This window comes from Nicotiana tomentosiformis, chromosome 4 (assembly GCF_000390325.3).
Source record: "Nicotiana tomentosiformis chromosome 4, ASM39032v3, whole genome shotgun sequence".
Lineage (NCBI taxonomy): Eukaryota > Viridiplantae > Streptophyta > Magnoliopsida > Solanales > Solanaceae > Nicotiana > Nicotiana tomentosiformis.
This window is the reverse complement of record NC_090815.1, coordinates 85716857-85788945: the sequence shown is the minus strand read 5'-3', so window position 1 is coordinate 85788945 and position 72089 is coordinate 85716857. Positions and strand designations below refer to the sequence as shown.

The 72089-nt window shown below is 38.4% G+C and overlaps 1 protein-coding gene across 1 annotated transcript; it reads left to right on the top strand.

The window, feature by feature from the left end:
* Window positions 1-45212: 45212 nt before the first annotated feature.
* On the top strand, window positions 45213-45587 carry LOC138910070 (uncharacterized). The gene has a single exon (XM_070201291.1). The coding sequence runs from the start codon at window positions 45213-45215 to the stop codon at window positions 45585-45587; it is 375 nt and encodes a 124-aa protein (XP_070057392.1).
* Window positions 45588-72089: the final 26502 nt, after the last annotated feature.

The following is a 72089-nucleotide window of genomic DNA, read 5'->3' as shown; positions in this document are numbered from 1 at the left end:
GATTAAACATAGTATCTTTGGAGAATCTGGACCAATATCCACGAAATGCTGAGTTTGGTAAGTAATATTTTGTGTAAACTGTAACAGGTAATACAACAATATCATTATATCATATTATGTTAGGTCTTATATATATTGTATCACAAAATAATATTTACAATACCTCTATAAATATACATCCTCGCTATTGTTGTAAGTTGCGGTGCCATAAAGATCGTTGGCGTCCACGGTAATAAATGTCGACAAATCATTGTTATGGATACAGAGTAAGTTTAAAACATTCTATTTATTCGAAAATTTTCAGTGACTTTAGGCAATGCTAAAGCAATTTAGCTAGTCGTATTGATATTTACTATCATACTTGATTCAATATATTCATGTGTTGAGCTTATGATTTAAGTGGATTGTTTGTGGATCTCAGAACTGAATTTCAAATGCGATGCGACTTAGTTTCTTTTTACAAGATTTAAGATGATCTGAGATCAGTTTTCTGCAAGTTTTTGCCTATTGGATTGCAGATTTCCCCATAGATGATATTGTGTGTTGCTACTTCCTTTTTCTACCTTTTCTGAGCGTCAAAAAATAACATGAGGACAAGTTTGTGATCCTTCTTTAGTTAGTCATTTTCTGGAATATAAATTCACTAAAACAGGAGAACCATCTTAACTGATTTAACTTTGGTTAAGATAAGATGGACATTTCTTTGATACAGAAAGAGAATCCAAAAATGTATCTTATATTTAGACCTGTACTGATTTAGGCTGCGAATTTTCTGATAGAACTCAACAAAGGCCTTTTCCAACTTTTCTCCAACCTCATTTAGTTCCTCTTGACTGAAGCTACACTCTTTCTCTGTGGTACCAAGTAATAGTTTTTGTACCGATGATTTTGGACCATCAGATGTATTTTGAATTTTGACACATTCAAGAACGTCTGAGGGATATCGTCCATGTCCTTTTAATGAAGGATCTTCATTATTCTTCAACCTGGTTTTATGTTGTTCTCACAAGACATGTCCGCTTCTTTAAACATCTAATGAGTGCAAATTAAAACACACTTGTGGATCCCAAAATATCGGCACGTAGCCTAAACATGATCTTTAACATGAGTACCAACTCAATTTCTTCTAACATGTGGAGGATATGTGGATAATGACATGATTATTTGATTATGCAACTCTACGGAATCAATTAAGTCACAATTCCTATGGTGTACGCCCATACGCCCGTCACCTAGCTTGTGCGTCACCTCCATACAATTCACATAATACGTAATTTGGAGATTTATACCCTCAAAACCAAGTTTAGAAGTGTTACTAACCTCAAACAGTGTAATTCTTTATTCCAATATGCCCTTACCTCGCGAATCGGCCTCCGAACGCCTCGAATCTAGTCACAATTAATTTGATTCAGTCAATACAAATTATAGGAATTAATTACATATGAAAATATAAATTTTTCAACAAAATCCGAAATTCCACTCAAAATCACCAGTGAGGTCCACGTCTCGGAACCCGACAAAAGTTATAAAATATGAACGCTCATTCAACCACGAGTCCAACCATACCAAATTTACCAAATTCCGACATCAACCCGACCTTCAAATCCTCAAATCTTATTTTTAAATCCCTAGGCCCAAATTCTCGAATTACATCTTAAAAACACGTATTCTAGTCGGAGTATTCGATGATAATTCAATATTATTGACTAACAATGATCACAAGTGACTTACCTCAAGATTTCCCGTGAAATTTCTCTGAAAAATCGCCCCAAGCCGTGTTCTTTCACCCAAAAATGTTGAAATGAGCAAAAAAAAAAAAAGTGCTCAATAAAAATACATTTCCCGTCAATAAAGGTCCGCACCAGAACCTGCTTCCGTCAGCAAATTATTTTTTCACTAAAAAGGCTCTAACACCATCATACGAACTCGAAATTTGACGATTCTTGTTCCTATGAGTTACAAATAATAATACGAACCTAGTCGTTCAATCAAAACTCAATTCTGAGCTCATTTGCTAAATGTGATACCAATTTCACTCGTTAAACAATTAACTCATATTTCGCGCTAAAAACCCGATCGCGACTTGATGATATTAGACCAAACATTCCAGATAATTCCTATAATTCATTATCAAACTCCCGGAAGTCTCGAAATCAAATTTTGATCTCTAGAACTAAAAATGGACCTTTGGATCATTACATGCTTATGCTCAAAACACCAAACTCTTGCAAAAACTCTTTGCAAAACTCATCTGAGCCCTATGGGACCCCCAACCAAGTATACTAACAAGTCCTATAACATGACACTAACTTAGTCGAGGCGGACCTATTATAATTTTCAGAATTGGATTCCGACCCGGTTATAAAAAAGTCAACTCCCCGGTCAAACTTTCAACCTTAAATTTCCTATTTTTGCTATTTTAAGCCTAATTTAACTACGGACTTTCAAATACTTTTTCGGACACACTCCTAAGTCCAATATTACCATACGGAGCTATTGGAACCATCAAAACTTTATTCCGGAGTCGTTTGCACAAAAGTCATACTTCGATCAACTCTTTTCATTTAAGCTTCTAAACAAGGATTGCACTTTCAATTTAATCCTGAATCATCCAAAAATCAAAACCGACAATCCACACATGTCATAATACACATTACGAAGCTTCTCAAGACTTCAAATTATTGAATGGGATATAAATACTCAAAATGACAATTTGGGTCATTACAGACGAGGCTGTACCTATTGTAAATATTCAGTCACAACCAGTGGTATGCGTGTAACATATACTACTATATATTTTGGTTCAACATTATAACAACAACTCAACTAATCATCTGCTCTCCTTTATGTTAAACAGATGCAGTCTTTTCATGTGGAAGGTAAAATGTCACTGTTGGATGATGAGCAGCGGTTTTACGAGTTAATGTGTTCAAAATGCAAGCAATTTGTTAGAACTTTCATAATAAAAGCTTTCGACTATGTGAATTGCGATCAACATGCGATGTTAACACTCAGGTACCATAATTTTGTTTGCTTTTTAAATTGAAAGTATTTTCTTATAGATTTTATGAATCCATAATAACGTACAATGACATTGTATAACATGTGCCGATTTCAAGTTAAAATTGCCGATAGAAGTGGATCGACAATTGCAACAATATTAGGTGAATCTGGAGAAAATCTTCTTTCAATGACAGCTGAACAGATCTATAAAATAACTAAGATAAAGGTACAAACAAGAATTAAAATTTGGTTAAATTCATTACTTCAAGTGACATGTTAGAGCTTGACTAACTCATTTTTGAATACAGAATGAAGTTGTCACGACCCAAAAATCTCACCACAGGCGTCGTGATGGCACTTGGTCTTTAAGACTAGGTAAGCCGATTACAATTACATTTCGAGCCTTTTTTTTTAAATAGAAACCAACAGCGGAAATAATTACAAACAACCTCTCAAGACTGGTAATACTGAGTCACGAACTCTAACTGAATACATGCAATGATCTCAAGGATCGAATATACAATACTATTCGAATAAGAGTTGATAGTACAATATAATGGAAAGACTCCAAGGGACTGCGACGACCAAGCAGTCTTACCTTGAATCCTTGCGATCACACTCTAATCTCTGCCCGAATCCGATATCTCCAATACCTGGCTCTGCACAAAAATGTGCAGAAGTGTAGTATGAGTACACCACAGTCGGTACCCAGTAAGTATCAAGACTAACCTCGGTGGATTAGTGACGAGTTACAGTCAAGACACTCACTAGTCAAATAACATGTACAATATAGCATACAAAAATAATAGAAAATAAATAGCAGTGATGGCAACAATAATCAACTTGTGACATAAACAGCAAGGCAACAAGAACACCATAAATATTGCTCAAATAAACAACAAACACAAGTACAACCAATAATGAAGTCCTTCAAAATATACATCTTTTAGCTATATGTTTTTCAATAAAATTCTCTAGAATATAATCTTTTCCAATAAATATGTTTCGAATATACTTCCTTCAAATATATATCTTTCGATTATAATTCTTTCAAATAAATATCTTTCAACTATAATTCTTTCAAATAAATATCTTTCAAATATAATTCTTTCAAATAAATATCTTTTAAATATAATTCTTCCAAATAAATATCTTTCGAATATAATTCTTTCAATTAAATAGTCACCGTATAACACCTCATTTAACTTTCCTGGTGTGAGAAATATATTCAAATTATCACATCAAATGGCACAGCAATACCTTCGTGCACTTGTCTCATTCTCAGCTCTCTCTCTCTCTCTCTCTCTCTCTCTCTCTCTCTCTCTCTCTCTATATATATATATATATATATATATATATATATATATATATATATATATATATATATATATATATATATATTCAACATATCACATCAAATGGCACGGTAATACCTTCGTGCACTTGTCTCATTCTCACCCGATATATATATATATATATATATATATATATATATATATATATATATATATATATATATATATGCAGATCAAATTAATTGGCACGGCAACACCCTTCGTGCATTTATCTCTTTCTCACAGAGCACATATATAACAGTACCAACTAGGTGAGAAAAATACCAATAACAATAAAAGAAATAAAGTGAAAGTCACACAGGAAGCCACAACGACTACAAGTCACATAGAAAGCATAGGTGCACAATAACATCTCAAGATAAAGGCATGAATGCATACACAATGAAAAGATATCACAATATAATGTATGTCTCTTATCCTCGCCTGCACGGAAACACCCTTCGTGCCATGAACATATGGTAATATAAAAATAATGGCACGGCATCACCCTTCGTGCTTTTACTCTCATCCTCACCCGATAATATAAATGAAATGACACGGCATCACCCTTCGTGCTTTACACTCTCAAATGGCACGGCATCACTCTTCATGCTTTATACTCTCAAATAGCACGGCATCACCCTTCGTGCTTTACACTCTCAAATGGTACGACATCATCCTTCGTGCTTTACACTCTCAAATGGCACGGCATCACCCTTCATGCTTTAAACTCTCCCTCACATGATAATATATATAAAATGGCATGGCATCACCCTTCATGCTTTAGACTCTTCCTTACCAAGCACATGTATATCATTAACAAGCAAAGTAGGAAGCATAATTTACATCAGGGAGAGTGTTTAAATAACAACACAATACAATAATTCATATCACAATTTGCCCACCGGCCACAACCAACTCCAAAGATACAACAAAAATTAATTAATTTTAAAACAATAGCCCAAAGCTCCACACAACGTATATAAAACCTCAAAACAACAACAGAGATGGAAAAGTAACTCAGCATAGGACAGCACCTTCTTTAATCCAAATTTTTTATAAATATATTAACGCCTCTTTTTAAGCTTATTTAATTAATTATTTACAGAAGAAAAATCCCTAATAAAATTAATTCCAAGAAATATCAAATCAACAAACACACAAAATTCACATAAAAATTCAAGTGGCAATCACCCCAAATTATCATATAAAATACAAACTCGACAAACAAGGAACGAGGCATGACAAATAAAAGATTTAATATGTTCCAATAATTTTCCAATTTAATACATAAGGGTGTCTACGAATTTAAACCGATATAATTTGCACATATAAACCAAGTACGTACTCGTCACCTCGCGTACGTGATTTTCAATCACAAAATTTTCACATAAGACTCAATGCCTAAGGGAAAATTCTCTCACACAAGGTTAGGCAAGATACTTACCTTTTTGAAGTTATGCCGATATTCCAAAATTGCCTTCTTGCTTGAATTGACCTCTGGACAGCTCAAATCTATCAACATTAATTGTATAACTTCATTAAAATTTATCGAAAATAATTATGGATAATAAAACGTCGACTAAAAATTTCACATTAAAAAGTCAACCAAAAGTCAACGTGGGGCTCGCCTCTCGGAACCTGATAGAATTTTCACGAAATCCGAACACCCATTCCGATACGAGTTCAACTATACCAATTTTATAGAATTCCAATAACAAATCGTCCTCCAAATCTTGAATTTTTAGTTTTTTGAAAAGTATTACAAAAATCTCAATTTTCTCCATTAAAACTAAAATTAAACGATGAATATAACCATAGATTCATGAAATATAATCACTTTCGGATGTAGAACACTTACCCCAGTCGAAGTTGTGAAGAAATTCTCAAAATCGCCCAAAAACTGAGCTCCAAAAATCCCAATCGAAAATGAAGAAATGACAGATTTTCAATCCTTAAGTTTCTCCCATGAATAGTGTTTGCAATTGCGAACTGCACTAATATCCAAAAATTATCGCAATTTGCGATAAATAGTTCGCAATTGCGATAAATTGTTCGCAATTGCGAATGAACAGTAACTTTCAATGAACAGTGTTCGCAATTGCGAATGAACAGTACCTCACCAAAAATCAGCAAATTCAAACTTCTCCGAAATGATCTGAAACCACCCTGAAACTCATGCGGAACCTCCCAGACACAAACCATATATGAATTTCAATCATAAAACACGCTACGGACCTGCTCGCGCACTCAAAACACTGAAAAAGAGTTCGTCTTGACCCGATATTGACCATGGTCAAACTCCCAAATTTCTTAACTTTACTAGTCTCTCAACCAATGATCTAAAAATACACCCAAGCCCCTCGGGACCCCGTCAAATCATACCAACAAGTCCCAAAATATGATACGAACTTAGTCGAGGCCTCAAATCACATCAAACAATGCCGAAACTATGAATCGCTCCTTCAATCGAATTATGAGTTATGAAATTTCCAAATTCTATAATTAACGTCGAAACGTATTAAATCAATCCGGAATGACTTCAAATTTTTCACACAAGTCTTAAATAATATAATGGAGTTGTTCCAATTTTCGGAATCAAATTTCGGCCTCGTTATCAAAAATTCAACCTTCGGTCGAACTCTCCAAAAATCTTCTATTTTTTCAACTTTCGCCATAATGTGTCGAATTTTCCTACGGACTTCCAAATCCAAATCCGGACACACGCCCAAGTCCGAAATCACCATACGAAACTATTGACATCATCAAATTTTCATTTCGGAGCTGTTTGCTCAAAAGTCAACTCTCCGGTCAACTCTTTTCATTTTAGGTTCTAAATAAGAATTGGTCTTTCAATTAAATTCTGAATCTTCCGAAAACCAAACTCGACCATACCCGCGGGTCATAATACATATTACGAAACTGTTCGAGATATTTAGTCACTGAATGGGGCGTAAGTTCTTAAAACGACAAGTCGGATCGTTACATAAGTGATGCCTCTTCAGCCGATTCGGCAATGTCTTGTTGACAAAGTGTTCAAAGTACAACTGAAGAAATCATTTTCCAGGACGTCGGATGAAACACCAGTTCTCATCAATTTTCTTTTTCTTTTGGGCTGCACAAGCATCATGTTGTTTCTTTACTGCAGGTGGAGACTTAAACCTTTTGATCTTTGTACATATTAGCTCTTCAGGTGAGGACTGTAATAAGTGAAACTTTGAAGTTTGTCATACTTTGCACAATAAGATTCAGAGGAATTAAATTGTGTCATGTAAAAAATAAATTATCCAAAAATCCAAATATTGAATTGCTTTGTCAGTGTTGTTTACATCCATCTACCATAACAATCCAAAGGATACAATGTTACTCAACAACTTCTTCGACCATCTCCATTGCTCTCTGGTTTCCTGAAAATTTTGTATTATTTCCCTTTTCCTGAATTCTGTTTTCCTTCATAATTCCTTTTAATGCCTCTAAGTTGAGTATTTTTGGACTACTACACTTTTGCAAATATGTTCAAGGTGATAAAAAAAATTACTATAGGATAAAAGTGGCAGAAGCTTAAAAGAAAATTATATTTTATTCTTTCACATTTGATTATGACTGCATGTCTTTTTTTAATATTTACAGTTTACTGACTATATGGCCTGCCTGTACATATGTCTTCTGATGACTTGTACATACACTACTTTTGATGCCTGCGCAGATGGCTATGGATCGAGGGTACAACTCGGAGAATATACAGGACTACACGTGCTTTGGTTTGAACTTTAGTTTTGTCCCTTGTGTACACGTGTTTTAGACAAACAATACAACTTGGGAGTCCTTAAGTCTGTAACTAAAGATCAAACTGCTTGCTGAAAAAATGCAATAGTTGATCTAAACTACCTTTTGGTTTGAATTTACTTGTGCTCTCTGGTGTGCTCTATTTCTTATTTGGCTAAAACAGAAAAAGCAATACATATTACTTGTCACGCTCCGGAATTCCCATCTTCGGAGCCGTGATGACGCCTAACATTTTACTTGTTAGGCAAGCCAACGTTAGAGTAATTCTTTTACCAATTTTAAATACTTTGATCAATTTAACCAATCAGACGGAAATGAAGCTAAAATGAAATACGAAATAGCATAAGAATCCAATATCTAGTACAAACCGGATCTGGAGTAACAAGTACACGAGCTTTTAGAGGATATACATACAGAGTCTGAAATAAATACAATTGTCTCGAATGAGATGAACACTAAGTAAGGAAAGAGGAAGGGAACTTCAAGGTCTGCGGACATCAGCAGATCTACTTCGAGTCTCCAAATGCTAATCTGAGCTGAAGCACTTCACGTACAGCTGGGACTAGTACCAAAATCTTCACAAGAAGTGCAGAGTGTAGTATGAGTACAACCTACCCAATGTACTCTGTAAGTGTCGAGCCTAACCTCGACGAGATAGTGACGAGGCTATGACAGGAAACTCACGTAATTAAACCTATACAGACGAAAATATACGCACAACATACAACAAATATGGATTTAACATGTACCATTGGGAGGGGACATGTGAAAGGGGTACAAAATACGGTAACTACAATAGGGAATGACAACATGAAACAGTCAATAAACCTTCAGTTAATGAAACGGATAAACATAATGAATATAAACTGCACAGCATCACCTTTTGTGCTTTTACTCTCAACCTCACCATGAAACAGTAATAATGGCATGGCATCACACTTCGTACTTTTACTCACAATCTCTCCTTAATGATAAATACGGCACGACATCACCCTTCTTGCTTTTACTCTCAATTTCATCATGAAATGATAAATACGGTACGACATCATCCTTCGTGCTTTAACTCTCTTACTCACTATGTATAAATCAACAAATGGAACAATAATCGGCACGACATCACCCTTCGTGCATTAACACTCTCTCCCTTACCATGAAACAATGAATATATAACATTTGGGAGAAAGAATAATTAAGAATAAACCTTAAGTCAACAACGTTTCCACAATACTAAGCTTCAACTTCCAATAATATTCACTTATCACAAATGATTCGTAAATGCAGAAAGAATGATCAATTAAGTAATAAACTAGTCTATACATGCATATCATAATCAAAGAAGGAAATAAATCACGAGAAACAAGTTTCAACAACATGCTTTAACTCAACAACAACGCATAAATACTCGTCACCTCACATATACATTGTACCCAACATTTAAACACATAGTAAATATGCAAATAAGTCCTAATCTCTCAAGTCAAGGTTAACCACGACACTTGTCTCGCTCCAAAATCGACTCAAAACTCAACCATGGCTTTGCCTTTCGAACAAGCCTCCGACCCAACCAAATCTAGCAAATTATCAACCAACGATTCAAAATAAGCCTTAACAACTACCTACGAATGAAAAAGGTTCAATTTAGGTCATTATTGAAAAAGTCAACTCCCGGGCTCGCTTGGTCCAAACCCAAAATTCGGACCAAACCCCGATTTTCCATTCACCCCCGAGCCCGGTTATGTAATTTATTTCGAAATTCGACCTCAATTTGAGGTCTAAATTCCAATTTTACAAAAATTCTTAATTCTACACAAATCCCCAATTTCTACCATGAAAATCCTAGATTTTAGGTTGAAATCTTATAAAATATAATGGGTAATTGAAAGAAAGTAGGTTAGAATTACTCACCAACGAATTGGGGAAAAAAAGCTCTTGAAAAAATCGCCTCTAAGGTTCCTAGGTTTGAAAATTTGAAAGAATGAACAAAATCCCGTCTAACTTAGATTAAGTCTAGGCGCAGATGTCACAATTACAACCTGGGGTTTCGCAAATGCGAGAAATCCTTCGCAATTGCGAAGGTCCCCCATCTTTGCTACCATCGCAAATACGTCGGTTTTGTTCGCAACTGCGAACTTGGGACTTCCGCAATTGCGACCCCTTGATCGCAATTGCATACCATTCCCTCCCCATTACTATTTCGCAAATGCGAACTCATTGTTCGCAAATGCGAACCCATGGTGCCCAGCTACTCTTAGCAATTGCGAGGGTGTAGCTCGCAATTGCGAACCTGACAGGTTAACTGCCTTATTGCAAATGCGAAGCCAGACCTTGCAATTGCGAACCTGACAGGTTGACTGCCTTATCACAAATGCGAAGCCAGACCTCGCAATTGCGAGGTCTGAGGCCTGCACCAGAAACAGTAGAGCACCAACTATTTTCTAAGTCCAATTTCACTCCGTAGCCTATCCGAAACTCACCCGAGCCTTCGGGGCTCCAATCAAAACATGCACACAAGTCCAAAAATCTCATACGAACTCGTTCGTGTGATCAAATCGCCAAAATAATACCTAGAACTATGAATCAGATACCAAATCAAATGAAATTTTCAATGAAACTTTAGGATTTCTATTTTAACAACCGGACGTACGAATCATTCAAACCAACTCCATTTTTTACCAAATTTTGTAGACGAGTCATAAATATAGTAATGAATATATACCAAGCTCCGAAATAAAAATTCAGACCCGGTAGCAATAAAGTCAAACTTTGGTCAAATCTTTAAATTCATTAAACCTTTTAGACTTCAAATTTTCGACAAAATACGATAAATCAAGCTAGGGACCTCCGAATTCGATTTCGGGCATACGCTCAAGCCCCAAATCATGATACGGTCCCGCTGGGACCGTCAAAATACGGATCCGGGTTCGTTTGCTCAAAATGTTGACCGAAGTCAACTCCAATGGATTTTTAAGGCATAATTTCACTTTTTATCAATTGGTTTAAACATAAAAGCCTCCCAGAAAATGACACGGACTGTGCACGCAAATCAAGAAAGGCTAAAATGAGATATTTAAGATTTCGAAACACAGAATTAAGGTTTAAAACTCTAGATGACCTATCGGGTCATCACTGGTAGAAAAATAGTATCATCGGGCTTGCAGTGGCACTTCAAATATGTGCATTCGAATTTATTGCTTTATGTGATTTCTCTTATTCATATTGTGTCTGTGGAATTAATTGTGCAAAGTATTGTACCTGCATAGAAACAAGGGCGGATCTATACTTATAAATATGGTTCACAGGATCCCATGCTCTCTTCTCCAAAATATGCATTTGTAGTGTTAATATGCTAAAAATCTGATTTCATGTCTACTTGGGAACCCATCAAAATAAAAGTATTTTGGTGCTAAGTGATTGTTACATTCAGATATGGCCATGATGTGATTCACGAACCAATGTTCATTTTGTTTTAACCCTTTCCTTTCGTTCTTGGTTTTTTCAAATTTGATATTCATTCTTGTTCTTTTCTTTCTTCCGTTTTCCTCCTTTTTCCCACCTGTTATTCTGCTTTCTTTCTTTTCTTTTTGTCATTTTCCAGGTTACGTATGTTATTCCCTCTTATTTCTTTATTTTCAGTTTTGCTTTCATTTTTCAAATTTGCTATTCCATGTCATTAACGATTTAAATTATATATATTCTAGCATATCAAGTGTAAAGAACTTTTATCTAATGTAATTTGTCATTTAGATCTTTTAGAGGTTATAGTTCAATCACTTGTTGTGCTACATGTAATTATCCGTAATTGACTTTTAAGCAAATAGACAAAAGATATTTTCACATTTGCTATATAGTTAATCACTAAACTCGTTAAAAAGAATTGCCTACGACTCCAAACCTTAGAAGATATCCTCCAATATCTTTTGTCTAACTCCCTGTCTCATCACCTACGACTCTCAAACCTTAGCTTAATTAGCAATTGATAGAATTATATATATATATATTCAACATCCATGACTTATCTTAAGCCTGTTGTTGGTGGTATACCCATTTTGTTGAAATTCGTGATCCGCCTTTGCATAGAAAGTTCCTTACCTATGCATGTTATTTGTTTGAGCAACATTCAAACACTCTTCATAGTCAATCATTATGTTTGTACTACCTTCAGTTTCTTGTTTTAAAAAAAAAAATCTCTTACAACTATTCAGTTTGCCTGCATAATTTTAACAACCTAAGGTTGTTTGGTTTTTATAATTGTTCCCTCATTCAGAATCGAAGTGTCAAAAGTTAATACTTACACCCTAGGAACCAGCTTTTAGATATACACATACACACACGCTCTAAATTAGAGCTATATTTGGCTTCATATTCAGTGAGAAACAAAGATCAATCCAAAAAGAGTAAATACACCTAAAAGGAAAAATGGGTATATGAAGAACCAGGACGTCAGATTGGTATTCTATATTGTTTCATGGTCATACTTGACATTGTTCTGTAGTTAGTTTATTGCTCAATGAATTAACTTTGACTTCACAAGTCAACATCGTTTATTTGTTTTCAATTATTTTCATGCAAAGTGAAAATGCTTTTAGGAAGAATTATTCGTTGTCTTCAATCATTAGCCAGACCTGCTTTATAATTTCGACTTAGTTCTACCGTATCATCAGCACAACATGTATACGGTCGAAATAGATTTCGGCTTTCGTACGTCTGATCGAGTTCGAAAGATAATCGATCGAAGTGAGACCTCGAGATGGGTTCCGAAGATTGTACAAACAAGCTTCGAATCCGAAGGGTTGATCAATGTCGAGTTCGATATCATTGTCAAGCTCGGATCCAAATCGAACTATGATGCAAAGTAAAGCTATCAAGCTTATGATCCAGAGACCGACCAACATTGAACCAGAATCAATTCGAGAGCTCGAGTCAGAATCGAGCTCAAACCAAGATCGAGAGCTCGAGTCAAGATCGAGCTCGCAAACAAAAGCCGTTTCAATCCCACTAAAGAGAATCTTGGCAGGAATTGTGGAAAAACTAATTTATTGTGGGTCTCCCACAGAATATTTTTAATTATGTTTAGAGCAAGATCCCTCTACTATAAAGGGCATGGTTATCATTTCTGTAAAGGCAAGTTTTCAGGCTTACATTGTCATCAAAATAATATATTCTCCTACAGTAAAGAATTATTCTTTCAAACTTCTTAAATTGATTCCACTTGTTGAGTCCTAAAATTCATCTTCTTTACAACCTTATCTATTTTGCATTCTTTGCAATCCATATTTGTATTTCTATTTATCCTTACAATTTGTATTAAATTGCGCCACATATCCTTAGAACTACATATAAATTCAACTCCATCCGTTTTTTTGGGTAAACACAACAAAAAATAGAATTTAGGAACTTCTAATCTTTACGGTCCTCGGTTTGTGGCCTAAAGGGAAATTGAGACCTGACTCTTTCAACCATAATTCTGTTCTTACCTTTGCCTCATGTTACACGACAATAACGTCAAGTAGGGGTGCTTATCAGGCGGATAATTACGTTTAACGGTTATCTGTTATCAGATTATAAATGTAGTAATCCGCTAGCCATCCATTAAGACAACGATCGAATTGGTATCGGATTAACGATTATCGGGCGGTTTATCTACTAAACCAAATCAAAAAAAATTGGTATAATATTGAAATGGATTCTTTTTATGGATGGTTTTGTTGACTGACTTCCTGTAAGCATCCTAACAAACCTGATGAGCTGGATAGAATTGAAAATTCGGGTGGAAAAGTTATAAATTGGAATGGACATCGAGTCCTAGGAGTTCTTGCTACTTCAAGTTTCATATGAAAGTGTAAAGATAAAAATACTTAACGGGTTAATGGTTTATCCGATAAAAAAATTGAGTAATCTACTCCAAAACCGTTAAGCCGTTAATTATAAAATCTCAATCCGTTCACCGTGCATTACACCAATAATCCGATATCAATAAGCCATCAGTTAGATTCGGTTAACGATTTCGATTTTGAACGGCCCTAACTTGAAGCCCATACCTACTTACTTATTTTAGGTATACAACATATTTCTTTTTCTCCTCCTCAAACTCACCTAAAAGCTAAGCCTCAAGCCAGTAAGCATATTTTTGGTATCACACCAAGCATATACCGACGGCTCAACTTCTGCAATATTACAACCCCTTGGTGAAATAATATCTAATTCACCATAATTTACTTAATGCTATAATAATTTTATCGAACAAATGATGGGCTTGGGCCTGGGCTTAGCACGGACCATCTTTTAACTAGTTCCTACTATTTAGAAGTGGGAGTAAGCAGGACTTCTTCGTCCTGCTGCCGCTCAAAAGGTCGATTTTACCCCTCGGTTTAGTTGACATTATTTCCTTGCTGAACGTAAATTGGGCCACTTTAGAGTCCTTTTAGGTAAAGAAAAAGTGGTGTGCCCTTTTGCAATTCCTCTCTGTCGTCTTTCAGTCTCTCTAGGTTCTCCGACTTTCCTTTTCTTACTTGTTTCTGCTTATGAAATTATTGAGTTCTGTTGTTTCTATCGTGGTCCGAAAACCAGCGGTGATGTAACGAGTACGGACATACATGGGAGCTTCTTAGCTTTCAGATGCCCAGTTTTCATTGTTTGCTCCTTCATCGCTCTTTCTTAGTTTCTCTCAAGCGTTACCCATTGTCTCTGCTACATAGGATTAAGAGTATCGAGTGAAGGAATAGGTCAGCCAGGGGCGGATGAAGAGTATGGTCACCGGGTTCATCTGAACAACTACTTTCATCGCGGAGCATAATGTTATGTGTAAAAATTCATAAAAATTATAACAAATGGTAAGTCTGAACCATAACTTTAAAAATATAACGGGTTCAATGCTAAAAACCTTAAAGTTGAACCCACGGAATCTAAATCCTAAATCCGCCTCTGAGATAGCCACTTTGAAGAAACCTATTTCAAGATCCCAGGAGGGAGATACAAACTTCAGTATGAGAAAACTTGCACTGTTGATCTTATTATTATGCCCACTGCAAGACATTAACTCGGGTAAACCATTATCTCTTTCACTTTCTGGGTTTTGTCTTATGTTCTTAATCTTGTTTACGGGCGGACCCACCTTGTACGAAGTTGAACCCGCTTCATTGGAAAAGTTCATTATTTTTACCTTGGAATTTCATCAGAAAATAATGAAACTGACAAATAATATACTCCCTCCGTTTTAATTTGTATAAATTTATTTGGCTGGACACGGAATTTAAGAAAAGAGAGATGTATACGGTCGAAATAGATTTCGGCCTTCGTACGATTGATCGAGGTCAAAACATAATGGATCGAAGTAAGACTTTGAGATGAGTTCCGAAGATGGTACAAACAAGCTTCGAGCCCAAGGGTTCAATCAATGTCGAGCTCGATATCATTATCAAGCTCGAATCCAAGTCGAACTATGATGCAAAGTAAAGTTATCGAGCTTATGATTCAGAGACCGACCAACACTGACCCCGAATCAATTCAAGGATCCGAGTCAGAATCGAGCTCAAGTCAAGATCGAGATCTCGAGTCAAGACCGAAAACTCGAGTCAATATCGAGCTCATAGATAAGAGCCGTTGCAATCCCACTAGAGGAGAGAATCCTAGCAGGAATTATGTAAAAGCTGATTTATCATGGGTCTCCCACTATGTATTTTTAATTATATCTAATTAAGATCCCTCTACTATAAATGGGATGGTTATTATTTCTGTAAGGACCAAGTTTTCTGGCTTACATTGTAATTCAAGCACCATATTCTCATATACTGAAGAGTTATTCTTTTAAGTTTCATAAATTGATTCAACTTGTTTAGTCCTAAAAATCATCTTCTTTACAACCTTGTTTACTTTGCATTCTTTGCAATCCATATTTGATATTTCTGTTTATCCTTACGATTTGTATTAAGCTATACCACAAATCCTTAGAACTACATACAAATTCAACTCTATCCGTTTTTTGGGTAAACAGTTTGGCACTCACCGTGGGGCTAAGGATAACAGTGGTTATTTGATACGAATCTGCAAAAACACACCATTTTGCGCTTGTTTCCGAAAGTATCTCGGATTTCGGATTAGCAACAATTAACTACCAATCAAATGGCCTTATCTATCGACAACGAAGCTGGTTTTTAAGATGAGAACAATAACTTGACATCCAGTACCGAAAAACTATTTGTCAACGCCGTTGGAGCTCGGATCAGAGTGCCGATAGATATCAATTCGCATGTGCCCATTGAGGCGAACATACATTCTGAACCTGAAAATAGCATTCATGGTGGCACTAGGTCTGCAGCTCGACACACCCATAACATTGAGGAAAATGGCGTCAGCTTGCGTATGATTTTTGAAATGTTACAAGCGCAACATGTAGCGATAGCTCAGTTGCAGAGCCAAACCCAACTACCAAGTAGGCCGGATCCCAGTCCACCCCGAGAAATTGCTCACGGAACGGAGCCAACCATAGTGAGGTCAAATAAGCAAGAATCGGGGACTACTCCCGAAATCGCTAAAATACTCGAGGAGCTCACAAAGCGAGTCGAAGCCAACGATAAAAAAGTAGAAACATATAATTTCAGGGTCTACCAGATCTCGGGGGCTCCATCAATGATAAAAGGGTTTCCAAGAAATTTGTGCAAAAGCCTTTCCCCTTGAGCGTGGCCCCAAAACCAATCCCCAAAAAATTTCGTATGCCCGAAATTTTCAAATATAACAGAACGACCGATCCCAACGAACACGTCACCTCTTACACATTCGCCATCAAGGGTAATGATTTGGAGGACGATGAAATCGAATCTGTGTTGCTGAAAAAGTTTGGAGAGACCCTCTCGAAAGGAGCAATGATTTGGTATCACAACCTACCACCGAATTCGATCGATTCATTTTCCATGTTAGCAGATTCTTTTGTAAAGGCACACGATGGGGCCATAAAGGTCGCAACGAGATGCTAAGGGAGTTCGTATCTCGTTTTCAAATGGAATGAATGGACCTGCCACCAGTCACAGACGATTGGGCTGTTTAAGCTTTCACTCAAGGTTTGAACGAGCGAAGTTCGTCGGCATCACGACGACTGAAGCATAACCTCATCGAGTACCCAGCTATCACTTGGGGCGACGTTCATAATCGGTACCAATTAAAAATTAGAGTCGAAGATGATCAGTTGGGGGCTGAACCCGCTGCTCGAAGGAATATCAATCGAGAACAAGTTCCGATCAGGGATCGATATCGACCGTATAACGGAAACCATAGAATCAATGAATCGAGACGTAACCCCGGACAAATCAACAAAAAAAGTGATGGAGGTCAAGGGTCTCGGGGACCGATGAACAGAAGTGGGTTCGACAGGCCTACCGGATCTAAGGAAGCGCCTCGGTTATCAGAGTATAACTTCAGCATTGATGCATCCGCCATCGTGTCGGCTATCGGAGGCATCAAAGACACTAAATGACCTCGACCTATGCAGATTGATCCTGCCTAGAGATATCCTAATCAAATGTGTGAATATCATGGTACCCATGGCCATAGAACGAAAGATTGCAGGCAACTAAGAGAGGAGGTGGTCCGGTTATTCAATAAAGGGCACCTTCGAGAATCTTTAAGCGACAGGGCGAAGAACCATTTCAAAAACAGTGATTTCGGCAGGCAGAACGAACAAGAAGAACCACAGCATGTTATTCACATGATCATCGGCGGTGTCGATACCCCTCAAGGGCCGGTGCTTAAATGCACTAAGACTTCTATTGTGAGAGAAAAGCGATCTCGAACTCAGGATTACGCACCCATAAGAACTTTGTCTTTCAATGACGAAGATGCAGAAGGAGTCATACAACCTCATAACGATGCACTGGTAATATCCGTACTTATGAATAAAACTAAAGTTAAGCGTGTGTTAATTGATCAAAGGAGCTCGGCCAACATCATTAGGTTGAAGGTCGTACAACAACTCGGTCTATAGGACCAGATCGTACCCGCGACCCTGGTCCTAGACGGATTCAATATGGCATGTGAAACCACCAAAGGTGAGATAATTCTGCCAATAAACGTGGCTGGGATTATCCAAGAAACGAAATTCCACGTAATCGAACGCAACATAAGGTACAATGCCCTTTTCGGAAGGCCATGGATCCACAACATGAGAGTTGTACCCTCGACCCTACACCAGGTACTTAAATTCCCAACATCGAGGGGGGTCATAACAATATACGGGGAGCAACCAGCCGCAAGAGAAATGTTTGCCGTCGAGGAAGTGAATCTGATATCCTCGCCTTCGCCAATAAAGGGATCGAGCTCAAAAAGGGAACAAAGTGCCAAATAGCAATCACAAACACCAGCTTTAACCCAACCAGAAAATTAGAAGATCGATGAAGATGATGATCATAGGATTCCTCGATCCTTCGTGCTTCCCGATGATTACGATGCCACCTAATAAATGATCGAAGAGTTGGAACAAGTCATATTAATCGAGCGTTTGTCCGAACTAAAGGTATACCTGGGAACGGGATTAACCCCTGAACTCAGGAACAGACATATTCAATTTCTTATCGATAACATGAATTGTTTTCCTTGGTCCCATTTAGATATAACAGGAATCCTACCGGATATAATGACACATCGGCTGAGCTTGGATCCTAGGTTCAGACAGGTAAAGCAAAAGAGAAGACCCCAGTCCGAGGTAAAGCACGTATTAATAAAGGACGAGGTAACCAAACTTCTTAAAATAGGGTCCATTCGGGAGGTGAAATATCTTGAATGGTTAGCCAATGTAGTTGTAGTGCCTAAAAAAGAGAACAAACTTAGAGTGTGTGTAGATTATAAGGATTTGAACAAAGCATGCCCTAAAGATTCCTTTCCGCTGCCCAACATCGATCGCATGATCGATGCCACGGCCAGCCACGAGATCCTTACTTTTCTCGATGCCTATTCCGGGTATAATCAAATCCAAATGAACCAGAAAGACCAGGAAAGGACTTCATTTGTCACCAAGTATGGAACATATTGTTATAATGTGATGCCCTCCGGGCTAAATAATGCGGGAGCTACTTACCAACGTCTAGTAAATAAAATGTTCGAGGAATAAATAGGTAAATCAATGAAAGTTTATATTGATGACATGCTAGTTAAGTCCCTACGCGCAGAGGACCATTTGACCCATTTACAGGAAACGTTCGAGATTTTAAGGAAATACAACATGAAGCTCAACCCCGAGAAATGGGCTTTCGGGGTCGGTTCGGGAAAGTTCCTCGGCTTCATCGTGTCAAATCGGGGGGATCGAGATTAACCCCGATAAAATCAAGGCCATCAAAGACATCACCATCGTGGACAGCGTGAAAGCCATACAGAGTCTAACGGGATAGATTACAGCCTTAGGCCGATTCATTTTGAGGTCGTAAGATCGAAGTCACAAATTTTTCTCTCTACTCAAAAAGAAGAACGATTTCGCTTGGACCCCGGAATGCCAACATGCATTAGAGGAATTAAAATGATATCTATCGAGCCCACTATTCTTCATACTCCAAAAACAGACGAAAAACTTTACTTGTACTTAGCAGTATCGGAAATCGCGGTAAGCGGTATCCTAGTTCGAGAAGAGCAAGGTACGTAATTTCCTGTTTATTATATAAGTCGAACCTTAGGAGAAGCAGAAACTAGATATCCGCACCTAGAAATATTGGCACTTGTACTGATAAGCGCCTCTAGAAAATTAAGATCGTACTTTCAATGTCACCCCATATGCGTATTAACCACTTACCCGCTTCGTAATATTTTGCACAAGCCCGAACTATCAGGCTGATTGGCCAAATGGGCTGTCAAACTCAGTGGGTAAGATATCGAATATCAACCTCGTACGGCCATCAAGTCTCAAATATTAGCGGACTTCGTGGCCTATTTCACGCCGACCCTCGTACCCAAAGTCGAAAAAAAAACTCTTATTGAAATCGGGTATGTCATCGGGGGTATGGACCCTTTTTACGGACGGGGCTTCTAATCTGAAGGGGTCCGGACTAGGCATCATTTTAAAACCACCCACGGGTAACACTATTAGGCAATCTATCAAAACCATTAGGTTGAATAACAACGAGGCCGAGTATGAGGCCATGATTGCAGGTCTCGAGCTAGCTAAAAGTTTGGGAACAGAAGTCATCGAAGCCAAGTGTGACTCTTTGCTGGTGGTAAATCAAGTAAACAAAACCTTTGAAGTTCGAGAAGATATAATGCAAAGGTATTTGGACAAACTGCAGGTCACTTTGCACCATTTCAAAGAATGGACTTTACAGCATGTTCCACGGGAGCAAAACAGTGAGGCTGATGCACTTACAAATTTGGGATCATCGGTCGAGGAAGGCGAGATAAGCTCGAGGACTGTCGTTCAACTCTCGAGATCCGTGATCGAAGAAGGTCATGCCGAGATAAATTCTACAAGCTTAACCTGGGATTGAAGGAATAAATATATTGAATACTTAAAGAATGGAAAGCTCCCATCGGACCCTAAAAATTCGAGGGCCCTACGAACCAAAGCTGCTCGATTCACATTAACTGCAGATGAAACGCTATATCGAAGGATATTCGATGGACCATTGGCAGTATACTTGGGTCCAGGAGACACCGATTACATCCTACGTGAGGTGCACGGGGGAACTTGTGGGAATCACTCCGGTGCCGATTCATTAGTCCAAAAAATAATCAGGGCAGGGTATTATTGGATCGATATGGGAAAAGATGCAAAGGAGTTTGTTCGAAAATGTGACAAATGTCAAAGGTTTGCACCAATGATCCATCAGCCCGGAGAGCAACTTCACTCAGTCCTATCCCCATGGCCATTCATGAAATGGGGAATGGATATTGTCGGCCCTCTGCCATCGACCCCAGGTAAAGCTAAATTCATTTTATTTATGATTGACTATTTCTCTAAATGGGTTGAAGCACATACTTTCGTGAAAGTAAGAGAGAAAGAGGCTATAGACTTTATCTGGGATTATATCGTATGTCGATTCGGGATACCCGCCGAAATAGTGTGTGATAATGGGAAACAGTTTGTCGGCAGCAAAGTGACAAAATTCCTCGAAGACCATAAAATAAAGAGGATATTATCAACACCGTATCACCCCAGTGGGAACGGACAGGCCGAATCAACAAACAAAACTATCATTTAAAACCTAAAGAAGAGGCTGAACGATGCTAAGGGAAAATATAGAGTAATCCTACCCGAAGTTTTTTGGGCATATCGAACAATATCAAAATCTAGTATGGGGGAGACCCCGTTCTCCTTAGTATATGGCTCCGAAGCCTTGATTCCAGTCGAAGTCGGGGAACCTAGTGCCAGGTTTCGATATACAACTGAAGTGTTAAATAACGAGGCTATGAACACTAGCCTCGAATTATCGGATGAAAAACGAGAAGCTGCTCGTCCAATTGGCCGCCCAAAAGCAGCGAATCGAAAGATACTATAATCGAAGAACCAAGCTTTGCCATTTTAACCTCGGGGACTTAGTGCTAAGCAAAGTCACCCTCAGTACCCTAAATCCAAACGAAGGAAAACTAGGACCGAACTGGAAAGGACCGTATCAGGTTCTCGAAAACGTCGGAAAAGGATCATACAAGCTCGACATTATAAACAGCAAAAAACTATCAAGCAATTGGAATGTGTCGCATCTAAAATGATACTACTACTAAGGTACGACTCTCCCATATTCGTTTACATTTCGAAACTAACCCCTGCAGGAGTCCGATCAGGAGCCAGGATGGATCTTTCAATGCGAAGCCCTAGGTCTGAAAACACGCGTTGCACTCTTTTTCCCTTAGACCAGTTTTATCCCAAATGGGTTTTTCGGCAAGGTTTTTAATGAGGCAACCAGTGATAGTGCTAAACTTAGAAACAATTTGATAGTATCCGAGGCCTGTTTACAATCGACCTCGAATACTGGGGGGCATTAGCCCTCAAATATATCAAGTTCTGATGCAAGAAAGTTATTTCGTAACAAAAGGGTTCCAATAGGAAACGTTGTAAGAGCCAAATGATCAAAACGAACCATGCTCATGTAATTGGCCTGAGCCCCGACGCAAAACATGAACACATGTAAAATGACTTGCAAAGAAAGTTCTCTTATTTACCAATATCTTATATCCAAGAAATATTCCTCTATTTCGAGATTTATTATGCAAACATGATTGAGTTCGAGCAAGGGCTCACACAACTATTATGCCTATAGGCCACGTTACTTCGAGTTCGAATCATTCACTCGACTACTAAGCCTACGAGCCACTTTCGAGTTCGAGCAAGCACTCACTCAACCATTACGCCTATGAGCTATATTACTTCGAGTTTGAATCATTCACTCGACTACTAAGCCTATGGGCAACTTTAGCCCGTAGGCATAATGGTCAAGTGAGTGCTTGATCGAACTCGACAATTATGCCTACGGGCTACATTACTTCGAGTTCGAATCATTCACTCGACTACTAAGCCTACGAGCTAGTTTTATTTCGAGTTCGAGCACGAACTCACTCGATTATTATGCCTACGGGCTACATTACTTCGAGTTCAAATCATTCATTCAACTACTAAGCGTACACTCACTCGACCATTACGCCTACGGGCTACATTACTTCGAGTTCGAATCATTCACTTGACGACTAAGCGTACGGGCTATTTTTATTTAGAGTTCAAGAAAGCACTCACTCGATCATTATGCCTACGGGCTATATTACTTCGAGTTCAAATCACTCACTCAACTAATAAGCGTAAGGGCTATATCACTTCAAGTTTGAGTGAGCCTATGTTCAAACAATCACTCAACTCGACTACTAAGCCTATGAGCTACCTTTTTTCAAGTTTGAGTAAGCGCTCACTCGGTTATAAAGGCTACGAAATCCAAATTTGATCAAGTTGCCTAAATCCTTGTGAAAATATTTATAAGGCGTGAATAAAATCTTCACAAGACAGGAAACATAACAGAAGCAAGTCAGCAAAAAGGGATATTTTTATATATACAAGATTGTTTACAACATAAAAATTATGGACTAAGCTTCCTGGTTATCCCCAGGAGCGGTCTCTTCTCTATCGGGCTCCCCCCCGTTCTCGGACCCGCTTTTACTCCCATCATCATCATCATCATCATCATCATCATCATCATTATCATCATCATCGTCATCGGAAACCAAGGATTTAACATCGGCTTCGAGTTATTTGGCCCTTTTAATCTCTTCAGCGAGGTCGAAACCTCGAGCATGGATCTCCTCGAGGGTCTCCTTTCGAGATCGGCACTTAGCAAGGTCAGCGACCCAATGTGCTCGAGTATCGGCGGTCTCGACTGCTTCTCTTGCTTGGACCTGGGTAGCTTCAGCATCAGCCCGATAGACGGCCACAAGTTCATCAGCATCGGCCTTTTCCTTTTCGGCATCAGATTCGGTCTTGGCAAGTTCAGAGGCCAACCGAGCCTCGAGCTCCTCTGTTCTTCTTGCTTGGACAGAGCCTTTGTCCTTCATTTTTTGAAGTTGGTTTTCGGTCGATAACAATTGGTCTCGAGCAGTTCCTTTCTTTGCAGCAAAGCGGTCCATTCCTTTTTCCACTTCAAAGACTCTGCTTTTATCACATCGACTTCTTCACAGAGTTTTCCGATCATCTCAATTTTCTGCTACAGGTGTGAGATCGAAAAATTACCCATCGTTCCGGTATCGAGCCCATAGGCTTTTAAAAGTATTATTACCTGCTCGGATAGATCGATCTGATCTTGGTGAGCCTTGGCCAACTCAGCTCGGAGGTATTTTATTTTCTCTCCCCTTTGGCCTAAGAGGAGTATTAGGGAGTTCCTCTCCTCCGTAACCCGTTGAAGCTTAGCCTCGTATCGACGCAGCTCGGTTCGGGACCGAGAACATGATTCTCAATGAACTACCGCGGCCTGCAAAGAAAGAAGAAACGAAGTTAGAAAAGAAAAGCAAACTTAAAGGTAACGCCATATAATTTAAAGCTTACTTGATTCAAAGCCTGCTGCACTCCGTTAAAAAGATTTGATGCGTCACTTGTACTGGTAGTGTCCTCGACACCGATAAACATGTCACGAAAAAGATCCTCTCCATCATGAGGCCTATCTAATTCGAGGGCCCCCAAATCTTGGGCTTTCCGAATCGCCCCTATGGAAAAAGCAGGGAAGGTGGGCGAGTATTCGAATGCTACTGCCCCAAGTGAATCACCTGGGTCATTCTCTTCGGTTCGAAAAGATTCGGGAAGAGCCCCTTCAGACATATCCCCCATCCGTTGGCTTCGATGGGAAGCATCTTCGATCTCCAACAACTCAGGGACTCTGCCCAAATCGTTCTCCAATATATCTTCAGTTCGAGGCGGAGCATTATAAACCACCATCGATCCAGCTGCCTGTGGAAGGGTCGGTGGTCTTCTTCGTTCAGGCCGCCAGCACAAACCCATCGTTCTCTTCTTCTTCTTCATCCCTCAGACGCAGAACTGATTTTACGGTCAAAGGAATGATATTCTTGTTTGGCTTACAAGCCATCCTCTTCTTCGATTTTTGATCTTCGAGGACGGGGGCTCTTTTCCTCTTATTATCTTTCACCGGTTTTGGGACAGAGGCCGAAGCCTCTTCCTCGACGGATGAGGGCCTCAAAATCGCATCTTTGCCCACACCTACATACGAAAAATTTTATTAAAGTGTGTGAAAAATATCTTATTCGAATTACAAAAAGATACGAGAAAGATGCTTACCGTGATTTTTGGCCTCCCATCGGCCCTTTGACAAGTCGCGCCATGAGCGCTCGGCATATGGGGAGGTCGAAACCAGATCACGTACCCAGTTCTTGAGATCGGGCACTGCACCGGGCATCCAGGGAACCGCTGCATCACAAAAGGGGAATATTGGTGAGAAATGAAATGAAAGGACAAAATAGTAGAAGATAACAGCAGAATTACACTTACGCTACATGTTCCACTCCTCGAAAAAAGGTATCTTTTCGGTCGGAATCAGGTCCGAAGTCCTTACTCGAACGAACCTTCCCATCCATCCTCGATCCTTATCCTCGTCTATACTCGAGAATATAGCCTTGGTAGCTCGATGTTGGAGTTTTATTTACCCTACTCGAAAAAGGTGAGGACGGTAAAATCGGACAAGATGATCGAGGGTAAAAGGCATCCCCTCGATTTTACTCACAAAATATCAGATCAAAGTAACGATCCGTCAAAAGGAAGGATGTATCTGGCCTAGGGTTATTAGGTATTTACCACAAAAATTTATGATAACAGGGTCGAGGGGATCTAACGTGAAAGGATAAGTATACACACTTAAAAACCCTCTCACGTGAGTAGTAATATCCTCTTCGGGAGATGGCACTACCACTTCTTTATTCTTCTAGTTACAATCTTTTTTTATCCGCTCGATGTGCTCCCGGGTTATTGAACAAATATATCTCAATACGGGCTCACATTGGCCAGGAACCGGCTAACCTTTATCGAGTTTGAAATCGGAGGTAAGAACATATGCCGCCGGAATACACTCCTCAGGCCGTGGATCCATCGATGTTTTGTTGGAGGCGGATTGGGAAGAAGAAGCTTTTTCTTTTTGGGGACGGTTTTTGATGTCTTCACCATTTTGGATTTAAAAAAGATGACAAAGATTTGGTGGTTTAGAGGAAGAATTTTGCAAAGAGGAATCACAGATTTGCGAATAAACTCAAAGAATACGAAAAAGAACTTGGAAAATTTGGAAGATTGAAGATGTAAAAGTGGTAAATGATAAAAGGAATGGCTATTTATAGATTAAAGCAATGGCGGATCAGTATCAGCGGTGGCCGACCACCGTCTGACATACATTAAATGCCTTGAAAGACTAAATCGACGGGACAACTATCACGTGCGTCATGATCGAGGTCAAAACATAATGGATCGAAATAAGACTTTGAGATGGGTTCCGAAGATGGTACAAACAAGCTTCGAGCCCAAGGGGCCGATCAATATCGAGCTCGATATCATTATCAAGCTCAAATCCAAGTCGAACTATGATGCAAAGTAAAGTTATCGAGCTTATGATTCAGAGACCGACCAACACAGACCCCGAATCAATTCAAGGATCCGAGTCAGAATCGATCTCAAGTTAAGATCAAGAGCTGGAGTCAAAACCGAAAACCCGAGTCAATATCGAGCTCATAGACAAGATCCGTTGCAATCCCACTAGAGGAGAGAATCCTGGCAGGAATTATGGAAAAACTGATTTATCATGGGTCTCCCAATATGTATTTTTAATTATATCTAAAGTAAGATCCTTCTACTATAAAGGGGATGATTATTATTTCTGTAAGGACCAAGTTTTTTGGCTTACATTGTAATTCAAGCACCATATTCTCATATACTGAAGAGTTATTCTTTTAAGTTTCATAAATTGATTCAACTTGTTTAGTTCTAAAAATCATCTTCTTTACAATCTTGTTTATTTTGCATTCTTTGCAATCCATATTTGATATTTCTATTTATCCTTACGATTTGTATTAAGTTATGCCATATATCCTTAGAACTACATACAAATTTAACTCTATTCGTTTTTCAGGTAAACAAGAGAAACTTTTAAACTTATTGTGTAAAATGAGTCACATATATTTTGTGTGGCTATAAATCATTGCATAAAGCTAAATTATTTCCAAATAGGGAAAGATGTTCTTTTTTGCACGGACTAAAAAGGAAATAGATTTACATAAATTGAAACGGATGGAGTAATACATGAAGCAGTGTCAAATGGGTTTAAATTTCAAGTTAAGGCGAGGGTCCCAAGTTCGAATCTACGCTGAAGCGGGTGTTACTAACTATGGCCTTTTACCTAAATGTATATATTATTTGGTTATTGTTAGTCCTTGATGTTTCCTATTTGTCTTTGTTTTCTTACTTCTCTTTATGATTTCTTTTCTTTATTTAAATCCAATAAAAGTTATTCTTATTAAACTCCTCCATTTTACTTCAAAAAAAAAAAATCGTTTCTACAAAGTGAATTTTTGTTTTGGTGCTTTATCAAAATTATTTGTGATATTTTAATTTAGTTTAGTTTAGTTTAGCTTATATTAAAATTGTTAATTTGTGTTATACTCAAAACTTTAATTTAGTGTAAAATATCACTTTCTTTAACAATTTGTCTAAATTAGTTTAGATTATAACTTTTTTTCCATGTCTGTTGTTTGCAACAATTTTGTATGTTAATTTCTTAGAGTTATAGTACGATTTGTAAGTAGGTTAAATACTTTTTGATTAAATTTTTAAATTTTTTGAAATAAAATTTGTTAATTTATATAGATAAATTTTCAAAAACAATTAAAGGGCAAACTTTTCTTTGTTATTTTTTCAAAATTTTCTCTACATTTTAAAAAAAAATGACTTCATTTTGATGTGATCTGATCAATAAAAAAGAGCAGTGCACAAATTCGGTTTACCGCTGCACTTATACAATCGACTACCGTGATTTTTGATTGAACCCGCTTGTATAAAATCCTGGTTTCGCCACTGATCTTGTTCATATATCTTAATTTCAAATTATTGTGGTTAATAGGTTATTTAAATTAGATTTTGAGATTGACTCTTTTTTTGTAAAATCGATCTTTTGAGTTGAATTTGGCATGTGTTCAACCGACATGGTTCATTTTAAGATTTCAGTGTATGATTTTGAGGTTAAGTAGGTTCACATTTTGCCAAAAGTTAATTGCATTTACTACCTTAATTTTGGAGTTAATTCGGAACTTTCGAAGCAAATTATTTTTACAATTTATGCGATTATTCAATCTTTCATTGTGTGCCAGTTTGAAAGAAATTGTAATCATTTGGAGTTCTTTAATTAGTGCTTATTTCTTATCTCTGGCTGTAATTCTGTTTTATGCTTTCGATGTGATCTTCCTGTATGTGGCGCGTACAGATTAATTTGCTTAACTTTGTATGTTTTACGCTATCTATTTTGTTTGAACTTTTATTTTCTTTCTCGTTGTTTTTTAACTAATGAAAAATGTTATACTCATGTTTTACTTTGGAACATTGTTTGGTCTAACAAAGGGATCATAAAGTTTGGGATCTGGAATGCATGTGTCGTAAGTTCCGTTAAAGTGTAGAACTTGATTAGATAGGATGATAAAATATCTAAACATGACCAATGGGGATGTTACACAGTAGAACATATAAAGTGTTAGATGATATGGACAAATGTGAGTAGTAATCAGAGTAGCTCAGCAATGTAATAATTTTTAATAAAATATTTAACTGGATTTTTTCTGTGAAGGGTCTTATGACCATATATCGATGGGATGGTCTGATTCATGCGAGTTCACTTCTTCTTATTCTAGAATCTCCCTCTGATATACATTTGAGTCATAATTCAGCTGCTCCCTAAGATGTTACAAGGAAACAATGTGGAGAACTACTACTATTTCTATCTAATGAATATTTCTTTACCTAAGTTAGACTTCATAGTTTTTGTTTTATGGAGTGACAGTCTGGTTCTTGACATTACTTTTTCATCTAATGTGACATTAAATAAGAGCTTTTTATTAATGCATTTCAAGTTATTTGCTCATGCTTATAATGATACTATCCTTTGCTCATTACAAAAAGGCATTGTAAGTAAATCTTGAAGATAATTATTATATTATATATTTTGTGTAGGTATTAGGTCTTCTGTTCATACTAGCCTAACACTGAATCTAAATATCTATCAAAAGATGTATTATTGCAAATACCAAAGGTTAAGTTTGAAGGGCGCGAAGAAGAAAGGATATTTATGAGATGGAGTATTCCATGAACTTAACATAACATGGTATTCAATGACTTTACTTCAGAGAGTTTTGCAATATTTGCGGAGGATCTTCATTTGTTCAGTTGAGCATGTAAAAGATTGAATGCAGGAAATAAACCTTCACCTTGTGCGGACAGTGAAGCTGAAAATTAGAACTTCCTTCTAACTCAATGCACACTTGCACTCTAAGTTGGCTCCTTTAATCATCTTCTAGACCTACCATTTGTTTAAGAGAAAAAAGAGGGGTAATATAATCCTCTCCTCGGCTTTTAACTCATAATACACCTAGGAATAACAACAGCTCTTTTTGTGAAGGAGAAGAAATTTCAGTTTCTTGAATTGTATCTAGATATAGGGACGAAAAAGTCATGCTTCATCCACTTTGATCGGCCGTAAGATTTTAGAAAGCTAGATTATATGTTTGTTCAAAAGGTTGAAGTGTTGTACACGATGAAAATCACACTACGCTATCAAATAAAATTGCTTGTAAATCAATCTCTGCTCCATTATCTATAAAATTGATGGCAGCCATACTATGTACAGAATATTAAAGGTCCAAGCATGTCTGAAACATGTGACATTATGATGCTTCTGGTGATGGCAGATGTACCTTTGTTATTTCGATGGTAACTTTAATGTAACTCTTCTTCTTTGATTGGACGGAGCAAAGCAAAGATCCTGCATGACAAGGACAAATATCCTAATGTGCCACTTTCTATCTTGTAATAATATTCTTTAGCTTATGTAGTCATCGAGCTTAATTCCTACACCCATACGTCCGCCAAATGCCTTGGTTCGGGACGAAGGCAAGCCAATACATACGATAGGCAAAAGGAAGACCCCTATTTCATAACGCCCGAGGAACGCAAGTTTGATGGAGGATTGGAGAAGAGGGATGGAAGAAAGGGCTCATGATGGATTTAGGAGTCTTTGTATGAGCCGTAGGCAATTAGAGTCGCACGTAAGATAACGAGGGGTTCTGACTATGCGTGTAGTGTGGTGCTTGAATTTTGCTAGGCGATTCTTCGTAAGTGGTGCTTTGGTATTGCATTCTTTACTTTGTATAGTAGAACCATCACTCTAAGAAATAATAAAAGTAGAAAATAATACAAGTTCACTACTTTCTTAAGATCAAACTTAGAGATACAATGATACATGATAATTTTGTAAGCTATAACGCCTCACACACAGTGGGAAGCTGAACCAGTTAATATGTAAAGCTTACATATTCTCGCTTACGTTGTTTCTGTTATGTTTATTATGGCATATCTGGTGTCTAATTTAGTTCTTACAGGCTAAAGCAGAAAGACCACCATTGTTTCTTAACAATTTACATTTTAGGACCGTTACTTAGTTATGCCTCTATGAAGAGTTTAGCGCTCTTAAATACTATTAATGATTGTTGTGAACTTGAGTTGATAATCCTCTATTAGCTAAATTTGGAAATGCTAAAATGGTTTTCAGCTACCTTACCGATAATGGTAAGGAGTTGGAAAGAATTTTTGTGTGCTTAACTATTGAATTCACACAGTCCGGAAGATAATCCTGGATATTTTTTGTATTGCTTGCTTTGGTTCTTTTCTTGTTGTTAGGTGCACCACACTTCTTTTATAGAACAAATATATATAACAAGAATACTGTAGAAGGATAAAACTGATATTTATATTCCAATAATTTGCGTGCAGTTGCTAATATTTTCCAAAGTAAATAACTGTACAAGTCTGAGATACAAGTGCCATTAGTAATATAACCACATGTAATATATGAGTAAATGATTTCCAAGTAGAGAATAAATTTCTAATCAGATAGGTCCAGATGAAAAACGTGTGAGAGATCAAATATTAATGAACCTTGTTTCTAGGCATTACTAACTCTGTTGATCGACGGATACATTCATGGATGGAGCGCAGGTTAATTTTTTTTTTGTAAAATATGAACCCTTAGCTTTTGGCAAACTATGGTATGTGTAGTATTTATAGCCATAGTCAATGATGTTTGAAAACCTATTTAAACTGCACAGGTATATGTACAAGGCTCGCATCCTGAAGAGACCAGAAGTGACATACTAACAAGGAAGATAACATTTGAATCTCAGGAACCAAGTTTAAGCTACTAATATAATTTTGCATTCAGGAAAAATTAAAGGGGTTTACATTTTAAACTCGAGCCCCTGCTTAGCAGGGTAGACTTACAATGTTGCTAGAAACTATTATCTCAAATCACAACTCATCAGATTGGGTACCTAAAATTCTGTCTCAACTCCACAAATTAGGGTAGACTTACAATGTTGCTAGAAACTATTATCTCAAATCACAACTCATCAGATTGGGTACCTAAAATTATGTCTCAACTCCACAAATTAGGGTAGACTTACAATGTTGCTAGAAACTATTATCTCAAATCACAACTCAACAGATTGGGTACCTAAAATTATGTCTCAACTCCACAAATTGATCGTAGCGGAACTTACTTTCTATGAAAAGTTATCCACTTTTTTCATAAAACAATATAATATAAATTATTAACTTAGTAGGTCTGAGCCCGGGCTCAGCACGGGCCATTTCCAACTAATATATATTAGAAGCGGCAGTTTGGAAGGACGAACACGCCGGTACAAGGAGCAACCAGAGTTGTATTCCCGAAATTATAAATTTTATAGGGTTAAAGTGGTAATTCGACCCTCATTCCTACATGGCGTGTTCCAAAAAACACGTGTAGTGCGTCTTTATACACGTGTACTGCTTTTCCTATTCTGTCCCACTTACTAAAATGTCCTTACTTATCTTCTGCTTTTCTCTCTTCCATGAACCAGATTTTTAGAACTTCCATGGCAGTGCTATCTAGCCTTCAACGCCTGACCAAAATTTATTTTTGACTTAATTTATCATGGTTTCTTTACTTTTCTTTGTCTGTGCTTGATTTTTTATGTATCTGTTTTTTTCCACTCTGAAGACGAAAATAAGTGTTTCCATTTAGTGATTCCGGAGGAAGTTACAACAACTAATGATCTTACTCGTCACCTTTGGTTGGAGGACATATAACGTGGCAGCATAGATATAAGAGTTCTAAAGTAAAATTAGATATGCATGAAGGTAAACTTACCAATTTATTTTCATTTGGTAAAGACCAAATTTGGGTCATAGAAGCAGCAGTGAACTAATGACTCAAAAATGAATTGTTGCTTTAGCTTTTTATGCAGTATGTGTAGAGTAGAAGATCTAGTACTATCCTCCCTCCTTCCTCTTAATATAATAAGTTAAAATTTTGTTCACGTGTTGTATACAGTCGAAATCGAGCTCGCCTACGACATGGAAGGACAGGATCGGAATATGGTTGAAGATCGATCCCAAGTCCCATCAAGCTAGAACCCGGGGTCGGAACGCCTGCCTTCGAGAACATTATGTCCATGATCCCAGAATCGACCCCAACCCCGAACGAGCTCGGAGAAATATTAGCATAACCAACAGAAGACCGAAATCTTCGTGCCCAGTCGGATATTGCGGCGGGAATCTCAACACGTATCAATAGAGAACCGGTAATTAGCAAATTAAGGAATTTTTACCTTTTATATAATTGTACTTAAAGTAGTGCTCCTCTACTATATAAAGGGGGTATGATTACTTGTAAAAGGTCATGGTAACATGCATTCCAAAACAATACATTATTATTATCTTTAAGTTCTTATTATTTTGTCTTGATATTGATCGAAATACGTTCGGCTCGAGGGTGGCTAACCTTCCAAGACTGAAACTGTTCAATTCGTGTGGTTTGCATTTACTTTATCATTATTTATTTCAATTGCAATCTGATTTATCATTTTGTGTCAAGTTAATCCATAAATCCTTAAAACCATTTACAAATTTAATTTTTATCCGATTTTGAGGGTAAATAGTTTGGCGCCCACCGTGGGATTACGGATAATGGTGGTTATTTTATACAAATCTCCATAACACACACTACTTTACACTTATTCTTTGAAGTGCCTCTAATTTTAGGTTAAAAATCAAAATGTCGAACTTTAATCAGCACCCCTACATGTTGACAACGAGTCCGGTCATCATAGTGAAAATAACAACATAGCGCCCGGTGACGAGGTACCGCCCGTTGATCCCATCGAAATTACGGTCGCAGACCCAATTGACGCTAACTCACATGTGGCTATCGACACAAACCTGCCTACCGAGCCCGAGAATAGCGTCCGTGGTGGAACCCGATCGGCAGCTGAAAATCCACAAAATATTGGAGGAGACGGGATCAGTTTGCGGGTGATTTTCGAAATGTTGTAGGCTCAACAGGCGGCGATAGCTCAGTTACAGAACCAAATCGTGTACCGAGCAGAATTGAACCCGATCCGTCCCGGGAAGTCATCCGTAGAGATAAACCGGTCGCAGAGAGGTCGGATGAAAATTAATCAGGGACTAACCCCGAGATCATAAAGATGTTCGAGGAACTAATTAAACAGGTAGAATCAGGGGAGAAGAAGATCGAAGCTAATGACAAAAAGGTGAAAACTTACAATTCCAGGGTCGATCAAATCCCAGGAGCACCGCCGATATTGAAAGGCCTAGATTCCAAGAAGTTCATGCAAAAACCTTTTTCTCCAAACGCGACTCCAAAGCCAATCCCAAAAAAGTTCCGCATGCCGAGATTCCTAAGTACAACAGAACGATCGATCCAAATGAGCATCTAACCTCCTACACATGTGCCATCAAAGGGAACGACTTGGAGGGTGATGAGATTGAGTTTGTCTTGTTGAAAAGATTCAGAGAGACTCTGTCAAAGTGAGCCAAGATATGGTACCATAACCTACCTCCTAATTCTATTGACTCGTTCGCTACGCTTGTAGATTCCTTCGTAAAAGCACATGTCGGAGCTATCAAGGTCGAGACTAGAAAGTCAGACCTCTTTAAAGTGAAACAGAGGAATAATGAAATGCTCAGAGAGTTTGTATCCCGATTTCAAATGGAGAGAATGGACTTACCCCCGGTCGCGGACGATTGGGTCGCTCAGGCTTTCACCCCAAGGACTCAACATTCGGAGCTTTGAAACAAAACTTGGTAGAATATCCAGCTGTCACTTGGGCCGATGTCTATAACCGATATCAATCGAACATTAGAGTCGAAGATGTTTAACTTGGGGCCCCTTCCGGGTCCGTGTATCCCGTCCGAACCATCGACGGAGTCAGAAGAGACATCGATCATGAACCGATATCGAACAAGAATCGATATCAACCGTACAATGGAGACCGAAGAAGCAATGGGTCCGGGCGGAACTATGTAAGAAATAAAAGGAGAAGTGATCGAGGTCCGAGTAACCGGAGACTCATGAGCAAACCAACCTTCGATAGGCCTCGACCCCTACAATCCGATCCAACCCAAAAAGATCCGAACCAGATGTGTAAATATCACGGCACTCACGACCACAGAATAGAGGATTGCCGACAGTTGAGAGAGGAAGTGGCTCGACTATTCAACAATAGGCATCTTCGAGAACTCCCGAGCGACCGAGCCAAGAATCATTTTAGGAATAGGGATTCTAACAAACAGACCGAACAAGAGGAACCTCAACACGTCATTAACATGATCATCGGTGGGGTCGATGTACCTCAGGGGATGATGTTGAAACGCACCAAAGTATCCATCACAAGGGGAAAACAGACTCGGGATTACGTATCGTACGAAGACACTGAGGGGATCATGCAGCCCCATAACGACGCACTGGTAATATCGGTACTCGTAAATAAATCTCGAATTAAGCGTGTGTTAATTGATCTAGGTAGCTCAGCCAACATCATCAGATCGAGGGTCATGGAACAACTCGGCCTACAAGATCAGATCGCACCTGCGGTCCGAGTCCTGAACGGGTTCAACATGGCATGCGAGACCACTAAAGGGGAAATACCATTACCGGTGAACGTCGCCGGAACCGTACAGGAAGCTAAGTTCTATGTAATCGTAGGGGACATAAGATACAACGCTTTGTTCTGGAGATCATGGATTCATAACATGAGATCAGTTCCCTCGACACTGCACCAGACACTGAAATTCCCAACACCCAGCGGAGTCAAAATAGTTTATGGGGAACAACTGGCCGCCAAGGAAATGTTCGCGGTCGATGAAGTGATCCCGGCATCCACAATTTCAACATTGAAGACTCCGAACCAGATGGTCAAAGACAGGGCCAAATAGCAATCACCGATACCAGCCTCGGCATAATTAGAGGAATGAGGGGTAGGCGAGGACGATGACTACGGGGTCCCCAGGTCTTTCATGGCCCCCGATGACTCCGACGCTACAAAATCAATGGTTGAGGAACTGGAGCTAGTCGTACTGAGTGAACACTTGTCCGATCGAAAGGTATACCTGGGCACGGGATTAAGCCCCGAGCTCAGGAAAAAACTCATTCAATTTCTTATAGCTAACGGAGATTGTTTCGCTTGGTCCCACCTTGATATGACAAGGATCTTGCCGGAGATAACCATTCACAAGCTCTAACCGGTCAAGAAGAAGAGGAGGCCCCTGTCCGAGGTCAAACATGCTTTCATCAAGGCCGAGCTATCCAAACTCCGTAAAATAGGGTCCATTCGGGAGGTTAAATACCCGAAATGGTTAGAGAACGTAGTGGTAGTCCCTAAAAAAGGAATAAATTAAGAATGTGTGTAGACTATAAGAATCTGAACAAGGCATATCCCAAGGACTCCTTCCCTTTACCCAACATCGATCGCATGATCGATGCCACGGCCGACCACGAGATATTCAGTTTTCTCGATGCCTACTCCGGGTACAACCAAATACGGATGAATCCGGGTGATCAGGAAAAAACCTCTTTCATCACTAAAAATGGCACATAGTGCTATACTGCTATAACATGATGCCATTCGGGTTAAAAAATGCCGGTGCCACTTACCAACGACTAGTAAACCGGATGTTCAAGGAACAAATAGGAAAATCAACGGAGGTTTATATTAACGATATGTTGGTTAAGTCCCTGCGAGCAGAGGACCATTTAAAACATTTGCAGGAAACCTTCAGCATATTGAAGAAATACAATATGAAGCTGAATCCGGAGAAATGTGCGTTTGGAGTTGGATTAGGTAAATTCCTCAGATTCATGGTATCCAACTGAGGAATCGAGATCAACCCCGACAAGATCAAAGCCATCAAAGATATCACGGTCGTAGACAACGTGAAGGCCGTGCAAAGATTAACCAGACGCATAGCCGCCCTGGGGCGATTCATCTCGAAGTCCTCCGATAAGAGCCACTGATTCTTCTCAATATTGAAGAAGAAGAATAACTTCTAATGGACCCCGGAATGCCAACGGGCCTTGGAGGAACTCAAGCGGTATCTATCGAGCCCATCGCTGCTTCACATCCCGAAGACAGATGAACAACTATACATGTACTTGGCAGTATCGGAGATAGCGGTAAGTGGAGTCCTGGTTTGGGAAGAGCAAGGTACGGAATTTCCATTTTACTATGTTAGCAGGACTCTAGGTGAGGCCGAAATTAGGTACCCTCACCTAGAATAATTGGCGCTCGCTTTGCTAAGAGCCTCTAGAAAGCTGAAACCATATTTTCAATGTCATCCTATATGTATTGTAATTACTTACCCATTGCGAAATATAATGCATAAACCCGAGCTCTTGGGGCTATTGGCCAAATGGGCAGTAGAGATCAGCGAGTACGATATTGAATATCGACCCCAGACCGCCATTAAATCTCAAATATTGGCAGACTTCATGGCCGACTTTACTCGGCCCTAATACCCGAGGTCGAAAGAGAGTTGTTAGTGAACTCGGGGACGTCTTCGGGAATCTGGACCCTCTTTACAGATGGCGCCTCAAACGCAAAAGGGTCCTGACTTGGCATCGTTTTGAAGCCACTAACAGGCAATGTACTTAGATAATCTATTAGAACTGTGAAATTAAGTAACAATGAGGCCGAATATGAGGCCATGATTGCAGGGTTCGAATTAGCCAAAACCTTGGGGGCAGAAGTGATCGAGACCAAGTGCGACTCCCTCCTCGTGGTGAACCAAGTTAATGGGACGTTCGAGGTCAGAGAAGAATGACTGCAAAGGTACCTGGACTAGTTGAAGGTAACATTACATCGGTTCAAAGAATGGACTTTGCAACACGTACCTCGGGATTAAAACAGTGAGGCCGATGCCCTTGCTAACTTAGGATCATCGGTCGAAGACGACGAGTTACACTCGGGGGCAGATGTACAACTTATGAGATTAGTAGTGGAAGAAGGTCATGCCGAGATCAACTCAACAAGCCTAACTTGGGACTGGAGAAACAAATATATAGAATATCTGAAGACCGGAAAAATGCCCTCGGACCCGAAAGAATCGAGGGCCCTGCATTTGAAGGCAGCCCGGTTTACTTTTTCTGAAGACGGAACCATGTTCAGAAGAACATTCGATGGCCCGCTCGCGATATGTCTAGGACTGGGTGACATCGAGTACGTTCTGAGGGAAATTCACGAATGCACCTACGGAGATCATTCATGTGCCAAATCATTGGTTCGAAAGGTAATTAGAGTCGGCTATTATTCGATCGATATGAAAAAAGATGTGAAGGAGTTCGTATGAAAATGTGATGAGTGCCAGAGACATGCTCCGATGATCCATCAATCCGGGGAGCTGCTGCATTTGGTTCTGTCACCATGGCCATTCATGAAGTGGGGAATGGACATTGTTGGACCCCTTCCATGGGCACCCGGTAAGGCCCAATTTATATTGTTTATAACTGACTATTTTTCTATGTGGTTGGAAGCCCAGGCATATGAGAAGGTCAGGGAGAAGGAGTTCATCGACTTCATTTGGAACCACATCATATGTCGGTTCAGAATATCGACCGAGATCATGTGCGACAACGGGAAACGATTCATCGACAGCAAAGTAAGCAAGTTTCTCGAAGACCACAAGATCAAAAGGATCCTATCAATGCCCTATCACCCTAGGGGGAACGGACAAGCAGAATCGACCAACAAAACCATACTCAAGAACCTAAAAAAGAGGTTAACTGACGCCAAAGGGAAATGGAAGGAAATCCTGCCCGAAGTCTTATGGGCATACCATACGACCACGAAGTCTAGTACCGGGGCCACCCCGTTTTCACTGGTTTACTGCGCCGAAGCTCTGATACCGGTCGAAGTCGGAGAACTAAGTCTCAGGTTTCGATATGCAACCAAGGAATCAAACGGCGAGGCCATGAATACAAGCCTAGATCTATTAGATGAAAGGTGCGAAGCCGCCCTTGTTCGATTGGCCGCCCAAAAGCAGTGGACCGAGAGGTATTACAATCGAAGAGCTAACCTTTGACACTTCAATGACGGGGACTTAGTGTTAAGGAAGGTTACACTAAACACCCAAAACCCGAATGAAGGAAAATTGGGGCCGAACAGGGAAGGTCCGTATCAAATTATCGAGATCACCGGAAAGGGGTCCTACAAACTCGGTGCAATGAGCGGCGAGCAACTACCGAACAACTGGAATATAACTCACTTGAAACGATATTACTGCTAAGGTACGACCCCATTCACTTATTTTATTTTGAACTAACACTTGCAGGTAACAAACAAGGAAGACACAAGTTTTAGGCCTGAAAGCACGCGTTGCAATCTTTTTCCCTTGAACCGGTTTTGTCCCAAATGGGTTTTCCGGCAAGGTTTTTAATGAGGCAACAGTAAATCATGCTAAGTTAGAATTGAAGACCGGTTATGGACCGGTATCGAAGATCACAACAACAGTATTCGAGGCCTCTCTATGATCGGCCTCGAACACTAGGGGGCATTATCCTCAGATAACGATTTTAGCAAGAAAAGAAACTTTATGATTGAATGGTCTCGGCTCGATTGATAGGATTTACTGTAAGGGCCAAACGGTCAAATGAATTGTGCCCGCATAGACTGCTCGAGCCCTGGCACAAAGCTTATACACATGTGTAACTATTACGCACAAGAATAAAAAGAAGTCTTTACCTTGCAGATAAGTATCTTGTCCCTTAAAACATTTCTCTTCCTTCTTAAAGGAGTTTCCTACATACGATCCCCTAAAGGTATCTAGCCCAAGGGTCGCCTTATCCGGGTTCAAACGATCACTCTTAATCGGGGACTGCCGTCCAAAAATAAACTCGGATGGCTCGGGCTATCGGAGCCCGGGGGCACAAGACCTATTAGGCAGCGCCCGAACCTTAAAGGCTACGGCCATCCCCATTCGGGGATTGTTATCTTAGGCAAGCCCAGATAACTCGGGGTAACAAGCCTACTGGGCAACACCCGAACTAAAAAGGCTATGACCATGTTTAAATGGCTCGGAGACGTCTGAGACCCGTAACAAAAAACAAGGCCTTCAAAATTTCATAACCGGTTCTAAAGGCTACCCTGAGCAAACTATAATCTAAAAAATCACAAATACTTTGGGAAACAATTTCCGATCATGCTGAACCCGTACGATGCCTTAAACAAAATAATGTCGAAGGCAAGGCCTGTTCGAACCTTCGAACATGACCTAACTATTTTATGCTAAGGCATTTCGCTTTTTGCAAACATAAAGAATAAATCAAAGGGAAACAAAACTCATAAACTGTCGAAGGAAAAGACAAGCCTTATATTATATATACTAGGGGTGCGCATAAAATCCGAAAAAATAAATTTCGAACCGAACCAAACCGAATTAATTCGGTATTTTTGTATTTCGGTATAGGATTTTCGGTATTTCGGTACGGTATTCGGTATCGAGTTTTTGATATTTCCGTATACTGAAATATCGAATTACCGAAATATTTTAAGTCCAAGCTCACCTCTATTTTTATTTTCCAGCCCAATAAGCCTAAACCCAACACCCCAAGCCCCCTAATTCCATGTGTAAACTTGAATTCTGCTGCTCGTTAGATACTGGCCTGCTGCTCGTTAGAAATTTAAAATGATTTTCTTATAATGAATTCTGCTACTGGCATGCTGTTGCAAACTTGCAATTGCAATTGTACTGGTTGCTCATGCTTCCTTATCAAACCTTTTGGCTTTCTTGCTTAGATAAAGTGTATTTCCTAAGGATTACTTCATATGTTATCATTATGGACAAAATTTATTAAGTTATGGGTGATGAAAATTGAGAAAGCAACTTTAATTACATAAAAGAAAATACAGCAATGCCTTACATTGGAGAAAGTGCCGCTTAATATGCTTCTTCAATTGCTTGGTTCCACATATTTCACACACAATACTCATCTGTGAAATGCTTTATACAACCTGCTAGCTTAGCACAACGTGTCCACTGTCCACTCTCCATTTACATCATGTATTTACGTTTGTAAAGCATTTCCTTTTAAAAATACAATTCTGTTAATGTATCAAACCGAAACCGTACCGAACCAAAACAAGAAATACCGAACCGTAACGAACTATTTTGGTACGGTATTTGGTATACACAATTGATAAACCGAATACCCAAATACTAAACCAAAGTTCTTAAATACCAAACCGAAGTACCGCATGCCCACCCCTAATATATACAGTCTTTACAAAGGCCAAATGGCCTTAACAAAAAATACAAAAGTACACAAGTACAAAAAAGAAAAAAGCAAAAAACTTCTACAAAGGCGTCTAAATAGCCTCGTCTTCTCCACCCCCGGATCCATCGGAACCCTCAGAGTCTTCTTCTTCTTCGGGATAGGCCAACTTCTTGGCCTCGGCCTCGAGCCCCTTAGCGGTTTCAATCTTGGTCGATAGATCGAAACCCCGAGCATGAATCTCTTCAAGGGCCTCTCTTCACGACTGTTGCTTCTCATATTCAACAATGTCCTTCAAGCGGTCCTGGGCCGCCTCGGCATCAACCTTATATTGGGCCACCATCTCATCGGCATCAGCTTTAACCTCCACGACCACTGAATTGGCCGTTTCAAGCTCCTTGGCCATAATTTCTAGCTCAGAGGTGGCCGAACTTAGCTGGGACCGGAGCTCTTTAACCTTTTTGGCTTGCACCTCGACCTTTTATTTTGCTGCTCGAAGTTGGGCCTCAGCCAAAGACAGTTGTGCCTGAGCAGTCACCTTTTCCGAGGCCAGGCGGTCCATCCTGCCCCTCCATTCGTCGGTCTTGGCCTTGACAACGTCCATCTCAGCTCGCAGTTGATCGACCCGATCAATTTTTTGTTGGACCTGCGGATTCTGACCGTTAGTCACCAAGTCTAGTTCATCATCACTAACCTCAAAGACTTTTACCTCTTCCACCAGGACGTCATGTTCTTTCTGATCTACGTCCAACTCGGCCTGAAGACTCTTAGCCTCTTCCTCGCATTGCTCACTGAGAAGTTTGTACATATCTCTCTTCTCAGTAAGCTCTTTGGCTTCGGCCTTGAGGAGACACAACTCTTCTCGGTATTAGAGGAAGGTCTCGTGGTGAAACACCGAGGCCTGTGAATATAAAAAAAAATATTAAGATCATTAAGTAACCAAATCTGGACAATGAAAAGAGTTAGTAACACCTTACCCGATTCAACGCCTGTTGTACTTCGTTGAACAAGCATGAATATTCCACCTCTTTCATCCTTGCCTGGTCTTCTCCACTCACCAGGCACCGGAGATAACTAGCTACCCCAACAGGTGCGGAAAGGACCCGAGCGTCCTCTAGAATGGAGATAATGATCGATCGTTTCCGACCGGGATTGACACTCAGGGCAGGGAACCGGTAGACTAATCTCTGGCACGAACTAGACCCACCTGTCCCCAAGGGAGGACTTTTTCTTAGTAGAATCCACAGCATAAAAAAAACTTTGGAGGGGATCAATTACTCCTTGCCCCTCATTTGAATGCTCCTTTATCGCCTGAGCTTCACCGAACATTGAGTCCGTGAGCGAAGGCGATCCCGTTATATCGATGACACCAGGTGGAGCGGAACCAGTGTCTTGAGGGTTCTCGACCCTCACTGATGCATCGGCCTCATTAGTTTGGGAGAGATTATCCTCTATCATCCCCCCATTCGGTTGATGCCCGTTCTTTAGGTACCGATGACTCCCGGGCCACCAAAATTTCATCCTCTTCAGACTCACCCCTGAGCCGGTAAAGGGAGTCCGAATCAAGTATTCGGGAGCTGGAGGTTTCTTTTGGCTTGCGGATCAGCCTCCTCCTTGGTTTCTTCTTCTCTTAGCTCGGGGAGCTCGGAGCCCTCCTCCTCTTCTTTTCTCCGGCCTGACCCGGAGCAGGACACTTGATGGGCAAGTCCTCCTCACGAGCCGAAAGCCTCAGTTTGACATCCTTGGATAAACTTGAAAAAACAAATAAAACAAGTAATGGGTTAATGATGCAAAAGGGAAACCAAATATTACTCATGAAAGAGATCTCACCGTGAGAACGGGCCTCCCATCGGCCCTTTGAAAGCTCGCACCACGAACGCTCGGAATAAGGCCTTTGTAATATGATGTCCTCGACCCACTCCTTGAGTCGGGGAACTGCATTCGGGATCTGAGCAACAGCTGCACCACCACAAAACACCAATAAGAAGAAAGGAAAAGAGCGATAAATTAAATCTTGGGAGCAAAATTATACTTACGTGACATGTTCCACTTCTCAGGGACTGGCATGTGCTCGGCCGGGATCAAGTCCGAGGTCCTCACTCGGACGAAATGACCTAGCCAACCCCGATCCCTATCTTAATCGATACTCGAGAATGAGGCTTTACTTGCTCGATGGGCGAGCTTTATCAGTCCCCCCGGTAGAGTCGGGGATTGTATAATCGCATGAGGTGGTCGATATTGAAGGGGCACCCTTCGATCTTACTTACAAAGAAATAGAGGAGGATTACGATCCTCCAGAAAGAAGGGTGAATTTGACCAAGTGTTACCTCGTATATTTTGCAAAAGTCGATGATAACCGGGTCCAAGGGGCCCAGCATGAAGGGATAAGTGTAAACACTTAAAATTCCCTCGATGTGGGTGGTGATGGCTTCATCAGGTTCTGGAAGCACCACATGTTTGTCAACCTAGTTGCAATCCTCTTTGACTTCGGGACCTCGAGACCTCCTCACACCGGATTGGTACGGAGGAGGATTTTTCGACCTTAAAATCAGCATTAACCGGGCACCCCCAGGGATGAACATTTTCAGAGGAGGTTTCGGTACCGGTTCCTCGACAACAATACGCGAAATGACTTCTTCGTTAGCCGGCTGCGAGGTAGAGAGTTTCTTTTTGGGGAACAGATATTGAAGTCTTCACTATTTCTTTGAAAGATGGAGAAAAAATGAGGAAAAAGAAGAAGTTAAAAGAGTACACTTGATGGTTTGAGACGAAGATGAATGAAAGCTTTTTTAAAAGATCTCAAAGTGAACGGAATATAAGTGCTTGGAAATATTGAAATTTCTTAGACACGAGGGTAGAAGATTTGGATGTAAAGTTTGAATGAACAAATGAGGGGGTATTTATAGTTTTTCAGCGAAGGTTGGCATCCATGAGTGGCCGATCGGCAACTGACAAACGTTTAATGCCATTAAGACTCTGTCGCGGGGTATCGAAGTAAGAATCGGAAGCTCATGTCATTTTTTGTCATCTACCCTCCGAAAAACGAGGAGACTATCTGTATACGGTCGAAATCGAGCTCGCCTACAACATCGAAGGACAGGCTCAGAACATGGTTGAAGATCGATCTCAAGTCCCACCGAGCTAGAACTCGGGGTCAGAACGCCTGCCTTCGAGAACGTTGAGTTTGTGATCCCACAATCGTCCCCAGCCCCAAACGAGCTCGGAGAAACATTGTTAGCATAACCAACAGAAGACCGAGATATTCGTGACCAGTCGAATATTGCGGCAGGAATCTCGACACGTATTAATAGAGAATCGATAATCAGCAAATCAAGGGATTTTTACCTTTTATAGAATTGTACCTAAAGTAGGACTCCTATACTATATAAAGGGGGTCTGATTACTTGTAAAAGGGCATGGTAACACGCATTCCAAAGAAATACATTATTATTATCTTTAAGATCTTATTCTTCTGTCTTGATATCGATCGAAATATGTTCGGCTCGAGGGTAGCTAACCTTCCAAGGATGAAACTGTTCAATTCTTGTGGTTTACATTTACTTTATTATTATTTATTTCAATTGCAATTTGATTTATCATTTTGTGTCAAGTTAATCCACATATCATTAAAACCACTTACAAATTCAATTGTTATCTGATTTTGAGGGTAAACACATGTGTATATTGTAATCATAAAAGTATTTTGAGATGAATGTGTACCATTCTGCAGTGATAACGCTAACAAAGTGGTGTGAAAAGGACTACCATATTATTAACGGAGTAAATATGAGTATCATCATGCTAAATGCAATTGAGGCTGCAAGAATGAAAGTATTTTTCATACTCTGGGCACTTTATTCCTACCCTGAGAATTTGGTTTCTTATAGTTATTCTCAAAAATGAATTTGAGTTTTCTCTTTCATATGACCCCAGCTTTGAATTGTATTTCATTTACAGGTACCATGTGGCTTTGTGAAAAATAATTGTAGAGAAATGGATCAGAAAAATGTCGAATATGACAAGAACTCTCGATCTTTATGTTGCCACTGTTTTTTTTGATGCATATGATACCCTCACCATCTATAAAATATAAGGTGCACGTTCTCAGAAGCTCTTTTGTGTTCTTATGGTTATGGGTAAAACATAATCGTATTGGGACCTTTTTTCTTTTAAGAGGAACTATTGAAGACTGAAGCTACAATGTACAAAAGCTTGGGACTAAACTGCACTTTATCAAACTTCTAACTGAAATAGGAAATTAGTTATTAATTACCTTGTGTTAGTTACAGATATGAAAGAATCTGTAGAGCAGATTCTTCATGTATATATACTCATGATCAGCTCATTGTATAGAGAACAATTCAATGAAATGAATACAATACACTTTACTTCCTCCTCTCTCAAGATCATCTAATTCTCTCTTCTTCCTCGACTCCATTTCTGCTTCTATTCTTTCTTCTTTTGTATTTATTTCTTGAGTTCTTAGCTCGCATAATACTCAAATTAGTTCATGGTATCAGAGTATTTAAGCCTCAGAGCTTGAAGATCGAGTAAATTCCGCAAATCATTTGAAGAAAGAAAGATCTTTCAAATCAAAGAAACAAGAATGAGTAATACTGCAGATTAAGAAGCAATTGCAAGTGCTGTTGCGCCTGGAGGAAGAAACAGTCAAGCTTCTCTGGGAATCGACTATAGTCACCCTCTATTTCTTCATCCGTAAGATGTTAGTGGTATACAGATTATCTCCTTTCAACTTACAAGTATATAAAACTATTCTATTTGGTTTCGTTCAATGAGAATTTCTCTGTTAGGAAGGAATAAACTAGGACTTGTGGATGGCTCTTGTAAAAAAGAGGATTTTTCTGAAGCTGTGGGAAATCATTGGGAAAGGGTTAATGCCATAGTTCTTTCTTGGATAATGAGTTCAGTTGCTAAAGGACTTCTAGGAGGTATTATGTATGCTACTAATGCCCAGGCTGTTTGGGAAGAATTGTATGAACGATTTAACAAAATTGATGGTTCAAGAACCTTTAATATTCATAAAGAGATTGTTACTTTAACCCAAGAAACTACTTCTGTGTCTAACTATTTCTCAAAATTAAAAGACTTATGGGAAGAGTTTGAGGCATTAGTTCCTGCTCTTAGCTGCAACTTTGAAAAATCCTAGACTGCATCTGCAGAAACTGAAGTTGTTTCAATTCTTAATGGGGCTTAATGACTCATATGCCCAGGCAAGAAGACAAATCTTGCTCATGAGCCTAATGTCATCTGTAAACCAAGCCTACTCTATGGTTATAAGTGATGAAAGCCAAAAATTAGTCAAAAATGTGGCTGGTATCCTCGGTGTTAATCCTGCAGTAATGCCAGGAAACTATGAAGCTACTATGTTCACCAGAAATGGTGGTGGAAATCAGAACCACAAGTTCAAAAAGAACTATAATTTGCAGTGTGAAGTATGCAAACTTAAGGGGCATACCAAAGAAACCTGCTATAGGGTGGTAGGATACCTTCCTAAATTCAGAAAAAGGAAATTTAGGCAATCTGCAGCTTATAATGTACAGATGGACAATTGTACTTCTCAGGCTAGTCAGAATAGTAGCTACAATGATTTTTCACAAGCCAGCTTTCCATCGACTAAACCAAGAGTGGATTACTCTGACTTGCAGCATAAATCAGACACTCTTAATGGACAGAATACCAATACTGTCCCTACATTATTTACCAAAGAACAGTACAATCAGCTTTTACAAATGATAAACAAAGAAGAAGCAACATCAACTTACTCATCTAATACAACAGGTAAGCATAATGAGTGCATTACTACTAAGACTCTTCAGGAATGGATCATTGACATAGGTGCAACCGATCATATGGTGTCAAGCTTAAGCTGTCTGAATAGTGGTACTATAATTAAGTCTGAAATACCAAAAAAAGTGTTTCTACCTAATGGCGATGTATCTCTAGTCACACATGTAGGAACAAGTAGTCTGTTTAACAAGGATACTATCACAAATATTTTTCATCTACCACTTTTTAAGTACAATCTTCTGTTTTTATCTAAACTAACTAAAGAGCTAAATTGGATGGTTGCTTTCTTCCCTGAATTTTGTGTTTTTTAGGATCTCTTGAGTGGGAAGGTGAAAGGAGTTGGTAGAGAAAAGGATGGGCTATATCTGTTTGTGACTGGTGCAAAGGATGACACAAAAATTGCAGGCTAAAATATTCAAGACTCAAAATGCAGAATCAACAGTAATGAAGTTGATATACAACTATGGCATAGTCGACTAAGACATGTTTCTATTTCTGTAATGAAGAAACTTTTATCTGTTTCTCAAGAGGCTATAGCAGATAGACTAGCTAATTGCAAAGTATGAACATGTGCAAAGCAGACTAGGCTTCCATTTCCTAACAACAGTATTAGAACTAATAAGTACTTTGAACTAGTTCATATGGATGTATGGGGGCCTTACAAAGTCTCTACTTTTGATGGATATAATTTTTTTTTTGACTATAGTAGATGATCACTCAAGAATGACATGGATTTATCTGTTTTCTTTGAAGTCTAATGTGTGTGTACTCATTCAACAATTTGTTCAGCTCATTAAAACATAATTTGATAGAACCATAAAGGTGGTCAGAACAGATAATGGCTCAGAGTTTATCAACTCAGTTTGTAGTGAAGTTTTCAGCAAATGTGGGATCATTCATCAAAAGACCTGTGTTTATGCAGCCCAACAGAATATGGTAGCACAAAGAAAACATAGACATATTTTGGAAGTCACTAGAGCTGTAAGATTTCAAGGTGCTATACCAATCAGGTTCTCGGGACTGTGTGTACTAGAAGTTGTTTACATTATTAATAGAATGCCTAGTTCAATACTACAACACAAGTCTCCATTTGAAAAACTATACAAAAGAAAGTCATCCATTCAACATCTGAGAGTCTTAGGGTGTCTATGCTATGGTAAACATGGCAATAAACTGATAAAATGTTATCTAGAACAAGAGCTGCAGTGCATATGGGTTATGTAGAAAATCAGAAAGGATATCTTAATATGAGTTTTTCATTAATAGAGATGTAGTATTCAAAGAAACTGTCTTTCCATTCTCTCTCGGTACAAACAAACAACAAAATTAGTCCATCTTCAATGATACTACACAAGGCCAACAATATCTATACACTGAACTGTATACTACATATGATAGACAACACTTCAATATTGCTAGTCCTAATGATCATCAAGCCAAAGAACAAGACATCCCTATACAACATAATCAGCAAACTTTAGAGCCAGAAGCTGATATAGCTGCACCTCCATCACCAGTGTCAGTACATCAGGAAGACATAATGCAACTATCCACTCAAGGTAATCCAGTAGAGCCACACATAGATATTCCTGCAGAACCACAAGTAAATCAAAGAAGATCAGAAAGGGAAAAACAACCACCTATATGGATGAAAGATTTTGTGTCAGTCAATATTCGCAAAGACACACCTTATGCCCTATCTAACTACATCACCTATGACAAACTAAATCCACAACATCAAACCAACATTGCAAAAATTTTAACTGTGACAAAGCCAAAGTCTTATTCTGAAGCATTAAAAGATCCAAGATGGGTAGATTCTATGAAAGATGAGATTGAAGCATTACCCAAAAATCATACATGGGAGATCACTTCACTACCAGCTGGAAAAATACCTATAGGTTATAAATGGATCTATAAAGTAAAATACAAGTCCACAGGTGAAATTGAAAGATTCAAGGCAAGGCTAGTTGCCAAGGGATATAGTCAACAAGAAGGGATAGATTATCATAAAACATTTTCTCCAGTTGTAAAGATGAAGACAGTTAGAACAATTCTAACACTTCCTGCATAGAAAAGATGGTCCATACACCAAATGGATGTATATAATGCATTCCTACAAGGTGATCTTGATGATGAGATATATATATGGAATTTCCACAGGAATTTAGGACTCAGGGGGAGAACAATAAATCAGTATGTAGACTCCTTAAATCTTTGTATGGACTAAAACAAGCTCCTAGACAGTGGAATGCAAAACTATCAGAAGCTCTGCTAAGAATGGGGTTCAAACAGAGTCAGTATGATCATAGTCTGTACTTGAAACACACTCAACAAGGGGCTGTTCTAGTATTAGTGTATGTTGATGATATGCTCATCACTGGAGATACACTTACTCTGATTCAAGACATAAAGAACAAGCTTGCACAAGCTTTTAAAATGAAGGATCTAGAAGAATTAAAGTTTTTCCTAGGAATTGAGTTTGCAAGGACAACTCAAGGTATACAAATGCATCAAAGAAAATATACTTTGGAGCTTATTTCTGAGTTAGGATTAAGTACTGCCAAACCAGCCTCTTCACCTATGGATATCAATGTCAAATTGACTACAAAGAATATGATGATCACTTGGCAAAAACAAGAACTAACACAACTGTTGATCCTCCTACTGATCAACATGCCTACCAGAGATTAATTGGAAAGCTACTATATTTAACTATGTCTAGACCTGACATCTCATATGGTGTTCAAACACTAAGCCAGTACTTACGTCAACCAAAGAAATCACACATAGAGGTTGCTTTGAGGATTGTCAAATATGTGAAGAAGGAACCAGGAAGAGGCATTCTACTGTCAAGCAATAAGTCAGAAGGAATAACTGCATACTGTGATGCAGACTGTGCAGCATGTGCACACTCAAGGAAATCAGTAACAAGGTATCTCATCAAACTAGGTGATTCTATTATTTCATGGAAATCAGAAAAACAAACTACCATATCCAGAAGTTCTTCTGAAGCAGAATATAGAAGCATGGCAGCAACTGTTGCATAATTAGTTTGGATATTGGGATTCATGGAAGAAATAAAGGCTGAAGTTAAGCTACCTGTTGTGATTTACAGTAATAGCAAATCTGCAATCAAAATTGCAGCCAATCCAGTTTACCATGAAAGGACAAAACATATGGAAATAGATTGTTACTTCATAAGGGAGAAAATAGCTCAAGGCCTTGTCTCAACTCAATATATTTCTACAAAAGAACAACCGGCAGATATACTAACTAAGGGATTAAACAAGGTGCAACATGAGTGTCTCACTTCCAAGCTAGGAGTACTGAACATATTCACTAAGTCCTAGCTTGAGAGGGAGTGTTGAAGACTGAAGCTACAATGTACAAAAGCTAGGGACTAAACTGCACTTTAGCAAACTTCTAACTGAAATTAGGAAAGTAGTTATTAACTACCTTGTGTTAGTTACAAATATGAAAGAATCTGTAGAGCAGATTCTTCATGTATATATACTCATGATCAGCTCATTGTACAGAGAACAATTCAATGAAATGAATACAATACACTTTACTTCCTCCTCTCTCAAGATCATCTAATTCTCTCTTCTTCCTCGACTCCATTTCTGTTTCTATTCTTTCTTCTTCTTCTGTATTTCTTTCTTGAGTTCTTAGCTCACATACTACTCAAATTAGTTCAGGAACGGGTATCTTTCATTTTGTGATGCTAATAAGATATTTTAAAGATAAATACAAGTTAAGTTTTGAATCGCGGGCAATAGTAGCACTTATGATATGTCTTAAATTTCATGATATGTTAATCGTGAACCGTTGCATAATACCTCACTAGGACTTAAATTTTCCTAATAACGTAACTGAACATTTTCTTTTCAAAGATATTCTGTAAGGTGCTTAGCCAATAGGTCTTTATACCAAAAACAAAGACAATCTGTGGTTAGCCAGTATGATTTAAGGTGTGTGAATTTTTTTTCCAAATTTGCATTGATCATTTGGTTCTATAATTTCATCAATTGCAGGTTACAAACAAGCATTGTTGGAAAGCAAATGTCTAATCATATCATTTATTTCATTAACAAGATCATTTTTTATAGTTCAAATAATACTGGAACTTATAGAAGATGAACGAGAAATGAATGCATATATGTCACAATTACTTACTTAAAATATAAAGATTAAAAGATTCTGTTTCATTAGTAAAAGGGTTGATAAAATTAGGCAACTTTTAATTTTGTTATTGTTATTAGTTCTTTCTCTCCATTCCAATTCTCATTACACGCTACCACAAAAACAGGATCTTTTTTTGTCCAACATGTATAAGAAATTATTTCCCCAGGTGATTTCAATTATCAAAGTATAAGATGAACTCCTTACTAAGAAAAATTGCAGGGTACCCTATTATTCATTTTTTTAAAACTTTTTGGTTCTTGTAGTATCTCTCTTATCTTTGAGATGCTGCAGCGTTTTCCTTCTTTTGCCTTAACACTGTATTTTTCCTTTCTAATTTTCTACAAATACTTACTTGGTGGTAATTTATTGTAGAACAAGTTACACTTCTCTATTTACAGTGAACTCATTTTAATTATTTGAACGAAATATCTTGCTTGGTTATATCATGTAATTGACAGGCTCTAATATATTCGTCAAAGAGTTAAAGAAAGGGAAGCTCAAGAGAGCATAAGTGACTAAGATGATTAATCTTCAGAGTGGATGCATCGATATGCAATAAGTTTCTTTCATGGAAGATAAAGAATGCACCTTTTTGGAATCACTTAATATTTCAAATGTAGATATTTAGTGATCTTTTTATATCTTGTGAATCTTTGTTCCTCAATAAACTTATTGACTTGACAATGTTGCTCATTTTTTCTTTAATCCCGCTAAATGCTTGATATCCTCAGGTAGAAGGGATTAGAGCTTTTTGGCCTTGAACCTTTCCTGTAGTCTTATAGCAGTAAGTATGTAATTTAAAACCAAGTGGGAAAAAAGGAGGATGTCTATTAGTTAAAACTTAGAAAGAGTAGTGGGAAAAAAGGAGGATGTCTATTACTAAAAGCATAATATTTGTTATTTTAGTAAACTGGTTTCTAGGGAGCGAGTGGTGAGGAAAGAGGATTGCGAACAAGAGTTAGGAGATTGATTTGCCAATTATGGGAGTTGGGGAAGAATAAGTTGTCCCAAGTTGAAAAACTTAGTTCATCAGTTGAAGAAATTATTCACCAACCAAACATACGTTTTTCACAGTTACATGTGCGTTTACTTCTTTTTTCAGCCTCAATGATATCTCGATAGTCTTTTTTGTGCTTCTATTTTGTCTCTCGAGTTTTTCAAACAAGCATTTACATCTTTTGGTGTTTGAAGCCTGCTTTGAAATTTTGCAAGTTGCTCCATCAGAGAAAAAATTCAGCTGTTATCTCCATCATATATATTACAGAGTTCAATTAGAAGATAAAAACAAGCTTGCATTACTTTAGGAGATATATTTAGTTTCCAAACTCTCAATTTTGTAATTAATACTGAAGTAAGGGTACATAAAGTACCTTTAATTTGTTAATGCTGCTACGATTCAATCAATGACTGTTATAACATAATAACGTTGTCATATGCTATTCACAACCTTTAACTAAGACACACATATATTAGAATTATGCGTGTTGGAATTCTTGACTTTGCCATCAATATTTCCCTTGAAAGCTTATGATTTCTACAAACTCCTTGTGATCGAGTAAGAGGTTGAGAAATGAGAATTGTTTTTCGTATCTGCAGATCCAGGATTCTTTTACTGCAAGAAGTTTACTTACATAATGTGATTTATTCTCATACCTTACTAATTATGATAAGATACTGGAACAATTTTAATTGTCGGGCCGTTGGGTCCGTGCTTTAGCACGGGATAATCACATCTAGTTTGAACATATATAACTGTACAATTTAAGTACCTACATAGGGAGAAAGACTAATAAAAATAACGAAGACTAGTTTTTGAACTAAAAAATAAAGATTTAAAAATAAGAGGGACTTCTAGTTTGGTTATTCTTATTCCTCAAAATAAAGTAGGTTACTTGCTACAATAAATAAATAAATCCTAATAAAATTAACTAAACAAAGAGTTTATGTCACGACTCAAAATTCACTAGTCGCGATGGCAACTAACTCAACCCGCTAGGTCAGCTAATTAACAGTTAACACAATTCTAATAAAATAAAAGTGATCAACAAATGATATATCTGGATTCCGTACAATATCCCAAGGATTGGTAGTACAAGTCATGAGCTACTAAGAATGGATTTCTTTTTGCAAAAACTGATATGAAATAAATATAACTTATGTTTGAAATATACATAAACAAAATTCAACTCTAAAACTACCGAGGGACAAGTGGTAGTTACATCCGGAAGACACGAACAATCAGAGTCAACTCCCGTCATCCACCGCATCTCAGCTCCAAGATCTGCACGCAAGGTGCAGAAGTATAGTATGAGTATAACCAACCTTATGTACCCAGTATCTTGTCTAATCTCGGTAAAGTAGTAGCGCGACTTTTTAGTTAAAAGATACTCAGTGATATAACCTGTGCAGTAGACTAGCAATAGAAATAATACTAGAACATAACCGAAAAGAGTACAAGAAACAAATATGTGAAGTAGTAAATGATTACTAGAAGAAATCATGGTCAATATTCCTCAATATCAAGACCAATCCTTTCCTTAAAGCGATGACCAACAAACCACAGTAGTAAATTCATAACTTTCAAAGCGTGAGAAATCTACTCAAGATATCAAATCAAATGGCACGACAACACCCTTCGTGCATTTATCTCATTCTCACCAAATATATGTATAACAGTACCAATCGGGTGAAAGAAATGCCTATAACCGTAACTACAAAGTGGGAATTGCACAGGTAGAAACAACGAACAAGACAGTACATATGGACAACAGTAACAGACTAGGTAGAAGGCATAAAAGTTATGACAACAACTAAGATAGAAGAATATAAATTTTACTAACTAACATGGTAGAAAGCTTAGATGTATATATAACAAACAAGAGGAAAAGCATGATCTTTATAAGCTAAACAAATAGAAGGCATAAATAACTAACATGATAAAAGGCTTAGATGTAGATATAATAAACAAGAGAGAAAGCATGATCTTTATAAGCTAAACAAATAGAAGGCATAAATAACTGACAAGGTAGAAGGCTTACACGAAAGTGCAACAAATGAGAAGCGACATATATGTAGATATGACAAACAAGAAGGAAAGCATGATATTTACAAGTCAAACTGATAGAAAGCATGGATAATACAACAACAATTGAGGTAGAGGATAAAGACAAAATAACAATGACAAGTCACATAAAAAAATATAGTGCAACAGTAACAACACAAGGTAAGGGCATGAATATATACACATGGAAAAGATATCACAATATAATGCATGTCACTCGTCCTCGTCTGTACGGAAACATCGTTCATGCTATGAACACATGATAATATCAAAACAATGGCACAACATCACCCTTTGTTCTTTTACTCTCATCCTCACATGGCACGGCATCGCCCTTCATGATTTACATTCCTCCTCACCAAGCACATGTATATCAATAACAAGCAAGTTAGGAAGCATGAATAACAACAAGGAGAGTGATTAAGCGAATATTCCAAATGAACATAAATCACCGCTTTTAATCCAATAACAATTCAACAAACCTCAAAAACCTTATTGTTCAAGTATCTCAACCAATCTAAAAAAAATGATCTTCAACTCAAGTATAGAATCCAATATCTCAAAAATAACAGTCGTAGCGATGTATTTGTGATTAAGTATAGTGATGATCGAATTTAGTACATTAATAGTTTCACAAAAATCCGTCAAATTTTAATTAGGTTTTAATAAGCTAAATCATGGTTCTTAGCGTTTAACTTCGTATTCATATTAATCTAGAAGTCAAGTAATACTTGAAGCAAGAAGGTCACATAAATTCTATAAAGCACAAATACTCGTATAATCTACCCCCAGGCATGATTAACCCTGTCACATGCATATACGCTTGTCACCTCATATATGCATCACCTCCGTATGTAGCAAACAATAACAATTAGTAGGAAAAAATTTTCCAACAAATTTAGGAAAGACACTTACCTCAAGCAAGCCAAATCGATAAACTAGAAGCGCCATCCCGCTCAAATTAACCTCTGAACGACTCAAAACTATCCAAAAGCAACCCAAAATCATTAAATAATGCCATAGGAAGCAAACCTAAATGATAAAGGTCGAATCTTTACACATTTACTCAAAGTCAACCAAAACGTCAAACCCGGACTGTACCTCGGAACCCGACAAAACTCACAAAATCCGACAACCCATTCAATTATGAGTCCAACCACACTAATTTTACTCAAATTTGACTCCAAATCGATATTCAAAACAAAAAATTTACTTTAGGAAAGTTTTAGACAAAAACCCCCAATTTCTCTTTTGAAATCATCAATTAAATGCCAAAAACGTAGATGGAATCACAAAATATAATCGAAATCGAGTAAAAAATACTTATCCCAAATCGAAGCTCCATAGATCAAAATATGATAAAATATCTGAAACCTTCGAAATAGAGTTCTTATAATCACTGAACAAATATATGAATTGCGATCGCGAAAATACCATCGTGATCGCGAAGAAGAAAAATCACACTGCCCTGAAACACTCTACGCGTTCGCGAGACTACTCACGCGAACATGATGCCCACAAATGCCAACGCTTTGCGAACGCGGACAATTCCATGCGAACGCAAAAGAGAAATCACCAGCTCCCAGCTGCCCCGTCTCAACACTATGCGACAACGATTCTTCAGACATGAACGCGATGCTCAAGCCCCCGTAACTTACACGAACATGTTCAATCTCTCGCGAACGTGAAGCAGAAAATTCTCAGCTCCAGACTTTACCTCATGCGATCACATTTGCATCTTCGCGATCCAAAGAACAATTGAGTCATCAGAAACCAACAATGAAATCATGAAGAAAATGGTCTGATTCCACCCCGAAACTCAACCGAGCTTCTCGGGACCCCGTCCGAACATACCAACAAGTCCCAAAATATAACACAGACCTACTCGAGGCCTCAAATCACACATAACAATATCAAAACCATGAATCGCACCTCAAATCAAACTTAATGAACTTTTAACTTCCAAAACTCGTGCCGAACCACATCAAATAAACTCGGAATGACCTCAAATTTTGCACACAAGTCTCAAATGACATAGGGAAGCTATTCCAATTTCTAAAGCCGCAATCCGAACCCGATATTATCAAAGTCAACTCCCGGTCAAACCTATGAACTTTTCAAACCTTCAAATTGCCAACTTTTGCCAATTAACGCCAAAACCTTCAAGAAACATCCAAATGCAAATTCGGGCATACACCCAAGTCCAAAAGCACTATCCGGACCTAACGGAACCATCAAAACTCTGATCCTCTATCAATTACACAAAAGTCAAACTTGATACTCTCTCCCAACTTAAAGCTTCTGAAACCACTATGGGGTCTATGTTGGCTTAATACGATGAAGACAAACGGAAGTGTCTTAATTGAGAATAATTCTTCCAAATCAATCCCGAATCGCCTGAAAACCAAAACCGACGATTCACACCAGTTATAATACATCATACGAATCTACTCATGAGTTCAAATTACCGAACTGAATGCAAATGCTCAAAATGACCGGCCGGGTCGTTGCAGTTTATATTTAAGAGGGTAAATTTGTCATATCATAATTTTTGATCAATAAATAAATATGTTCTAAGAATTGTACACACAAATTAAAATAAGAAATATAAATATAATATCATAAACCAGGAGGGAGCTAAGTGTGATAGAGCAAAACACGAGGGGAGTTAAAAAAAATGCCATTCTAACGGACGACCTAGTGGAGGATTTAATTTAAATAATAAAAAAAATAAAAAGCGGGTTCTAACAGGCAACCTATTGGATCTATTTTCATATTCGAAGCAATTATATTTCAACATGTTAAAAAGGAAGTTTTGCAATAAAAGGAGCACATTATCGTACAAATACTTATAAACTTAGGATCAAAACCCGTAATAGAAGATTAGATCGTTCAACCAACTGCTTTGATTTAACTTAATAAATAAACTTTAAGAAACAACTTTAGTAAGAGAATTTAAAATATAAAGAATTAAATACACACAAAATAAAAGAAATTCAATATCTACTATATAATATATAAAAAAATAATTTTAACCTTGCATATACAATAAAATGAAGTGTTCTCGGATAGTCGGATTGCACGAAGGACAGTGGTCAAGGACTGATTTTATGACCAGTAGATAATGGCTTAGATTATGTAATCTCATTTCTTTTCTTTTGCCATGGATTCTTATTATTCAACTTACTCAATTAAATTTGGAAGGTTTATAAAACATCATTGAATGGCTTGAAACTGTTTATTAGCACTAACCATATAACTTCATTTTTCTTTTTCAAGTTATGACCAGTTTATAATTGCTTAGATTCTGTAATCTCATTTCTTTCCTTTAGCCATGGATTCTAGCTTGCTATTCAACTTATTTAAATTTGCAAGTTTTATAAAACATTAAACTTTTTATTAGCAGTACTAACCATATAACTTCATATTTCTTTTTCAAGTATATCCAACTTCATATATGGCAGGTAATTAATCTTATGTCTATAGAGGACCAGAGGCGGATCCAGAATTTCAAGAGGATGGGTGCACTGTTGTGAAGAGGTGGATCTAGAATTTACGCTTGACGGGGTTACTTTAGTCTCTTACCATGAACCCACTACACTTTTGAAATTATAGGTTCAAAATTATATTCTTTTTAAAAATTTAGTAAGTTTCACATATATATCTATACTCTGTACCGAAAACAAGACCGTTTGGAGTGAGATTTGAACTGCCAATGTCACTTGTACAGGTAAACCCAATAATAATTGCATCATAGGAGTCTTTGAGCATGTGTGCACACATATATATTTAAATAATTTTAAAAAAATATGATATTGTTATACATGGTTTAGGAAGAGGAGTATGAGTTCACGTGAACCTATGCCCCTTAACCTAGATACTTCTCTGTAGAGGACTTGACTATTCTAACAAAAAGAGAGATATTTGACACATTAACATATATATATATATATATATATATATATATATATATATATATATATATATATTTGTGTATAAAGTACCAATATTATTATCCATACTATCAACAATTGAATGAGTGATGGCCAAAGGTCGATATGTGCTTTTATATTCTCTCTTCTAGTAAAAGAATGGATTTTTATATTCAACCTGTCCAAACAAGTTATCTCGTTAAAGATAAAATTGAAATATGAATTTTAAATGGTTTTGTTTACCCGAAAAATTGGATAGAGTTGAATTTGTGTATGGTTCTAAGGACACGTAATATAACTTGATACAAATTGTAGAGTGAAATATAAAAATCTCTATATTTGGCAAATGGAATGAAATATAAGGCAGAGAAAAAGAAAATGTTGATCAACAAGGCAACATAATCTCCTTCAATGTGTTAACATCCCCCTCTTATATTAGAGGGATCCCACTTTATTTATAATAATAAAAATATATAGTGGAGGCCCCACGATGAATTGTCTTTTTCTCGATTTCCGTCAAGATTCTCTCCTATAGTGCAGTTGCAATGGCTCTTGTTTGCGAGCTCTATACTGGCTCGAGCTCAGTATTGGATCGAGCCCTCGGTCTTTGGTTCGAGCTCGATTCTGACCGGGGGGTCTCGATATTCGGGGTGAGTGTTGGTCGGTCTATGCGTCTTCGATAATATCCGCCTTGCCTCGTAGTTCAATTTGGATATGAGCTCGATAATGATACCGAGCTTGTCATTGATCGGTCTTATAGCTCGAAGCTTGACACCCTTACTTTGGACCTCGACCGAGCTTGTCATGCAGATACCCTTTGATCGAAACATCATCGTCTCGACCAGTCCGTACGACTGACTCAATCGGTTTTTTTTAATTGTTGAAGCTGGGGCCTTCCTTTTGGATGTTATAACAATATCTGTCTTTCATTTATTTTTGTTGGTGAAATTGCTTTTACATGAGGTCCTAGGAGAGGATACAACTACATTTTATTGAATCTTATGACTATCTCATCTTCTAGGAACGTATGTAAATACAATTTCAGAAACAATAGAATTTTTCTCGTATAGAAGGCATGCGAATTGAGATAAGCTAGCTTCTCACTCTTTAAATACCTTGTTAGCTAAGGTGAATTTAGGATTTTATATTTATAGCTTCCCAGAGCGATCTCAAATTAATTAATATGCAATAGTAATTGGATTCATAATCTAATATTTTTAAAGATTTAGTAAATTTATTAATATAGGTATAAAATCTGGACAATAACTATAAGGTTCATGTGAACCGCCATGCTACATTGTTGATCCGCCCATGCTTGTGTCACTACCCAAACTCCTGCCTTAAGGATCTTGATGGTACCTAGTTCCTAGAAATAGGTAAGCGTAACACATACTGAGATTAACAGATTAATACTATTTAACTATTAACAAAATCTGATAAATGACATAACATAACTGAAAATGAATAATAGTCATACATTTTCCAAAATCGGTTGTACGGAGTCATAAGCTCTACTGAGAGTAACTAGGAATCTCAATTACAATATTGTTTTGGAATGAAAATAAATAGTAGTAAAGGTAACATCAGAAGGTAACTCCGAGGCCAGGGAGCAGAATGGCAGGTATACCTTGAAGTCTCCTCAGCAACTGAAATCAGCTAGCTAATGTCCGGCACGTTCCGAGGTACCTGGATCTGCACAAAAATATGCAGAATTGTAGTATGAGTATATCACAGTCGATACCTAGTAAGTATCAAGACTAACCTCGATGGAGTAGTGACAAGATTCAACTCAAGACACTCACTAGCCATAAAAACCTATGCAGAGTATCAATATATAGCTAATAACGGAAATCAAAATAAATAAATAGCGACAAAGAGTAAACATGTGATAAAACAACAAAATAATCAAAATACAGCTAAAATAAAAGTGAAATAAATTAAGGAAATAACAATAACAATTCAAATCATCAAGCCGCTCCAACACAGAATTTATAACAAAAATAACCCCGAGGTACCACACCTCAAAATTACAATTCAAATTCATACATCTTATACTCATGGCACCTCGTGCCCGCACTGTCAAATCTCCTTCGCACGCAAAGACCTCGTACCACAACATAAGTCACACTCACATGGAAAAGACATCGTACCACAATGTATATCACCACTACACGACAAAGACCTCGTACCACAATGTGTATTACAACCCGTGTCCATTATCCATGACACGTTCAAGAGAAATTTATCAAGAATCTAAAAATGTAATGCATGATAATAACTTTCTTTTTATTACATTCCGTTATGTTGCCAGCAACTCCACAGAATATGAGATAACAACTCTGCGTAGGTGAATTTACCTTGGCAACCAAATCATCAAGTAAATGATAGAGACACAAATAAGCACATTGGAAAAAACATAACAAAACACGAAAAAATGCATGACACACACAAAAGAAGTCATACCATTACACAAATGTCACGATCCCAATTTCTCTCCGTAGGATGTCGTGATGGCACCTAGTCTCTAAGACTAGGTAAGCCTAACATATATGAAATATTAACTGAGAATTTATAAAGAACCTTCAAATAACTCAACCACTATCATATAAAAAATCCCGTAACTCAACAGAACACAATTTCCCAAAATCTGGCGAATACAAGTCACAAGCTATATAAGATGGTACTGAACATACCTATACATCAGTGTCTATAAAAGGATAAGAAAATGAAATAGACTAGATAGATCACCCCCGAGGCCTGCGAACGCTAGCAATAATACCTTGAAATCTCCGAAACTGGGTTCATTTCACTGGTGCCTGGACTGGTAGGTGGTACCTGGATCTGCATAAAATGATGTGCATAAATGTAGCATGAGTACACCACAAAAGTACCCAGTAAGTGCGAAGCCTAACTTCGGTAGAGTAATGACGAGGTCAGGTCGAGGCCCTATTGGAATAAATAAGAAACTGAATAGGTATATAACAGTGTAATAATGATAACAATAGAAATGAGACAATAAAGAAATATACCAAGAATAGCTACACTGAACTAAGAAAAATAGTTCATCTTGGAAGAATACAAGGAATGCTATGACACGGAACAAGGCAACAAAACACAAGTGAAGTAATAGAAAAGTATCAACAAGAATCACTACGGAGGTATAGCCACGTAGTCTCAAATCACAAAATATTTTACAATCTTTCCTTATATCACCGCGGGAGCCTTGCATTTAGTTTTGAAAATCAATTTTTTCGAAATAGCTTCCCATGTTTTAGCCCACCTTATCACACCGCGTGGCTTCAAGTAGTTCCCCTACTCACAACAGGCGTATCAAGCCCACCTTATCTCACCGCATACGTTTCAACCCCAAATCTTTATACCACCGCATGCGTATCGATATCATAACGTATCACAAATTGCATCTCAAGTGCCCAATATCACAACTTTTCAAGAAACTAACAACAATAGTGTTTTCACAACAAATAGCCCATGGCTCAACCGCAACATGCACAACAGTCTCAACAATAACAACCGAAAGTAAATAACTCAACAAGAATGGTATTTCACAAGTTTACAACTTTGCCTCAATGTGAATCATGACCTTTATCAATCAATACCAATTTCAACAATAAGATATTCCAAGAATAACAACTTCAAGTAAGGAACACAACGGTTAAATAATGAATAAGGAATAGAGGAAATAATAACTTCAACAAAACACGTAGGGACAATTAACAAGTAAGAGATAAGACAAGTAGAGTATGTGAAAGTAGACTAATGATGAATATAACTTGTTAAGGTAACTCAATTAAGGCATGAAAGAAATCTACATAGCTAAAATCTGTCAATTTCTATATTTAGCCCGTGTACACACTCGTCACCTTGAGTACCCGGCTTTCACATATCAAAATTAACACAAACCAACACCAATCCTAAGGGGTAATTCACTCACACAAAGTTAGGCAAGACACTTACCTCAAAACACGCTTACTCAATCCACTAGTAAAGCTTTCCCTCGATTATCCAACTTCGAACGACTCGAATCTAGCCAAAACAACTTCATTCCATAAATATAAACTATAGGAAACTATTCCAAACAATAAAGTTACGATCTTTAAAAAGAAATAAAAAGTCAACTCAAAAAGTCAACACAGGCCCGCATCTCGGAACCCAAATAAAATTATAAAATCCGAACATCCATTCAATAACGAGTCCAACCATTCAAGAATTACTCAAATCCGACCTCAAATCGCCTTTCAAAACCCCAAAATTTTACCTAAGAAGTTTTCACAATTTTTGCTCAAATGTTCAACTCAAATCACTAAATAAATGATGAAAATAACAATGAATTCATGTAATATAGCCAAAACCAAGTTAGAAATCACTTACCACGATAAATTTCTTGAAAAACCCATGAAACATCGCCACAAACCGAGCTCTCTAGTTCCAAAAATGAATAATGAAATCAAACCCTCGAAGATCTCTATTTCTGCCCAGCGAATTCGCATCTTCGAACCCACAGCCGCATCTGCGGTTCCGCACCTGCGAAATTTCCATCGCAGGTGCGGTTCTCACTAAGCCAGCATCCTCCGTTTCTGCAGACTAAACGCGCATCTGCAGACATGGGAGCGCTTCTGAGCACTCGCTCCTGCGGGCAACGCCCGCTTCTGCGATAATTGACCTAGCTGGCCCACTCCACATCTACGACCATCTCCTCCATACCTGTGGACTCGCAGATGCAGAAATCACCTCGCACCTGTGATCCCAAGCCTGGGCAGCCCTTTCCGCTTCTGCACTCCATCACTCGCACCAGCGAGTCCGCATCTGCGGCCAATCCCTCCGTAGGTGCGATGAGAATGACTAAGTCTAATTTGGTTCCAGATTCAATTCGAATCACACTCGGGGCCCACTGGACCCCTTCCGAATATAACAACAAGTTCCAAAACACTTAACAGACCTACTCGAGGCCAAATATCACATCAAACAACATCAATTCAATGAATCACAACCTAATTCAAGCCTATTGAAATTATGAAACGACCTACGGACCTCCAAATCAACATCCGGACACACTCCTAAGTCCAAAATTTTCATACGAAGCTATTGGAACCGTCAAAACTCCATTCCAGAGTCTTCTACCCAAAAGTCAATTACAGTCAACTCTTTCAACTTAAGCCTCCAACTTAGGGACTTTATGTCCTATTTCAATCTGAAACTCACCCAAAATAAAAACCAAACACCCCCGGCAAGTTTCATAACCATAATACAACATAGATGAGGAAATAAATAGGGGATCGGGACTAAAATACTCAAAATGATCTGTCGGATCGTTACAACAAATCTCATCAATAAAATGCCTTAGGCCATCACATATCAACCCTCTATAGCCATCATTGTTTCGTCGCATGCGCAACAATAAAGTAAATGGTCGCCTTGTCTCGTCACACATGCATCAACAATTATCACACCTTTTCTTGCCACATGTGCAAACCCGATGTGTATATATATATATAGCCCACCTTGTCTCACCGCATATGTAATATCAATAATAACAATAGCACGATAGAAATCTCGTGCAAACATGCCAACAATCCATTCAACAAGTCCACGTGTGCCAAAATCACAACAACACAACATACCAACAATTATCATCAAGACATTAACTCACAAATCCGCCAACGCAGTGCACAAGGACAATCAATAAGGGAAAACGGATGGGTGTTCCACATATAACATGACTTCAGCTAACCCAAATAGCAACAATTTCACAAATTCCCAACTTACCCGATAAGGAATTAAAAAACTCAAATATGATCTCTAGCATGGAATATAAATTCAAGTAAACAACCAAAGTAAAATCACGTAAAACAAAGACTTCTCAATCAAGGCAAAGTGATAGAAGCAACCTCGGGTCATAACCGTTCATAACCAATACATAACCCCCGTGTACACCCTCATTACCTCATGTGCACATCGTTCACATAGTACACATAATGCAATTAGACCAAATCCTATGGGGAAGTATTCCCACACAAAGTTAGGCAAGATGCTTACTTCAAAATCCCTCAATCAATACTATAAAAATGCTTTTCCTCTAAAATTCACCTCTGCTCGGCTCAAATCTAACCAAACTTGACTTAATAACATCAAACAATGCATGAGAAACCAATCTCAATTAATAAAATTAAGATTTTTACTCAATTTCCAAAAAACCAATAAAAGTCGACACCAGGCTCGCCCGGTCAAAACCCGAGTTAAAGAGTAGATCTTGACTAAGTATAGTCCCACAAGTCCAAATATGTGTTTGTTTTTCAAATCTGAGTCCAATTCGACTTTCAAATCTCAAATTTTTATTTTTCAAGACATAGTAAAAAATCCCCAAATTCTCTTTAAATCTCATGATTTAGATGTTAAATCTCATAAATAATCATGTTACATAATCAAAGTTGAGTTAAAATCACTTACCCAATAATTGTGTATGAAAATCTCTCCTCAAAATCGCCTCCAATCCAGTCTAGGGCCAAAAAATATGATAAATGAAACTAAGTCTCGAAATACCCAGCTATAAACAAGTTGCAGATATCGGATTTGCGACCTAGGGTTCGCAAATGCGTAAAAGGATTGCAAAAGTGACCCATGCACAACTCTGCAAATGTTGCAAGAGCGACATAATGTTCGCAATTCCGAACCCTTACCCCTTTGCAAATGCGAGATCACAAATGCGGAAAGCCCTAGCCCATTGCCCCATCGCAAATGCGATAAATGAGTTCTCAAATGCGAACTCTCCAGCCTCCATCCCACTTTGCAAAAGCAATCAAACCATTGCAAATGCGGGCTTTGCAAATGCTAGGTCTGCAGCACCAGCAACCTGAAGCAATGATTAAAATACCTCGAAATGCGAACAAACTCACCCGAGCCACCGGGGCTCCTCACCAAATATCCACACAAGTATATAAATATCATACAAACTCGCTCGTGCGATCAAAGCACCAAGATAACATCCGTAACCATGAATCGAACACCAAAACATGTGCAAATTACAATGAAACTCAAGAATTGCTAGAAACACCACTATGCATCCGATTCTTATCAAACCAACTCAGAATGATGCCAAACTTTGCAAACAAGTCACAACTGACAAAACAGATATATTGCAAATCCCAAAACCAAAATCCGAACCCGTTAGCCATAAATTCAAACTATGGTCGAACTTAGAAAAATTCTAAACCTTCAAATTGTTAATTTTTGTCAAAACGTGCCAAATCAAACTAGGAGCATCCGAATCCAATTTCGGGCATATGCCTAAGTCCAAAATCACCATCTGAACCTAACAGAACTATAAAAATGCCGATCTGAGATCAAATACGCAAAAAGACAAACTTGGTCAACTCTTCCAACTTAAAGCTTCTAAAATGAGAATCATTCTTCCAAATCAATCCCGAATTTCTCAAAAATCAAAGCGGACCATACACGCAAGTCATAATGCATAATATGAAACTACTCATGATCTTAAAACACCAAACGAAAATCTAAAGCTCAAAACAACCGGTCGGATCGTTACATTTCTCCCCTTAAACAAATGTTTGTCCTTGTACATGCCAAGAGTCATTCCAAAGTCATCAAATCACTACATAAAATTATCATACACATACACCAGGGTGATCCCACGTCACCCCGATCCACATAAGCCCGACAACACCCTATCTGGTGAAGATTATTCCTTCCACCCATACCGGTAAGCCTTAGAACCAAATTGTAATATCCAAGCATCTCCTAAAGACCCGATTTCCACATAAACACATCGTGTCGACCTCAACCAGATACAACCGCTCATGCATACATCCATAAGGTATGACTACACACGACGTAACATAATACTCATATGCCCATAGCTACAACTTTGACCTTAATAGCTTCCATATAACAAACACAGTACCAGTAAATGACCTTATATTGATTAAAACCTTGTTTTAAACCTTCACAACACCGCTAATGATGTAAGAACCATGTGAAAACTTATAACCACTCACCCGATCAAAATGTTATGCCAAACGCCACCTAGACACATACGTAGGGGATCACACTTCTTGAACCTCTCTAACCTCTTCTGCTCCACCTCTGTCCTGACCTCAAGCTGAACCACAACTACTATTTGCACTGGCTTAACACCCGAAATCTGATCAACATGAGCTCGTTGCTATGGAGTAGGGGCGGTGGGATTCTGAGCTCCTCCTCCATCCTGAGAAGTTGCTGGTGCAACTGGGATCAATCTCGCTTGAGCCAGTGTACCAGACATGCTCAGGAAATGTGCTAAAGTCTCCTAAACTCCAGGGGTAACAAGAGGCACCTCGTCTACCTACTCCCCAATCGGAGTTACTGGTGGATTCTTAGATGCTGCTCTGTTAGGTGCTCTGGCTGTAGCACATGCCCCTCCTCGGCCTCGGCCTCTACCGCGGCCCCTAGCAACACCAGCCTTGGGGGCAGCATCATCAGTAACTAGAGCTCGTGTCCTCACCATCTATAAGAGAATAAAAAGACAAAGGTTTAAACTATGAAATCAATAAATCCACACGATATGAATGGGAGAAGTGAAGTTTCCTAATAATTCTATAGCCTCTCGAAGATAAGTACAAATGTCTCTGTACCGCTCCGTAAGACTCTACTAAAGTTTATTATGACTCATAGCACCTATCAACCTACATCTCTGATACCAACTTTTCATGGTTCAAAATTTCACCTTAAGGATCATGATAGCACCTAGTTCTAGGAACTAGGTAAGTGTCACGACCCAAAATCCAACTAGTCGTGATGGCACCTAACCCAACCCGCTAGGTAAGCCAACTTTCAATTATCCAATTCCAATAACAATTATTAAAACAATTTAAGCAAATAATTATCTTAACTTTATACATTCCCCAAGAACTGGCAGTACAAATCATGAGCTTCTAAGAATAGAGTATACAAAGCGGAAATGACATAATTATATAGTCTGTTTGAATAATACATAAACAGAGCTTTTATAAATCTAAGGCTATCATGAACAAGAGGCAGCTACAACAAGAATGCTGGTACATCTTCAAATTCCGCAACCATCGAGCACATCAACAACAACAGCCAACATCTACACGCAATGTGAAGAAGTGTAGTATCAGTACAACCGACCCCATGTACTGAGTAAGTAACAAACCTAGCCTTAGGTTGAAAGTAGTGACGAGCTTCTACCAAGGTCGGTCCAAAACCACTAGTCCACAACAGTCCATAACAATATAAAGCAAATAATACCAGAAGTAACTCAGAGATAAAATGCTCAGCTAAATCATGATTTCAAAAATAATAGTTCTTCCTTTCAAGTACATTAGTCAAAAACCCAAATCGTTTACCGAAATTTCCAAAAATATGAATAAGTTTGAAAGCAATAATTTTCCCAAAATCCTTTCAATAATGAATGATATGTTTCATTTTCTTTCCAGATAACCCATGTAAAACAAATGCATCACTATGCCCATCTGTCAACATGTGTGAGAAATCATGAATAATGTGATGTCGTACAGCATGAGGAAAACACATCTCTATGCATATATGTCATGTGTGCATGTCAATGCAATGTATCTCAGAGATTGTACTCATGTACTCACACTCTCAGAGTACTCAATCTCACTATCTCGCATTCTCTCTCACTACGCTCAGCACACTCAATCACTCAGCGCTATACAATACCTGCTGCGGCGTGCAGCCCGATCCTTGTTTATAGTCGACTGTGCTCACTAGGGGTGTGTACAGACTCATGAGGGGTCCTACAGCCCAAGCGCTATAAGTACGGACAACTCACGTGCTATAATATCATATCTGGATCCACACGGACAACTCACGTGTTGCAAGGCCAACTCACGTGCAATAGTATAATATATGTATCCGCACGGCCAACTCACGTGCTGCACGACCAACTCACGTGCTGCACGACCAACTCACGTGCAATAGTATAATATATATAAAGCCAATATGGCCTGCTGCGGGCGGGCAACCCCGATCCACATAATAATCCTCACAATCTGGCCCTCGGCCTCTTTCAGTCATCAATCTCTCCAGTCTCTCTCTCATGGGCTCACAATGTCATGAAAATGGCTTTAAAATGATGATATGATGTATCAATAAATAATAACAAAGACTGAGATATGATATGTAATGACATGAATATGACTGAGTATAATTTTCAATTTAAAATAAATAATTCACAGCAATATGACCTCTGTGGGTACCAATAATAGTGGCACATATCCTCAACATGATTTTTAATATGCTTTTCAACTCAATTTCTTTAACACATAAACCACATGGAAAATGACAAGATTATTTAACTAGAAAATTCCACAGAAACAATTATGTCACAATTTCTATAGTGCACACCCACACGCCCGTAACCTAGCATGTGCGTCACCTCCCAACAATTCACATAATACATATATTCAGGGTTCATACCCTCAACTCCAAGATTAGAAGAGGTACTTACCTCGAACAAGCCAAATCCAATGTCGAGCAAGCTAAGCAATGCTCCAGAAATTCCATTCCGCGCGTATAACTTCCAAACGGCTCAAATCTAGTCACAATTAATTTGATTCATCTCACAAAAATTATAAGAATTAATTCCATATCAAAATACTAATATTTTCCAAAAATCCGAAATTACGTCCCAAAAATCATCCGTGGGGCCCACATCTCAGAATCCGATAAAACTCACAAAATCTGAACCCTCATTCAACCACGAGTCCAAAATCACCATACGGAGCTATTGGAATTATCAGAATTAAATTTCGAGGTCGTTTACACATAAGTCGACATCCGGTCACTATTTTAACTTAGGCTAAACCTTGGAACTAAGTGTTCCAATTCATTCCAAAACCTCACCGGACCCGAACCAATTGCCCCGGCAAGTCACACAACAACTGTAAAGCCCAATTTGAGCAGTAAATGGGGAAACAGGGTTGTAATACTCAAAATGATCTGCCGGGTCATTACATTCTCCCCCACTTAAACATACGTTCGTCCTCGAACGTGCCAAGAGTTGTTTCCAAGCCATCAAATCACTGTTCCATCTTACCACACACGTACCCGGGGGTGAACCCACACCATCCTATTCCATATGAGGTTGATAACACAATACAATTGAAATCATTGATTTAACTTTAGCCCATAAACCTTGGAATTTAATTTCTAACCTTTAGAATTTCTTTCAAGACACAAATCTTACATTTACACCGTGTATGAGTTTGAACAAGCTGTATCAAGCCATAACCATAACCATAACCACGGTTGATAATAAAAGAAACACGTGAAATTTCATGACCACTTACCAGATCAACAAGCCACGGAGCTCTCTCGCCCGAACCAGAACCGTAATCACTTTCTGAGTCGACTTTCAATATTATACTCACGAATATACCGAAATTAAACCTGATAGTACCCACTCCAGGTCCAATGACCTTATATTACTAAACATAACTATTCCACAGACATATCGCACCAATATAACTCAGAGCCACAACCCGTGCAATCCGTGCACCAATAAGCAATAATTCAAATGTACCCAGTCATGGAAAATGACTCAAATGAGAGAACTGCCCCGCCAGATTAACAAGTACCGCCACAACGAAACGTTGAAAATTCATCATACACCGTAGAACCATTACCCGATTCTAACACAAGGTTCATATTATATACCCCGAGCCACCCTGCTCCAAATTAATAACGACGAAGAGGCAAATGACAAAAATGACACACAAAACCTGAAAGGACATAACCATTACGCTATCTTTTATGCAATACCCAAATACTTATCACGCTCAAATTCTGCTATAAGGCTAAAATAGAACCGCACCATATATGCACATAACCAATGAATCACAACTCCTCGTAGCATAAAGGAGTAACTCACAGATCATTTCAGAACACGAATAAGTTCAACATCAACTGAATGACACGTCCCTCAATAATAGCAGTATGGAGCCAACCATCCTGGCTCGGTGTATAATACACATCCTAATTGGGCCTATCAATGGACCCCCAAATCACTCTGGTTACCCATAAATAGATAAAAATCCCTCCGAAAATTCATAATGACTGAATCATAATACATTCTATCATCTAGCTAGCTCCGACCACAACTTCACAGTCCACAACCATGAAACAATTTGTTCCTGACAACTCCTAGTCTCCAAATCCATAGAACACACGCACCACCATTTTCGGTCCTATGTCCACCGCCCGAATGTCTAACACTTCTATCATACACGATCATCCCACGAGAAATACTTTAAAAGTTCTTCCGTGCCACTTTGCAAAATTTGAATATCAGCAGTCTATCAACCATGTGAGTACCACAATACTAATTAAACATCTGTAAGTCAAAATACAATGCGCCTTCTGAAATACGTACCCTTCTCATATAATACCAAGTAGTAATTGTATTTATCTAGTCATTTGGAACTGCCCATGTTGTCTAAGAATTCATGACCATTCTGCCCAAACTTCGTTACCTTCCTTCAAGACTGAACGACCACCTTGTACATGTAAATCTAACTTCCGCACAACACATAACATCTATCTTTCCATCATGTAAAAGGCACAAGAATCTCATTATCAACTCTGGTCACCAACAAATTATATATCCGGTTAGTTAGAAACCTTTATCTTGCTTCCTTCCAAGAGAAAATCATAATACACAACATGTTTCTCACACTAGTAGAAAATATCCGGTTCAAACCATGGTAGAAACCATCAAGAACACTTTGAAATCCATTTGCACATAACCAAGCTATTAGAACTAAATTCCTCTAACTTGACCAAACCACGTAGGTCACCAAACCCAAGAATATTACCAACAAAACATCTGTAGAGTCTCACCAAATCATAATTACGCATATAAATAGCACAACCGAAACACCCACTCTGAGAATACCTTATTTGAGTCTAAGGACGTTTCATTCACCTTTCTGATACCAAAATATAAAATCCATAATGATATACAAAAATGCCACAAGTCTCGATACCATCCAACTTAAATCTCAGATTTTATCCTTACACAAGTCCGGAGAAATTCTCAATTGCTATATAAAATTCTCAAACCCACTAGAATTTTCTCGGTAGTCACCCACTTTGCTCAAATCTAATTGAATCGCCCAAATGGGTCAAAAGACATGTTCCCCATTAGCACAACAACACTCAAAGAAGTAACTCTACTCTAATACCCCCAATCAAATTCATACTCCGTGCGTACTACATATTTTGAAAATAACAACTCACTCATCCCATGATTTTCACATACTCATAAAGTATAATATAACCCGTGTCCAAGAATTCGTTTACTCAAGTCATTCTCGAATTCCATCTCTGCAAGTCATAACTAATCCACAAGTATGCCTCAGACCAAAACTAAAATTTAATATATAACCATGAAATTAAGCCGTCTGCAGCAGGCTCCCCCACTTGGCTCAAAGCCAAAAATTTATACACTCCATAACTCACAATGTCCATACTCTACTACTTCCCTACTACTTCCGTCAGTTCAACAAAAAATTCTTCTCAAGCTCATACAACGCCAACCATAAAAATATCCCAAATCATCTGCTAAGCTCATAATCATTCTCTTGACACTCAAGTCAACTTTCTCAGCCAGATTCAAATTCAAATCTCCTCACAAACGCCCTGCTGGCGGAAACGTAACTCTCCACTCACATATAAGGAACACACCTACGTAGATTACTCTCCAGGAGATAACCCACCTCCCTAGCCTCAAATTGACATCTTGTTATATCTTTTTGCAGTCACAATTACTATGCAATCACTTAGTCAATCTGAGTCCAAACTCATTACCCAGACATGAGAATTTAATTTATCCCAAAATTTAACAATATGAAAGATCCTTCAAAACATTCATACTCGAGACTCTACGTCACATTAAAACAAAAATCAAGCACCCAACGACCATTTCTTTACATTTCAAGGAAACACTTCTCGTCACATTCAAATCATCTTAACACATCCCGTAGTCACATCATACACATCATACCGCCATTCCACTGCTCATCGAGCCACAAATTCTACTGTAGGGTCATTACCGGACATATGAGTCAAATTATACAAGTTATAACTGAAGTTACGGAGCTTAAACTACGGTCTAACCATGGCCTCAAGTCCTCCAGACTGGCCCATCACCAAAACATAGAATTCACATCTCCCACATCATCCCTGAAATCACAAGCCGGCGATACACAACTGATACCGAGCGGTCATGTGCGCATACGAATACATGGAAGGAATTCAAAGAGTTATGTCCCAAGATGAATCAATCCCGCACGATAAGGAAAGAAAGATGGGAAGTATATATCCTAAATGCCCTGTAGCCTCTCGAAGATAAGTATGGACGTCATCATACCGATCCGCAAGACTCTACTAGACACTTGCTCATGACTTGTAGAACCTATGAACCTAGAGCTCTGATACCACCTTGTCACGACCCAAAATCCAACTAGTCGTGATGACACCTAACCCAACCCGCTAGGTAAGCCAACTTTCAATTATCCAATTCCAATAACAATTATTACAGCAATTTAAGTAAATAATTATCTTAAACTTATACATTCCCCAAGAATTGGTAGTACAAATCATGAGCTTCTAAGAATAGAGT

Bases quoted from the DNA above. Each gene is read 5' to 3' on its own strand.
- LOC138910070 (XM_070201291.1), top strand. From the start codon at position 45,213: ATGAGAATTTCTCTGTTAGGAAGGAATAAACTAGGACTTGTGGATGGC.